The following is a 72089-nucleotide window of genomic DNA, read 5'->3' as shown; positions in this document are numbered from 1 at the left end:
TAGTCTATAGTCTAGTCATAGTCTAGTCTATAGTCTAGTCTATAGTCTAGTCTATAGTCTAGTCTATAGTCTAGTCTATAGTCTAGTCTATAGTCTAGTCTATAGTCTAGTCTATAGTCTAGTCTATAGTCTAGTCTATAGTCTAGTCTATAGTCTAGTCTATAGTCTAGTCTATAGGTCTAGTCCTAGTCTAGTCTCTAGTCTAGTCTATAGTCTAGTCTATAGTCTAGTCTATAGTCTAGTCTATAGTCTAGTACTATAGTCTAGTCTATAGTCTAGTCTATAGTCTAGTCTATAGTCTAGTCTATAGTCTAGTCTATAGTCTAGTCTATATAGTCTATAGTACTAGTCTATAGTCTAGTCTATAGTCTAGTCTATAGTCTAGTCTATAGTCTAGTCTATAGTCTAGTCTATAGTCTAGTCTATAGTCTAGTTCTATAGTCTAGTCTATAGTCTAGTCTATAGTCTAGTCTATAGTCTAGTCTATAGTCTAGTCTATAGTCTAGTCTATAGTCTAGTCTATAGTCTAGTCTATAGTCTAGTCTATAGTCTAGTCTATGTCTAGTCTATAGTCTAGTCTATAGTCTAGTCTATAGTCTAGTCATAAGTCTAGTCTATAGTCTAGTCTATAGTTAGCATAGTCTGTATAGTCTAGTCTATAGTCTAGTAGTCTATAGTCTAGTCTATAGTCTAGTCTATAGTCTAGTCTATAGTCTAGTCTATAGTCTAGTCTATAGTCTAGTCTATAGTCTAGTCTATAGTCTAGTCTATAGTCTAGTCTATAGTCTAGTCTATAGTCTAGTCTATAGTATAGTCTATAGTCTAGTCTCTAGTCTAGGTCTAGTAAGTCTAGTCTATAGTCTAGTCTATAGTCTAGTCTATAGTCTAGTCTATAGTCTAGTCTAGTATAGTCTAGTCTATAGTCTAGTCTATAGTCTAGTCTATAGTCTAGTCTATAGTCTAGTCTATAGTCTAGTCTATAGTCTAGTCTATAGTCTAGTCTATAGTCTAGTCTATAGTCTAGTCTATAGTCTAGTCTATAGTCTAGTCTATAGTGTCTATAGTCTATAGTCTAGTCTATAGTCTAGTCTATAGTCTAGTCTATAGTCTAGTCTATAGTCTAGTCTATAGTCTAGTCTATAGTCTAGTCTATAGTCTAGTCTATAGTCTAGTCTATAGTCTAGTCTATAGTCTAGTCTATAGTCTAGTCTATAGTCTAGTCTATAGTCTAGTCTATAGTCTAGTCTATAGTCTAGTCTATAGTCTAGTCTATAGTCTAGTCTATAGTCTAGTCTATAGTCTAGTCTATAGTCTAGTCTATAGTCTAGTCTATAGTCTAGTCTATAGTCTAGTCTATAGTCTAGTCTATAGTCTAGTCTATAGTCTAGTCTATAGTCTAGTCTATAGTCTAGTCTATAGTCTAGTCTATAGTCTAGTCTATAGTCTAGTCTATAGTCTAGTCTATAGTCTAGTCTATAGTCTAGTCTATAGTCTAGTCTATAGTCTAGTCTATAGTCTAGTCTATAGTCTAGTCTATAGTCTAGTCTATAGTCTAGTCTATAGTCTAGTCTATAGTCTAGTCTATAGTCTAGTCTATAGTCTAGTCTATAGTCTAGTCTATAGTCTAGTCTATAGTCTAGTCTATAGTCTAGTCTATAGTCTAGTCTATAGTCTAGTCTATAGTCTAGTCTATAGTCTAGTCTATAGTCTAGTCTATAGTCTAGTCTATAGTCTAGTCTATAGTCTAGTCTATAGTCTAGTCTATAGTCTAGTCTATAGTCTAGTCTATAGTCTAGTCTATAGTCTAGTCTATAGTCTAGTCTATAGTCTAGTCTATAGTCTAGTCTATAGTCTAGTCTATAGTCTAGTCTATAGTCTAGTCTATAGTCTAGTCTATAGTCTAGTCTATAGTCTAGTCTATAGTCTAGTCTATAGTCTAGTCTATAGTCTAGTCTATAGTCTAGTCTATAGTCTAGTCTATAGTCTAGTCTATAGTCTAGTCTATAGTCTAGTCTATAGTCTAGTCTATAGTCTAGTCTATAGTCTAGTCTATAGTCTAAGATTCTCATGCTGAATTTATCTTTTTAAATTAAAAATAATCTTCATCACCACCGGTGTCTGAATCATAAATTGACAATTTACGTAATACTTACATCTTTATTTTGAAATCAAAAAACAAAGGATACTCATACCAACTGTCAGTAGTAATTTTCCTTTCCTTTCATCATTTCAACACTTGTGCCTTAAAGCATGTTGATTTTGTGTGTCTTCTGTTCCTGCCTAGTAATCGCATCACAATCGCTGATTTACTTCTTACTTTTCGCCCTGGCATATTTACGACTTTTATTTATGTTTCCCAATTAATTTTATGAGTCTTGCCATGATTAATTGCAAGATTATATGGAGATGCTGCTGTTTGCTACTTATGCTCCTTTTTGTGCTTTAACGTGTTTTAACATGTGGAATTTGTTTGACTGTAAATAAATAGCAAATGACTTTGAGGAAATTATATAGAATTTACGTGTTAATTGTTTTTTTTTCTCTTATTTTGTGAAATGTATTTTATATCTTTTGCAATATTCTTAAATAGTAAGGAATTTAAGGCAATCAAATTTAGTATCGGGGCTATATAAGTTGTTATCCAAAATAATCTGCCATAAAATGGAGCAATAAAAATCTCAAATGAAATTCAAAACTACTTCATGCATAAATGAACTATGTAAATAAAATGGGGATTTTCTTGAGTTGTACTTACGTAAGATCTATAAAAACTATAAATTATGAGGAAGTTTTTAGTAGCGAAAAATTTCCTTAATTTGAACATAAATGTGTTAATTTTATCTTTAAATTTGTTGTTATTTAATGGGAAGATAAATGTTTGGAAAAATATGTTGTAAATTGAGACAGATCACTAAGTAGAAATTTGCAAATGCACAGAAGATTAAACTGTGGACTGATAGTGACCATTTTTATTGCCAAAAATGGTTGATCTATAGAAAATATTTTTGTAAAATTTTAGCTATTCCGATCCTACCTTTTTGTCGCAATTGTTTTTTCAACACCAGACAGATAGACTGATGGTCTAGTTGTGGATTCCGATAGATTTTGGCTCTTTTGATTTCAAATAAATATGACATTGTTCATCCCCCTAAATTGTATAGTCTTGCAAATAATTGAGTGCAAAATACAACTACATGTAGTTAATCGAAGGGGAGAATTATTTTTCTAGATTTTAAAGATTTGTCACGTAATATGGAGTCTTTGAAGTATTATGTAATGTTAAGCTATATTTAGAAAATAGCTCACGTATTCTCGGTAATGTCCTTCTCAGCAATAATTTACTTCTTTTACCAGTTGATTAATAAACAAATCTAAATTGCAGTCTTAGTTTACGAACTTTTTTGCTAAATCAACGGAATTTTCCCATATAATTAAGGTCAAGGAAGGATTTGCTTTTTAGTTTAGAAAGTAATTCATCCCCCAAACGATTTACTGTATAAATTAGAAGTAGTTTTTCGGTTTTTGCAAAATTGTATTAGAAGTCTTTTACTTAACTTTAATGGAAATGTATTTAAAATCAAAATTACTCAGTGCTAACCAATGTATGACTAACTTTCCAAAGTGACTCAACTCAAAAAATCGATTTTGACGAAATTTGCACTATTGAAGAGTAGGTCAGATACAAATTTTTAGCTCTATCGGTCAAGAACTGCCGGACTTTGAGGGGATTAAAGTTGGACATTTTGGTCAACTAGGGTTTTATTCAAATGAGTGTAACTTTTTACCTATTGGTCCTACCAACTATTATCCAAAGAAGTTCAGATAGCTATTTCTTCATTGTTCAAAAAAAAAACTTTTTTTATTTACAAAATTTTAACTTTTACACCCACCATCAAAAACGATGGGGGTATATTGATTTTGTCATTCCGTTTGTAACACATCGAAATATTCATCTAAGACCCATAAAAGTATATATATTCTCGGTCCTTATTAGATTCTAAGATGATTTAGACATGTCCGTCCGTCTGCCTGTTTGTCTGTCTGTCTGTCTGTTGAAAACACAATACAGTCCAAACGGAAACAGCCAGAGATCTGAAATTTTGCACAGATGTTTTTAGTTGATTCAGGTTGTTTGGCATTGGAAATGAGCAATATTGGTTCACGATTTTGCCTAGTCCCCATACAAGGTCCGCTTTCAGAATATGTCTTTAACGCTCATAACTGCCTAAAAGAAACATCTATAGCGGTGAAATTCGAGATAAACATGTTTTATAGGAACCTAAATCTCTTTGTAAAATTTTATAAGGATTGGTCTAATCCGACATATAAGGTTTCCTTCAGAAAATGTCTTCAAATCTCATAAATGCCTAAAAAAGCATATGCGTATGTATATCGGTAAGATTTGACATGAACATATTTTATAGGAACCTAAATATATTTGTCAAATTTTGAAAGTATCGGTACATAATTGACCCTACCGCCCTATATAATGTCCCATGCAGAAAATGACTTTAACACTTAGTACTCCCTTAAAAGTACGAGTACAGCGATGACACTTGACGCAAATATGTTTCATATAAGCCAAAATCTCTCTACCAAATTTTATGAGGTTCGGTTTATATAAGGTCCCCTTAAGAAAAATAAAATTTTACTTGTTACCGAAACCAAAATGTGAAAAACTGAACAACCCGAAAAACTGGATTGAAAAACTGCTGAAGAAGATTTTTAAAGAATTATTTTCATTATTTTTTATTTGTTCATGCAGATGTCTCGTTAATAAAAGATTACGAATCAGTCGTTACTGAACTACTTCTATATAAATTCAATCATTAAAAGATTTGTTACTTAATAATATCATGTCATTATCAAGTTTTTTGTCTGATTTATTATCACACGTTTATTTTTATACCCTACACCACTTTAGTGGGGAGGGTATATTGGGTTTGTGCTGATGTTTGTAACGCACAATAATATTGGCCCAATACCCACCTTAAAGTATACCAATCGGCTTAGAATCATTTTCTGAGTCGATTTAGCACGATCTTTTATAGTATCGGAGACGAAGAAAATGGTTTACATCGGTCCATTATTTCACCTAGCCCCCATACAACTGAACCCGCCGAATAAGGCTTTTAAGTTCATAATTATGTCTAATATACTGGTATCTCGACAAAAAGCTGCAAAACCAAGTTCTATACTAGCCTTAATAATTCTCATGAGTTATACAATTATAGGGTCTCATTTGACCATAGCCCCTATACAAAGCCCCCTTCAAAATTTGACTTAAATATCCACAATTTTATTCAACAATAAATGGCTTAAGTACATCTGAGACAAGGTACAATTCAATCACATTTTAATTTTGTAAAAGGTGTAGGGTATTATATGGTCGTCCTCGCCCGACTGTAATTTCTTACTTGTTTAATTCTTAATATCTTTGTTTGTAACGTAGATTTCGTTCTACAAATGCAATATTTTCAATCTATTGAAATACAATATTATAAAGAGACGTAATTTCTGTCTGGAAATTAAAAAAAAAAATTGATTAAATAATCGTCTATATATTTAATTAATTAATATTATATGTCAAATGCAGTTAATATTTTTGACATGACAACTCAAAATATGTTTTACACATGTTTGCTAATGAACGAAAAAAAAAACAAAAATCACAAATATACACTCATACTTAATATAATTAATTTTTCTCAAAAATTAGAGGTGTTTATTATATAAAGATGTTGTTGGATAGTGTGGGTTATATTTATGTAGGAGTAAGTAATGGAATTTTTCTTGGATTTGTTTAAAAGACAATCGAAAAACGCGTGAGCGATATTTTTTTGTGATACATGCTGTCCCTTAAACTGACATTTCCTAAATTATAAGGAAAACTTACTTAAGCCACATGAGCATTTGTCAATCATAATCAACTTGAGGAATCTCAACTATTGTCTGATGGTATCCTCTTTTTAACTTTTATTTATTAATTATTGAAAAAAGTTTATCCCATTAATGATCTACTGCAGTCTCAATAATTTTACTAATAATTTTCATATTAAGCATTTATTATTAAATATATTTTATTTATTTCTTTTCAATTCAATTTTTTTTGGCAAAGCATTAAAACTCTCATTATTGTTATGATTTTACTACAATTTCGAATTTATTATGTGAAAATGTGAGTAAATAAAAATGTAATAATTTACAAACTTTTACCTTGAGTTATATACCCTTAGCAGACATATAACAAAAAAAAAGAAACCAGATTTTATACACACATGTATAAAAATGTTACAATACACATGATAATATTTAAGCCATTTGGCCAATTGGCACAGTGATGATGAATGCTCACAAAGAGCTTAAGAATAAAGTAAAAATTTCTAAAATTGATTAACATTTAATAAATTCCTTATTCTTGAATTGACTTGAATTTGAGAAAAATATTTGTCTAGAAACTTTTACTTTCATTCCACTGTATGTCTTACAATTGCCACTGCTTGTTGCGTTATTAAATATTGCCAATATTTATTTACTTTAGCCATAATGCATTTTAATGAGAGACTAAAAAAAAAGAAAATTTTCTATGATTTATCGAACTTCAATTGTAAATACATGTGGCTGAATCTGAAAGTGTTTGAATTTATATGAGAATACATAAACATAAAATTAAATAACTTTTTGTTATAATAAAGTTTGTTATATTTTTTCCTATTTAAACGCAAGAAGCCAATACAAGTTCAAGGTTATTTTATCAGGGTTTTACACATTTTGTTTGATTTTAATCCACCATAGAGTATACCCAACATACATCATATTTGTAATTCATGTATTACTAATACTGGTCTATTAGAAATGGTTATAATAACGTACATATTATATATTAGTATATAAAATATTTCATATACATACACACATGATTGCTTGGGAGTGTTGGTATAACTTAAACCTAGTATTTTTGTAAGTTCTTGTACTTGGTATTCAGATTGTAACTACTTTTCCCATGAAAAAAGTTTCTAAGATAGTGACTAATTTTCTTAATTTTCCTACAAAAAAGTACATAAATTCTGACAGTTTTTTCTTTAGAAAAGGTACTCAGATTCCTACTATATTTCCTATAGTAAATGTACCCAGATTGGGACCACATTTCTTAAAGAAAAGATACTCATACTCTGACTACTTTTCCTATAAAACAGTACTCAAAATTTGACTACATTTCCTATAGAAAAGGTACTCAGCTTCTGACTCACTTCCCCATAGAAAAGGTACTCAGATTCTGACAACTTTTCCTATAGAAAAGGTACTTAGATTCTGACTACTCTTCCAAAAGAAATGGTACTTAGATTCATACTATTTTCATGTAGAATAGATTTTTAGATTCCTACTATTTTTCATATAGAAAAGATACCCAGACTATAACTAGTTTTCATATAGAAAAGGTACCCAGATTCTGAATAACTTTACTATAAAAAAGGTTTTCAGATTCTGACTACTTTTTAAACAGAAAAGATACATAGATTATGACTACTTTTCTTATACAAAAAAGTACTCAGATTCTGACTTCTATTCATATAGAAAAGGTACTAATTATTCTACAGATAATTGTTACAGAATCTGATTACTTTTCCTATAGAATAGGTACTCAGGTTCTGACTTCCTTTACTACAGAAAAGGTACTCTAATTCTGAATACTTTTTCTATAAAAAAGGTATTCGAATAATTACTACTTTTTCTGACTACTTTTTCTATAGAAAATGTGTCTAAATTCTTAATACTGTTTTCTATAGAAAAATACCTTTTCTGGGTACTATTTTTATAGAAAAAGTACTCAGATTGTGACTACTTTTCTTAAGGAAAAGACATTTAGAATCTGACTACTTTTCCTATAGAAATGGTACTCAGATTTGGACCACATCTCCTATTTAATAGTGATCTGATTTTGAATAGTTTTCTTGGAGAAAATTTACTCAGATTCTGAGTACTTCTTCTATAGAGAAGGTATTCTGAATTTGACTACTTTTTCTATAGGAAATATACTCTGATTTTGACTTGTTTTCCTATAGAAAAGGGGAATCTGACTACTTTTTCTATAGAGAAAATTTAATACTTTTCTTAAAGGAAAGATGCTCACAATCTGACTACTTTTCCTATAGAAATAGTATTCAGATTTGGACCACATCTCCTATTCAATGGTCATAACATTTTGAATAGTTTTCTTGGAGAAAAGTTACTCAGATTTTGACTACTTTTCCTATAGAAAATGTTATAAGATTCTGACTACTTCTCCTATAGACAAAGTACTCTGAATTTGACAACTTTTCCTGTAGAAGAGATAACCTGATTCTGACTACTTTTCCAATAGAAAAGATACTCGATTTCTGACTCCGAATTCGACTACTTTTAATATAGCAGATGTTGACTACTTCTACGATAATGGTACTTATAAAAGAACTATGAATGTGATTCGTAGTCTGGTTAGCAGGAGTCGTGATAACTTATACACATGTATAAAAATCTGAAATTTATTTATTGACTTTCCGTTACTAAAAGTTAGTCCTTTTTGTTAGTTTTGTTATAAAACTTGTAAAACTATATCATGAAAATATGTGTGTTTTAGTCATAAAAGTTACTAATAAAGGGAAATTAGTTTTGGCAGCACAATTTTATGGTTTAAGCAATATGTAAGTTAGTTGGTGTTTATGTAATTATTGTGGTTCATATCGTAAACCGTTTTGTAGATTTAAGGCGCATTTAGTTTTCTAGATATGGAGATGTGAGTTTAATAAATTACAACCATAAATGTCCTTTAGATTTTTTGAAAATATTTTTAATTTATTTCGAAACTAAAATGTACCTATATGTACCTATTTTGTCTTTTTAATTTGACACATAACATTTTAAATTAACTTAAATATTCCTTTGATTGCATCAAATCAATTTTCATCTTTTCATAATGAATTTTCCAGACATAAAGAAGAAAATGCACTGCGTATGCCTTCGTTTTACGTTTTCAAAATTATTTCAAACTCACAATTTTCTCATTTCTTTTTTATGTAATTTATTTTATCAGTATTATTTTCAAAAAAAAAATTATTTGTTAGACACATGTCGGCAGTAACGACAAAACAAAAATCCATTAAAATATTTGTTTCTTTTTAACAAAAAAAAAACCTAATCAAAATTGCGTTTCTATTACATCTGTTTTGTAATCATACTTATAGCTAGAAATAAAACAAATTCCATACATACCTGTACAAATAAAAATTTATGCGTAATTTTCTTCATTTGCCTAGATCTTTTTTATTATAAAATAATAATAAAATAAAAACAATGTCTGATTGTTTGAGAATTCAGGATATTGAAATTTTTTCGGAAATACAGACTCAATGGGAGGTAATTTTTGAAATTTAAAAGTGTTATCTTTTAAATGATGTAAAGGAAGTTTAGTAATATGCGTTAACATATATAAAAGTAGCAAAAGTCTGAGTACCTTTTTCACAGAAAAAGTAGCCAGATTCTGCCTACCTTTTCTATAGGAAAATTAGTCATAGTATGAGTATAATTTTTATAGGAAAAAATAGTCAGGATCGGAGTACCTTTTCTATAGGAAAAGTAGTCAGAATCGGATTACCTTTTCTATAGGAAAATTAGTCTGAATAGGAGTACCTTTTCTATAGGAAAAGTAGTCAGAATCGTATTACCTTTTGTATGGGAAATGTAGTCAGAATCAAAGTGCATTTTCAATGGGAAAAGTAGTCAGAATCGGAGTACCTTTCCTATAGGAAAACTAGTCAGAATCGGAGTACCTTTTGTATAGGAAAAGTAGTTAGAATCGGAGTACCTTATCTATGGAAAAAGTAGTTAGAATCGGAGTACCTTTTCTATAGGAAAAGTAGTCAGAATCGGAGGACATTTCCTATAAGAAAAGTAGTCAGAATCGAAGTAGCTTTTCTATGGGAAAAGAGGTCAGAACCTGAGTACCTTTTCTACAGGAAAAGTAGTCAGAATCAAAGTACCTTTTCTATAGGAAAAGTAGTCAGAATCGGTGAACCTTTTCTATAAGAAAAGTAGTCAGAATCGGAGTACCTTTTCTATAGAAAAATTAGTCACAATCGGAGTACCATTTGTATCGGAAAAGAAGTCAGTATCGGAGTAACTTTTCTATAGGAAAAGTAGTTAGAATCAGTGTACCTTTCTATAGGAAAACTAGTCAGGATCGGAGTACCTTTTCTATAGGAAAAGTAGTTAGAATTGGATTACCTTTTCTATATGAAAAGTAGTTAGAATCGGAGTACATTTTCTATGGGATAGTAATCAGAACCGGAGTACCTTTTCTATAGGAAAAGTAGTTAGAATCGTAGTATCGGAGTACCTTTTCTATAGAAAAGTAGTCAGAATCGGAGTACCTTTTCTATAGAAAAACTAGTCAGAATCGAATTACCTTCTCTATAGAAAAGTAGTCAGAATCGGAGTACCTTTTCTGTAGGAAAACTAGTCAGGATCGGAGTACTTTTTCTATAGGAAAAGTAGTCAGAGTTTGATTATCTTTTCTTCAGAAAAATTAGTCAGAGTATGAGTACCTTTTCTAAAGGAAATGTAGTCAGAATCAGAGTACATTTTCTTTAGGAAAGATATTCAGAGTATGAGTTCTATAGTATGAGTTTTCTATAGAAAAAGTAGTCAGTGTTTGAGTACCATATTTATGGGAAAAATAGTCGGAGTACCTCTTCTAAAGGAAATGTGGTCAGAATCGGGTACCTTTTCTGTATAAAAATTGTCAAAAACTGAATACCTTTTCCATATGAAATGCAATTAGACTAAATACGTTTTCTGTATACAAGACTGAATAAGATATAAGTAGTTGTAATCTATAGTAAAATATACAAAAACATGAAGCAGGATAAAAGTATTCACAGGTGTAGTACCTACCAAAAGTAAATAACTTTTTCATAGGTAAAGTAGTCAGAATCTAGTTATGTTTTCTGTAGAAAAGCTAATTACAATCTAAGTACTTTCTCTAAGAAAAGTAGTCAGAAATGTTGATCTGAATCTAAGTACTCATCCGTAGAAAAATTATTCAGAATACGAAATTTTAAAGTAAATTATAAAAGCTTCAATAAAGTCGTTCTTTTTTGTATTGTTTTATTAAAAATATTTATTAAAAATTTTATCTAATAACTGTCTGAATTTAGATAAACAATTATTCTATTGTTTTACTTTTATTAGCATTTTTCCATTTTCATGATATTACTTTAAAAAATTTTGATTTATTTACATTTTTCTCAAATCATGACAGTCTTGTTATTTTATATTTCTTTAATGTCATGTTACATCTTTACTTCTTTATTCTTAAGAAATTTAATACTAGTTTAACAGGGCGTATGATTGACGTATAATATAAAAGTGCATATTATGAAATATGTATGTAAATGGTTGTGTTAAATAAACCTAAGGTAGGTTAGATTTTCTTTCAAAATTGTAGAAATATATTTTTCTTAGATGCCAAGGAAAAAAATTTCATAAATACTAAACGGATAACTTTAAGAAGTGAAATGAAATTTTGCAGGTTCTTACGCATATTAACTCAAACTTATCATAGGAGAGATAACAAAATTTTTTTAATTTTTATTTAGCAATATAACGTGATATAGAATAATAATTTGCCATCATTTTTCTTAATATATTCACGCTTTTTTGTATGTATAGACGAGCCATACTAATATGTATTTATAATAAAAAATTTACATAAACATTAATAAACCTGTCGAACAGTATGTTAACCCCAATTTTTTTCTCTTTATAAAAAAATCTGTTGAAAATCCTTTTATTAATAAATATTTTCCAATGAAATGACAAGCCTTCCAGGCACCCTTATCATCAAAAAAAATAAGAGAAGAGAATTGAAAGTCCCAACAACCTGGTCTTGCAAAATTTTAATATAAAAAATATATTTTGGTTTTTTACCTTAAATTGTAGAATTATTTTCCTTTTTGCAAAATCATTAATCTATCAATCAAATGTATATTTTATTTAAAGATACTTTCCTTCGTTATGCCCATCAATGAGGGATTTTTATTTATTTATTTTTGATACTCTTCTTTAAATACAAGTAGAAAAGCAAGCAAAGTATGTATTTAAGTATATCAGTATAATAAAAATAATAAAAATAAAATTTAATACTGTCTGAAAAGTTGTACTTTAAGAAAAACATAAGCAGACAAAAAAAAACTACAGAGATCAACAGCAATTGACAATTGAATGTTGAATGCGGATTTAATAGATTATAAAAATTAATTTTGAGTTTATTGAATCGTTGGTAGAAAAAAACATAAGAATTTTGAATAAATTTAAGATGTTAAGCAAAATAAATAAAAGTTTAAGATTGTAATATTTAATATGGTAGGAATACATATAAAAATAATAATTGAAAATGAGTATGAGTGATATTTAATTTATGTGTTTAACGAAATTGTTACTCATACGCTACGTTGTAAAACATTGAAATGTAATTTGTAATTAAAATTATTTTCGACAATATCCCGATCAAATTCAGCATAAATACTTTGTATATAAACCTAAATGATTCCACCAAATTTTATAAGGATCGGCCCATATTTAACCCTATACCCCATATAAAGCATCTTTCAGAAAATCAGTTTTTGAACAATTTTGTATTAAGAAAAATCTCAATAACGTCGTCAATTGCTAAGGGATTTTTAAAAACAAAGTTGCGTTTTACTCATATGTAGACATGGTTTTCTAATCAATTTATAAATAGTACGACTTCCATATAAAATACTTTGAAAAAACATCTCCAAACTTGAACAAGCAAGAAATCGTAGTCGGCCGAGGCCGACCATATGTATAATACCCTACACTAGTTACAAAAATAAAATGTGATTTAGTTTTCATAACAAAGCCTTTCAGCTGAATTGTACCTTGTGGATCCTCCCTGGGCATGTTTCCTTGAAGATAGATGCGCATCTTGGTGTATTGCAATCCGGGGAAAATGAGGTATTACCAATACCTTTAGTCTGCCGGGACTTTAAACTGGTGATGTCACTTCACTCCTCGGCTAGTCCTTGGTATGATTTGACATGGGGTCTAACCAGAGAACCACATAATCTGGTACTAAGGGTGGCCAGTTGCCCGCAGGACCATGTCCAGGCTGATCAGTTGGTTGAGATTCCTTCGGGATCCACGTAGTGGCTGTGGTTTAAAGTCAAATTCGCGTGAAGAGTAAGTGGCGGTTAAAAGACTGATGTAAGGTAAAGTCAATATTTCGGCATAAGTTCGGTGCTGTTGCCGAGAACAACAGATACCCCACAGAAGAGTGACTGTGGGACTAAGCGTTGGAAATGAGTTGGTGATAATTGTATATGGTACGTGATGGGCCTCACCCACCCGTTTACATAGAATAAGTTTGTCGTATATTTAGCTCTTATGAGTGTGTCGGATGAATGAGAAGTGTGCTGGGTTGAACGATGATGGACGAAAGATATCATATATAAATGACACTATTGTATTTTCCTTCCTTGTCCAGATATGTTCAGTGTCTCACTGTGAGTAAGAACAAAGTCTCAGCTTATTTGATGGATTCGTACTTCGCTCTACCGGTTACGTCTCTAGGCGCTGTTGCCCAATCAACAGAAGCCATCCCATCTGCGTGGTTATAAACGGAAGAGATGTTTTACATCTCAACGGGGCAGCTATGGTCAGAGATTATATAGCTCAAGTATTTGAGCAAAGTGCGCGTATATTGGACCGGCATCCATATACGTAAATTGTCACCTGCGTGTAACAAACACTATGGGGCAGTGGTGAGTCGTCACAAAGCTCACCCAGTGGTTGAAAAAGACCACTGTGAGATACGCCAACACGACAGGTACTCACGTAAAGCGCTTCGGCATTCGTGTGCCTTGTGGACATTTAAGTAAAATTTTAAAGGGGGCTTTGTATAGGGCCAAGGGTCAAATGAGGCCCTATAATTATAAAATTCATGAGGGTCATCAAGGCTAGTAAAGAACTTGGTTATGAAGCTTTTTGTCGAGATACGAGTATATAAAACATAATTATGAACTTATTCGGGGGCTAGGTGAAATAATAGACCGATCTTAACCATTTTCAATAGGCTTCGTCCCTGGGACAATAGAAGATCTTGTATCAAATTTCATTGAATTATCTTCAAAATTGCGACCTGTAGTTTGATTACAAGGCTTACATGAACGGACAGATAGACAGACAGACAGACAGACAGACAGACAGACAGACAGACAGACAGACAGACAGACAGACAGACAACCAAACAAACAGACAGATAGACAGATAGATAGGCGGACGGACAGACAGATAGACGGACAGACGGAACTAAGTCGACTCAGAAAATGATTCTAAGCCGATTGTTATACTTTAAGCTGGGTATAGCACAAACTCAATATACATAAATAATGTGTCAACTTAATATCCGGCAGTAAGCAGATCCGATCAATAAAGTAGGTCTTAGCTTAAAAAAGGAGATTTTGGGGATAAAATTTTGCACAAACTATAACATTAAAAAAAGGAAGAATTGACATTGTATCTTCCTTATATTTTCTTTAATAATCATTTTGTTGTTAAATAACATTTGTAATGCAACTGGTATGAGCTAAGGCTTTCTAAAATATAAATATTACCTTTACTTACATTGTTTTAATTAAAAATAGAAAAACATTGACATAATAAATGTTCCCACCTTTTTGTACAAACATGTTTCTAATTAATATCAACTATACAAGTAAAAGGCAGTATTCCGCCTGTAAAATATTTAATAAAAACTATATAAGCAATGAAATTAATATAATGATAAGGGGTAAAATAAACTTAAAAAATTCTGATAAAATAACGTGGGCAGTAAATTGAAAATAAAATATGTCTTCAAATGATTTAAGGACAATAAAATACCCCAGAATTTTATCAAAATTTTCCCTCAAATTAAATTTTATGAATAAGTAGCATTTCAAAATTTATACAGTTGCTATGTATGTGTGACACAAATTAATCCAACTGGAATATTTTTTTAAGCGCAGCTGATGTACAACGATCATTGAGCTTTAAAAAAATGCCAAACATATTAAACAATAGAATTCAAAAATAATTAAATATTTGATATCTATTTATCAAATGTTTAATTAATGTCGTCATAAAACATATTGACACAGCTGTGTTTCTGCAAACTCTATTGGAAGTCTTTGTCTATGTTCAAAAGATAAATGTTATTAACCTTTTTTTTAGAAATATCTAACAAATATCAAAAAAATTAAATTTTTGGGGAATTTGATATAAAGTTTCAGAACACTTCTGAGCGTAGCAAATAAATTTAGCCAGATGTTTTTAAATGCTTACATTAAAATAAAAGTTCAAGGTTAAGATTAAAAATAATTACTTTCTAGGTGAAAAAAAGAGGTCATACATGATCAACTCTTCATATGTTGGCTTGTAGTTTCCATTAGAAAATTACTCCATTCAAAATAATTAACACATTCAGTTTGATTAAAAATATTGATTGTAGCCCCACACGCAGAGAGAAAAATCTAAGAGCAACATATTATGGTCAGAATTATGTTTAAAGTTAAAACATATTATGATCATTATTAGTATCAAAAATATCATATTATGATCATTATTAGTATAATAAGATATCATATTATGATTAAACATACTACTAATATTTAATAATAATATAGTTTTATTAATCATAACGAGATGTTGTAGCATCATATTGTAGTTTCAAGTAGCAATGTTATGGTTTCATATAATCATATAATGGTTTGTGCGTAATCATATTATTGTTTAAAGTAACCAAAAAAACCTACCATTTTATGGTTATTTAAAAGTTTAAATGGTTCTAAATAATATAATATGTTTAATTAGTTATCATTATTTATTTGTTGTAAAAATAATTTTTTTTTCAGAGAATCATTCTCAAATTTATAATTGTTATAAACATATAAATGTTTACAGTAACTAAAATATTGATGAAATTCCATAAAAATAACAATCGTTTGGTTATGACAACAAAATATTGTTACAAAAAACATAGAATAGTTGTCCTAACTATGCCGAACCATGTTTTTTCTCTGCACATAATCGGGAGAGCATTCATTAGCGATCGAAACAAATAGTAGAGATACGGGGCAAAGTCTATTTCCAAATAGTTTTTAACTGGTATTATAATATGTCGACGATCTGTCTCATGGTCGAATATAACGCAAAAAATTTTTCGGCCAACGCTTGATTCAAATGAATCCGTTGAATTCGGATTCATTACCTCAACGCCCCGAATATATGGTTTTGGTATCGATACGGCTGGTTGGCTGGACTAAAAATACGATTTTTTACGTTTCAGGCAATCAAAATGGATTCAATGAAGGACCATTTCGAAAGTGCAAAATCTTTCAATTCGTATGGTACCCAATGTATGGCTTTTGGTTGAATTCTGTTATTCGGAAACGTTTTGAAATTTATGCTTGACAGCAATCTACATGAAGTAATGCCTCCAATTCCTGGTCTTCAATCTTTTTGTCTTCCTTGACATAATAACCAATATTGAAACGCATAAACCATCTAGCGTAAGTTGAAGACGATATAACACATTCATCATAAGCTTCTGTGTGATTTAGCGGAACTTTTTTCAAATTAAAGAAGTAAATCAAAACTTTCGATATTTTTGGTCCATCTACTATTTAAAGTACCAAACAACACGAACGGGGACTATATTTTGAATATAGTTGATATTACCATACATATATGAATAGAAAGGATTATGAGTTAAATATTTTTTTGATGCAGAGTTTTTAATTTCCAAATGTTTTTGTTATTTACCAACTTTTTAAAGTATTACAAATCAAATGCATAAATCAATAAAAAGGATAAATTTACTCTAATCGTCCTAATTGCCATTATCTGCATCAGACATGATTTTCATTAATATTATAAACATGATTGAATGTCCTACTTAACTTCCTTAAATTAAAAAGCATTATGTATTTGACTACTACCCAACAAACAGTTAGAAGTCAAAACTTTTGCAAACTTCTGAATGATAGTCTAGGGTAATAAAATAATGAGTTGGAAAACAATGTTGGTATTCCGAATGTATTTATACGCTGCGATTTAGAGGTTTCACTATGCTAGAAGAGACGGCAAAAAAATACCAATTTATTGCTAACGATTTTTCATCTTCTTTTTGTGTATGTTTAAGTCACTTCTGGAAGACAGTTGTTATGCATTTTAAAATGCCAAATACTCATCATGTGAAAACGACTTCTTGAATATTTCCGCACTATAATATATTTGTAGAGTAATCATTTGAATTTGTTTCAGGTCAGCTCTCTAAATAACAGGTTTCATCACAATAATTTACCACTCGAAAATCTAATTAGTTAAACTTATATTGTCCCCATTGTAGTGTCAGTGCGTTTTGTTGCTATTCAAATTAACTAAAACTTCGTTTTTGGGTGAAATAAATATTTACACTGTAATTGCATTGGTAACACAAATTACTCCGATTACTAACAAATTATAATTACATACACGCACAAAGACATACTTATAACACACATTTTCATTAGGACACGTACACAATTGTATTATACATTTATTGTACAAGTACACTCAATAGGACATGACTGATAAAAAATATTACACACATACAAATGTAAGCGAACAATAGAAAATTATATAAAAAGTGTAGCTTTCTAATGCATGTGTGGAAAACACACACACAGAAAAAAACTCAGGTATAAATAGAGTAGTAGAAAAAGTTAAAGGCTTCTTTAGGGCACAGGGCTTACAGGTTTCCTTGATATAATATGAAAATTTCATTATTACGAGATATCCATGTGACAGATAATTAAGGATTTGCGGAAGGCCCTTTGTTTTAATTAAATACTTAATACGTCTCTGTCTCAGTGTAGTGTCACTTTTGAGTACATTTGTATTCATTTATTAAACTACTAGCTCTAGTTATTGTTGCTGCTGTTCTATAATAAATATTGTCTATTCTCTAACACCCATTTTAACAAGTGCAATCAATTTACTGTATTTATATGGAAGCATTTGGCATTATTTAGTGTTGATACGAGCGGTATTCAACCGTAACAACTCAACTCACTAATTGTCGTTACGTATACACATACATTGTATGTATGTGTGTACGTATGTACATTGTATGTATGTCTATATGTATGCCTAATTTTATATGTGGGAATATTTCAAACATATTTAACTAGGTATGCGTGAGTAAAAGTGTTTATGTATTTCATTATAATAAACTACTTGACTTGATATACGAGTAGAGTGTAGTGAAGGCAGAAAGTTAAAAGTATAAAATCATAAAAAAATGTATCCAAAAATTCTAAAATTCAGAGAAAATTGTCTGATAAAAAGGAAATTTAAAGTAAATTTTCTGGTAAAAACTAATTTTAGCGAAAAATTAAAAAAAAAAAAAAAATAAAATGAAATTTTTCTCAAAAAAAAAAAAATTATCGTTAATGACCTATAAAAAGGAAATTTATCGGAAAAGATCTATAAAGTGGAATTTTATCGGAAATGATCTTTAAAAAGGAAATCTATCGGAAATAATCTTTAAAACGGAAATTTATCGGAAATGATCTTTTAAAAGGAAATTTATTGGAAATTAACTATAAAAAGGAAATTTATCGGAAATGATCTACAAAAAGAAAATTAGTCGAAAAAGATCATTAAAAAGGAAATTTATCGTAAATGACCTATAAAAATTAAATTTATCAGAAATGATCTAAGAAAAGGTAATTTATCGGAAATGATCTACAAAAAGAAAATTAGTCGGAAATGATAATCAAAAAAAAAAAATTCGGAAAAGATCTATAAAATGGGAAATTTATCGGAAATGATCTTTAAAAAGGAAATTTATCGGAAATAATCTACGAAAAGGAAATTTATCGGAAATGATCTTTAAAAAGGAAATTTATCGGAAATGATCTACAAAAAGAAAATTTATCGGAAACGATCTTCAAAAAGGAAATTAGTCGGAAAAGAGCTATATGAAGGAAATTTATCGGAAATGATCTTTAAAAGTGAAATTTTTCGGAAATGATAAATAAAAAGGTAATATTTCGAAAATGTTATTAAAAAAGGAAATTTATGGGAAATGATCTATAAAAAGGAAATTTATCGGAAATGATCTATAAAAAGGAAAATTTTCGGAACAGATCTACTGGAAGGAAATTAGTCGGAAAAGGTCTATAAAAAGGTAATTTATCGGAAATGATCTTTAAAAAGGAAATTTATCGGATCAGATCAACAAAAAGAAAATTAGTTGGAAATGATCATCAAAAAGAAAATAATTCGGAAAAGATCTATAAAAAGGGAAATTTATCGGAAATGATCTATGAAAAGGATATTTATCGGAAATGATCTTTAAAATGGAAATTTATTGAAAACGCTCTACAAAAAGAAAATTTTTCGGAAATGATCTTTAAAAAGGAAATTTATCGGAAATGATCTTTAAAAAGGAAATTTATCGAACATTTTCTAATAAAAAGAAAATTTATCGAAAATTTTGTAACAAAAAAAATGTATTGAAAATTTTCTAATTAAAAGAAAATTTATGGAAAATTATCTAATAAAAAGAAATTTGTGGAAAATTTTCAATAAAAAAAATTCTATAAAATGAAAATTTCTCGAAAATTTTCTATAAAAATAAAATTTCTTAATAATTTTCTATAAAAAAGAAAAATGTTTCCAAATAAATAAATTCAACTGAAACGTTTTCATTAAGAGTTTAATAAAATACAATTAAGAGTTTAATAAAATACAATATTTTAAATTTCTGTTTATCTAAAGTAATTGATACGTAGGTTAATTCGTTTTTATTCGAAAAGTTATAACAGTTATTTAATTCAAAAATATTTGCAAATTGTGCAATCAATTGTTGTAGACATCAAAGTTAAATAATATAACAAGCAGACTTAATATTAATTTTAACACACCTCGAAATTCAAATTAAACTAATATAGAAATCTGTATTCTCATCTTCTCAACTCAACCACGTATAGTCTGAAATAAAAACTATTATTGACACAATTCTTCTACTGTCAACTTGTCTCGTTGAATTCTGCATTTATGTAAATGTCATATTAATTTTATCAAAGGACTCATTTGTATCTTGCAGATCTTATGGCAAGATGTTATATTATAGTAGCGTTAATAAATGGTTATAAATAGAAAGACATGTGTCATTATGTATTGACTGCAGCAGAACACATCTTTTATGACATTTATTAAGACCATTGCATGATTGATTGATAAATTAAATTGCAAATAATTGAGTAAATAGCACAATTAAGAAATTATTGTATTTTAATGTAAAACTTTTCTTATTACACTATTTAAGATATAATTTTTCTTCTTTCTTTGCAGGTAAATATCAAATAATTTAAATATTGACATGAAAAGGGAAACAGAAAATATCAAATAGTAGCAATTAATTAACAAGTAAGTTAATCACATTTAAATTTATAAAAAGTAACAATAAAGATTGAAATAAAATTTTATATTTAATCATATGGGAGGTGTTACCCACACTATTGCAAGCTTGTCCATTTTTCAAACTTTCATATTGATCGCCCTTGCAACACTTATAGTTTCCCAAATATATGAATTTTAAGTTTCACAAATTTTGTTTTTTCAAGAAAATTTTCTTTTTTCGAGAATTTTCAAGAAATTTTCTTTTGATAGAGAATTTCCAAGAAATTTTCTTTTTATAGAAAAATTTCCAGAAATTTTCTTTTTATTGAAAATTTTCCAGAAATTTTCATTTTATCGAAAATTTTCCAGAAATTTTCTTTTTATAGAATATTGTTCAGAAATTTTCTTTTTATAGAAAATTTTCCAGAAATGTTCTTTTTATAGAAATTTTCTTTTTCAGAAATTTTCTTTTTATAGAAAATTTTCCAGAAATTTTCATTTTATCGAAAATTTTCCAGAAATTTTCTTTTTATAGAAAATTTTCCAGAAATTTTCTTTTTATAGAAAATTATCAAGAAATTTTCTTTTTATAGAAAATTATCAAGAAATTTTCTTTTTATAGAAAATTTCTTTTTATAGAAAATTATCAAGAAATTTTCTTTTTATACAAAATTTTCCAGAAATTTTCTTTTTATACAAAATTTTCCAGAAATTTTCTTTTTTTAGAAAATTTTCCGGAAATTTTCTTTTTTTAGAAAATTTTCCAGAAATTTTCTTTTTATAGAAAATTTTCCAGAATTTTTCTTTTTATAGAAAATTTTCCAGAAATTTTCGTTTTATAGAAAATTTTGCAGAAATTTTCTTTTTATAGAAAATTTTCCAGAAATTTTCTTTTTATTGAAAATTTTCCAGAAATTTTCTTTTTATAGAAAATTTTCCAGAAATTTTCTTTTTATAGAAAATTTTCCAGAAATTTTCATTTTATAGAAAATTTTCCAGAAAATTTCATTTTATAGAAAATTTTCCAGAAAATTTCATTTTATAGAAAATTTTCCAGAAATTTTCTTTTTATAGAAAATTTTCCAGAAATTTTCTTTTTATAGAAAATTTTCCAGAAATTTTCTTTTTATAGAAAATTTTCCAGAAATTTTCTTTTTATAGAAAATTTTCCAGAAATTTTCTTTTTATAGAAAATTTTCCAGAAATTTTCTTTTTATAGAAAATTTTCCAGAAATTTTCTTTTTATAGAAAATTTTCCAGAAATTTTCTTTTTATAGAAAATTATCAAGAAATTTTCTTTTTATACAAAATTTTCCAGAAATTTTCTTTTTATAGAAAATTTTCCAGAAATTTTCTTTATATAGAAAATTTTCCGGAAATTTTCTTTATATAGAAAATTTTCTTATTATAGAAAATTTTCAAGAAATTTTCTTTTTATAGAAACTTTTCCAGAAATTTTCTTTTTATAGAAAATTTTCCAGAAATTTTCTTTTTATAGAAAATTTTCCAGAAATTTTCTTTTTATAGAAAATTTTCCAGAAATTTTCTTTTTATAGAAAATTTTCCAGAAATTTTCTTTTTATAGAAAATTTTCCAGAAATTTTCTTTTTATAGAAAATTTTCCATACATTTTCTTTTTATAGAAAATTTTCCAGACATTTTCTTTTTATAGAAAATTTTCCAGAAATTTTATTTTTATAGAAAATTTTCCAGAAATTTTATTTTTATAGAAAATTTTCCAGAAATTTTATTTTTATAGAAAATTTTCCAGAAATTTTCTTTTTGTAGAAAATTTTCTGTAAAAGAAATGTTTTTTTTATAGAGAATTTTCAAGAAATTTTCTTTTTATTAAAATATTTTAAAGAAATTTTCTTTTTATAGAGAATTTTCAAGAAATTTTCCCCTTTTAAAAAATGTTCAAGAAATTTTCTTCTTATAAAGAATTTTCAAGAAAATTTCTTTTTAAAACGAATTTTCAAGAAATTTTCTTTATGTTAGAAAATTTTCGAGAAATTTTTTTTTTATTGAAAATTTTCGAAAAATTTTCTTTATGGAAAATTTTCCAGAAATTTTCTTTTTATAGAAAATTTTCCACAAAATTTCTTTTTATAGAAAATTTTCCAAAAATTTACTTTTTATAGATAATTTTCCAAAAATTTTCTTTTTATAGAAAATTTTTCATTTTTCGCTTGAATATTCTCATGGATACTAAAGTTCTTTGTGCAAAATTTTAAGTTTTTATCTACAATAGTTTCCCAGATAAACGATTTTTTGTATTTAATTCATATGGGAGGTACCACGTCCATATTTCTAGCCCGCCCATTTTTTATTTTTAAAATTCATGTTGATAGCAAAGTGTCTCCGGAAGACTCTAGCTGTTATATTTTCTCAGATATACTAATTTAATATTTTCTTTAAATGGAGGGTACCATGTCCACTATATCTACGCTGCCTTTTGTATCATATGGATGCCAAAGTTGTCCATACAAAATTTGATGACTGGAGCTCTTGCAGTTTCTGAGATATGCGACTTTTAATACTTATTTTGTATGAGGGCGTGACACATCGCCCACTTAAAATTTTGAAATAAAAGGTAACCTATAGTTCCTTTTAGACATATAGGAAGAGTGAAAATTTCAGCAAACAGAAATTTTATATTCTTTTATAGAGAAAACTTTTGTTATAGACTCTTTTGTTTATGGAACAATTTTAAGAACCACTTTCTGAGTCGATTATGCTATGTCCGTCTGTCTGTCTGTCTGTCTGTCTGTCTGTCTGTCTGTCTATCTGTTTGTCTATATCAACATTGTGTGCACGCTACAGGTCGCAATTTTCAAGATAATTTAATGTAATTTAGTACATACTCTTCTTTTAAACCATTAGTTCGCCTAGCCATCATATAAGCGTACCCAGTCAATAGGACTTTTGATCGAGCCTCAGTTAACCCTAGCCCACATATAAAGTTTTTTTGTAGACAAATTTCTATGAAGCTTCTATTTTATAGGCAATTTGAGATAATTTTTTTTTTTACATTTTTCGACAAATTTTCAAAGGGAAAATTAAATTTTTTTTAAATATTTTGATAAATTTTCTTTGTTTTTATGAAAATATCACAAAAGTTTTCTTTTGAAGATACACTTTGAAAAGAAGTTTTGAAATATTATCTTTAAAACTTAATTGCAGGGTTCATTTAAAGCTTCATATTTTAAATAACTTATTAATCATTTAATAAAAAATTCCACAAACAATTTTAAAAACGTAAGTAAATTTTTTTAAAAAATTAATTTATTTATGTCTCTTACTGATAAGAGATGCTAATTAACTACATATTTATTATTTACTATTAAAAGAGGTATACATTTTTGTATTTAATAAATAAAAAAAATAAAATTTATTTAGAAAAAAAAAAATCAATCTACATTATCGCCACAAATGACAGGCATCATGTGGATACAGCCGATGATTTCTATTGCAACTGAAAGTTTTTGCAAATTCCGGAAAATGTGTTAGAGCATCGGTAACACGCTCACGATCAGAACCATGATCTGACATTGAAGAAAAATCCTCAGGTGAAGTATTGCCGCAAAAGAATTGAGCAAAATTCAAAAAGAAGACCTTACTCATCGATATTTCTTGGCCATAAATGCGACGTGTTTTAGTTAAAGCATCAGGATTGGCATCAAAAAATGCCTGATAAGCATAACGTAAACCACTAACATCGGCAATTTTCTCACTTATTACTAAAGGATTAAGTTCTAGTAGGCAATTGAAACTGGCATTGAATAAAGGATTGTCTTCGAATTGTATTAAGCTCATGCTGCCATTGGCATCTGTTAAAAGGCCACTGTCATCGAAACCATGAAACATTTCATGAGCCAACAGGAATCCCAAAGAACTGTATTTATAGATATCATCCATATCGGGACTATAGATGGGAGGCTGTAGTAAGGTTAAGGGTACAAAGACATAGTTAGCATTTTGCACAAAAAAGGGGGAGGAGCTAGAACCAGTTTCACTATTTTCCAAATAAGTAAAATCTAAAATGGTGGTTTTACTATTTAAAAGCTGCTGACGTGCCTGGAAGTTAAATCTCAATAATTTCAAATGATTTTCATAGAACTTATCTGCAGCTAAATCCAAAGGCTTGTAGAATTTCTCCAATGTTGCTACAGTACCTCTGCGTGGTATATTATTGAGTCTTAGTTTCATATTGTTGATTTTATTTTGCAAATATTCTATGACAGTGGCATTGAAACCATGATTATTTTTGATAATGGTATTATTGAAATGTTTACGTACATTATTAAACATTTCATAAATGGCAGCATATTCTCGAGCCAGTTCGGGATGTTGCTCTTCATACAACCAATGCATGGCAGTGGACATTAAACTTCTGGTGCTACCCAAACAATCTTCATCTAAGAAATTGGCAGGACCATCTTGATGTAAATGCCATAAGAATCTTATTTCCAAATATTTGCAGATAAAACGTGGTGTATATTGTTTGAGCAGAGCATCTAAAGCCTTCATATAGGGTATATTTTGTATATACAAAGGCATTTGGGGATTTAAATCCGTTTGATTGAGTATGACTTTTAAATAATCCTTAAGCCAATCTAAGGGTAAATCTTTAACATAAACCAAACGCTCCTTTAAATAATCCTCTTCATTATCCACTTCAGTGTCTTCGATTTCATCTAGCTGTTGTAATTTGTTTTCAAAATTTTCTATTTCCAGCCATAATTTCTGCAATTCCTCTGTACTTATGGCTGCCGGTAAAGAATTCATTAAAACATTTAAATTCACCTCAGTCAAGGGTTTAAAACCACCATCCATTACTGGTTTATCTATATCTATAATAAATGATTTAACATCATTTATTTCGGACATAACTATTTGCTGTATGAAAACATCATTTAAGCCATAAGTACGCATTTTTGCCAATGTTTGCACCCAATCAAATTGGGTATTTTTCTTGGGCGGTGTCCACAATGAGGGCCATTTAAATTGATCATTGGCTTTCAGCCATACTAGATATTTAACGGCTTCATATTTACTCAAATCCACACAGGATGTATAATAATTATAAGCATTTTGTATAAACTTGGGTTTGTTGCGTGGCATAAACCGCTTAAAAACACCCGACATTTCCTTATTGACATTATAATCCAACATGGTTATGGGTTCATAGTATTTTGTACCCGCCTCCAGAAATACCTCATCCCAATTGCCACAGGCAAATTGATAGAAATCATTACAAGGATTCGCCTTCAAATCCATAGAACCCTCAATAATTTTCTTTTGTTTGCGATTTGTCTGGCGACTGTTGTAAGTAGTGGCAGCTTCACTCCGCCATAATTGCAGCAGGATCATTAAGGTTAAAAACACTTGTATAAATTTCATTTTAATTTTGAATTTTTTTTTTAATTTTCTTCTCTCAATTTATTTTAATTTCCAAAACAACTTATTGATTGCAATGCTTATTAACGACTGCTAATTGTTTTGTTTAGCAGCAGGCATTTGCAGTATTAATTTGAATTTTTTATAGATTTACAAAATTTTTGTTTGCAAAAAAAAAAAAAAAAACACAAATTTTGTTTGTCTTATCAGCTGTATTCTATAAAAATTTGTTTCACACTGTCACACACTGTCATTATCATGGTTCTTCCTATGAAATAAAGGGGTTTCTCCATACAATTTTTTATATATACTTAGTTGTTGTTATTAACTGATAAGCTTGAATTTTGAAAATGGGAAGTATATTGCAAAAAAAAAAAGAAATAAATATAAAACAGAATGTGATTGATGAAATTCAAGTTTAAGCATATTAAAACTAAAAAAAAAAACTAACTAAAATTTTCTATACAATAAAATTTAACTAAAATTTTCTATAGAAAGAAAATTTAAAGAAAATTATCTATGAAAAGAAAATTTTGTATAAAAATAAAATTCAAAGAAAATTTTTTATAAAAAGAAATTTTCTCAAAAATTTTCTATAAAAAAAAATTCCCGCAAATTGTCTATGGTTTACGTGGTAGTTCACTGCACGCGAACTGTGAAGTACAGTCGAAGAGACTCCGTTTTGACCGGACCACTCCACTCGTTAGATGTAGTATTTATAGTATTTGATCCAGCCTGTAGCGGTGAGAAATCTGAGAGTAGCATTAAGAATAGACCCAGGTATCCCTTAGATATGAAGTAACTGCAAAGAAGCGGTTTCTCTATACAGCAAGAGCAGGGTATTCACAGAGGAGATGGAAGACCGTTTCTTCCTTTTCCCTGTCTTTGCAACTACGACAGTGATCGTTGAAAGAGAGACCAAGCCGACTTGCATGTCTGCCTATCACCCAGAATCCTGTTATTACTGCTATCAGCCTCTATATGTCCCGCCTACTTCGGTTTATAAGGTGTCTTGTGCGTTTCTCATTGAAGGAGGGCCACAATAAATTGGCCCCTTTAAAGATTCTGGTGGTATATTCGCTCGGTAGGTTACCTCTACACCACTCGCTCCTGGAAGGAACTCTGACTTTGAAAACTCTATCAAAGTCAGTGTGTAGGGTAATATAGTCGGATGGTTAGTTCAAGATTGGAGGTAATAGGCTTAAAATCTTAGCGTGTCCATATGTTCTTGATCTTCAACTTACGGATTAGTTAAGCATCGCTGCCATTATATGTAGATCTATAGGTAGGATTTGCAATATAGTGTTCTGAAGGACTAGTTCTTAGAGCACCTGTTATCCCAATGAATGCTGATCTTTGAACTTTGAATAGCTGAACTACCACAAACTTCTTCTTAGTTGAAGTCCACCATACAAGATATCCGTATGTAAGAATATGAATATAGCTGTGTACATGAACTTAACTATGTTGGGACTAAGTCCCCATTTTATTCCAAATATCTTAAGACAGGTATAGTAGGCGACCGTTGCCTTCTTGACTCTTCTGGATGTTGAGTTTCCATGATAATTTGTAGTCTAGAATAATTCCTAAATATTTGGCATTATTTGATAAGGGGATTTCGTAGTTCTTCAACCTAGGCAAGTTGAAACTTGGAATTTTGGTCTTTGTTGTGAATATTACCAGTTATGTCTTGCTTGGATTTACTCCTAGACCACTGTCTGTGGCCCAGTTACTGAGTAGCATCAAAGCACCAGACATAATATAGCTAATCACGTCTGAGAACATTCCTGATAGCAGTATCACAACATCGTCCGCATAAGCAACGACTTTTATAACTCTGTTGTCCAGTTCAATAAGAATCGAGTTAACAACGATGAGCCAAAGTAGTGGAGAGATTACGCCGCCCTGTAGTGTACCTCTTTCCACTGGCTTGGACTTACCAAGACTATATACTCTTCAACATCTAGTTTAGCAAGAGCTTGTTGAATTGCAGAAGTATTTACGTTATTGAAGGTACCTTCTATGTCTATGAAGGCTCCCATAGTATATTCTCTCTTACAAAATTTTCTATAAAAATAACATTTTTTACAAATTTTCTATAAAAACATTTCTCGAAAATTTCTTATAAAAAGAAAATAGCTTGAAAATTTTTTATAAATTTTTTTTATAACGATGAAAAATATTGGTCCCACTTGAAGGTTGGTCAGTCTGTCTGTCCGGCTGGCTGACCATTTAAACCTTGTGCGCATTTTTTAAAAAATTTTTGAAATCGTTCCATTATTTGACCTGGTCTCCATCCATTGCTTGCAAGTGTGAGTAAGTACAATTTTGAAAAGTAACACTTAAATTAAGTACACATTGGTATTGATTACAGAGTCGAGCGCAGAAATTCTTGAGTTGAGAGTAAAAAACTATTTTTAGAAGTGTTGCTACTTTGGGAATAAAGTTTTTGTCTGGAATGTTCTGAAACTAAGCAATAATCGTGCATAAATTAAGAATACAATTCTTGAAAAAAACACCTATATTTGTAGTTAACGATCTTGTTTTTTTTAAATGTTGTATTTAATATAATAATTTAGTTTTATTTGGAATACTTCCCAAAATAAATTTTCTGCAACATTTCTCATTAAGACGTGTTGGGGCACTTAATGGTCTATAAAAACTATAACACAGGCCAACAAATTTTGAATTAGTCTATACATAGAGAATAAAGTGTTCCAGTAAAATATTTTCAAATTTTAGTGAAAAGCATTGTAGGTCATGTAGTTATTTCACACATTACTTGGTAATGAGTGGTAGTTATCAATAACATTAATTATATATTTTTTTAATAGGATTTGTAGCCAATTGTCTATAGCATTGTCTATAGAATTAGTGGTTCTAACCCTACTCAATGTTAGAAGTTTTTTTTTAAGAAATATTGACTTTTAGATTTGTGTAAAACCATTCCAAATAGCATTGATTAAGAGAAATGACTAATAAACATAGAAAATTACTGATAAGCCGGTTTTCAATCCGAAAAAGTCGGGAAAGCACATTTATAACCAGTTATTTTTTGGACATCGTCAAACAAAAATAAGTAGTTATTAACCCAAAAATAAGCACTTACACTTTGCTCCAATATTACTTGACTACTTACCGGTTAAGTAAAGATTTTGCTGAGATACTTTTCGTAAGGATTGAGCTACACATGAGTATGAAAAGGCCATAAAACAGATAGATTAGTTGATGGTATAACATATTTTAAAAATAAAAGTGTCTTTTAAAATAGTGTACTCTAAGCTCTAGTGTAAAAATTTGTAGGCCTGTGTAAATGTTAGAACGATAAATACATTAAAATGAAAAAAATATATATAATGTTATTATAAATTTATGGAAAAAGTAATAAAAACTACACATTCATCTTCAAACTTGAGAGCCGTTAACGCAGTCGTATTGCGCTTATTTTTTATAACATAAGTATTAGTTGTCAAAGTGATTACAATGGTTACTGGTTTTCTTCAAACATGTAGGAAATATTGATATTTAATTTTTCAAGTTGTTATGTGAAAATCGATGTCTTGATTTGGCTGAAATTTGCACCAGGTTAGTACTATTGGATAGTAGGCCAGACACAAAATTTCAGCTCTATTGGTCATGAACTGTCGGACTTGGAGCGAGTCAAAGTTGGACATCTTGGTCATACAGGGTTTTATTTAAATGAGTGTAACTTTTCACCTATTGGTCCTATCGAAAATTTTCAAAGGAGTTCAGATAGTTATTCCTTTATTGTTTCCTATTGGCCTACTATCCAATAGTACTAACCTTGCTGCAAATTTCATCTAAATGGATTTTTTGAGTTGAGTCACTTGACACGAAATTGTCCATGAATGTAACAAAATATAATCAACAAATAGAAATACTAATTTTATGGTAAATTCGAATTAGAAGAACGTATTTAACATGGCATTGACATTATATTGCATTATTTTTAATCCATTGAGGAGAGATTAAATAAGAGGAAATTGTCATAGATCTTCCTCTTGACATTCTAAATATAAAGCTATAAAAATTATTAAATCCGTCTTGTAGGTTTCTTAACCTTTGACCTTTAAGAACAAAATTATCCATCATAAAGTTTCTGCTGCAAATAAACTGTTGCTACAGTTTGTTTGCAGCTCTTATCGGGTTAACTAATAATATTAAGTAATTCCACTCAATAGTATTAGTTTTTATATTTTTAGCTAGAATAGATAATCCAATTGCTTTTTTAACGCCCCAAATTATTAAAATATTTTTTTTTTATTTATTTAGAAAACAAATATTTATAGACAAGCATTTATTTAGACACTTAAATACAATTAGAATAGCTTTATTAGATTCAGTTTATTGACTTTTATATGTAATTTTTTGAAGACACTATTAAATATTAGTGCAATTGTATATAAATAACAAATAATATTCATATAGATCTGATAAAGGTCTCTAGAAAATTACATAGACAGTTCTGGAAATAGACAAAAGGTCAAATATAGTAGAAGATTAGTTTAATAATAATTAAATAATGCATATAATTTGATAGACAGAATTGTGAGCTCGATAATAAGTACACAGAGGCAGGGGGTAAGCACTTCAATAAATGGTATTAGACTAAGGTCTTTTTATACCCTTCACCACTATAGGGTGTAGGGTATTATGCTTTTGTGATGACGTCCAAAAATATTGGTACTACACTTTCTGAGTCGATTAAACTATGTCCGTCCGTCCGTCCGTCTGTCCGTCTGTCCGTCTGTCTGTCTGTCTGTCTGTCTGTCTGTCTGTCTGTCTGTCTGTCTGTCTGTCTGTCTATCTGTCTATCTAACTTTAACGTAACCATAACGTATAAGGATAGGCTCATATTTAACCTTGCCCCCACATAACTCTTCTTTTGGAAAATACCTTTTTTGTCAATATTTTTAACATACGCACTAGTGTAGGGTATCATACAGTCGTTCATGTCCGACTGCCCATTCTTACTTGTTGCATTTTTATTTTTTTTGAATTCAAAATATTTTATGTAAGTTGCCTTAAAATATACAATTTTAAATTTAAAATTTATAAATTTTTATTTAAACAACAAATATCAGCTAAAAAAAAATATTTCGCTCTTTATTCTCTTATTGAAAAATACTTCTATACATACGTACATAAGTAGGTTTTGACATATTTCTTCTACTTTGATGGAGTGCCTGATTTCTATCTTTCTATGTAAATTGAAATATTTAAATTTTGATTGATGAAATGTATATGTGTACTTAAAAAACTTTATATATAAACCTAATATTCTACTTCATAATACACAAGCTAAATGCATATGGCTGTTTCCATAAATAATGTTAAAAAGAGAAATCTTTTATAAGTTATAGTAAAATTGTTAAAAAATTTCATTTTAATGTTATAAGTGTCATATTTCATAGAATCAATGAAAAGTCTTAGAGGAACTGTAAGAAAACTAGAAGCAGTTTTTATATCCACCATCAAAAAAGTTGGAGGGTATATTGTTTTTGTCATTCCGATTGTAATACCTCGAAATATTGGTTATAGACCCACAAAAGTATATATATTTTGGGTCCTCATTAAATTCTAAAACGATCTAGACATGTCCATCCGTCTCTCCGTCTGTCCATCTGTCTGTTGAAAACATGATAGGGTCCGAACGGAAAGAACTAGAGGGTTGCAACTTTACACAAATATTCTCTATAGCTAAGGTTTGTTTGGTATTGAAAATCGGCAATATCGGTCCACGATATTGGCCCCTATACAAGTGGCAACCCTGAAAACAGTTTTAATAGTCATAACTGTTTTAAAAATTCAAGTATTGCGATGAAATTGGACATAAACAAGTTTTATAGGAACCAAATTCTCTTTGCTAAATTTTATGATGATCGGCCCATAATTGACCCTACCCCCAAATAATGTCCCCTTCAAAATGCGTCTTTAACGCTCATTACTGACTTTAAAATACGAATACAGCGATGTAGTTCGGTATAAACAAGTTTTGTAAGAACTAAAATCTATCTACCAAATTTTATGAGTATCGGCCCATAATTGATCCTACCCCTCATATAAGCTCCCCTTTAGAATATAAAGCTCATTACTGACTTAAAAATACGAATACAGCTATAAAATTCTGCATAAACAAATTTTGTACGAACTACAATCTCTTTGCCAAATTTTATGAGGATCGGCTCATAATTGACCATATGAGGTCCCCTTCATATGGGGGATTCGACATAATCAAGTTTTGTATCAATCTAAATCGGTTTACATATTTTTATGATGTTCAGTTCATAACTGACCCTAGCCCTCATATAAGGTCCCCTTCATAAAATAACTGTAATCTTATGACTGGCTTAAAAATACGAGTATATCATTGAAATTCGAAAAAATACAAGTTTTATAGTAAGTAAATTTTTACTACCAACTTTGATGAGGATCGATTAAAAACCGACCCTATCCCCCCATATAAGTTCCCCTTCAGAAAATTACTTTAATGCTCATTACTGACGAGTACAGCGATCAAATTCGACATAAACAAGTTTCGTAAGAACCAAAGTCTCTGTACCAAATTTTATGAAGATCGATCGGAAATTTGAAGCAAATACATAAGTGTTATCCAAACCGATGAGAATTAGTCCATAATTGATCCTACTCCCAAATAACCCCTCTTACAAAAAACAGTTTATAAGTTTAAAGACCCATATGTTCTTGATTTTGTTGAATAAATAAGACTATATTGTTGTTTTTATGTGCACTAGACATGACATTTATATTTTTCTGGAGGTAGCTCATATGTTTAACAAGTGTAAACGACATGTAAATCTTGATATATATTTTAATTTATTAAAACATTTCAATCTTCTTTTTCTAAAGAAATTAATATAAATATGAATTTGAAGAAGGCAAATCAAAGCGATATGATTAAAAATTATTAAAAATTAGAATTTATTAAAACATCAAACAAATTAAAATATTGTGATTTCTTATTATACCCTACACCACCATAGTGGGGAGGGAGGGAGTGATGTTTGTAATGCACAAAAATATTGGTACTATACCCACCTTAAAGTATACCGATAGACTAAGAATCATTTAATGAGTCGATTAAGTCATGTCCATCAGTCTGTCGGTCTGTGGCTTGTTGGCTGGCTGCCTATGTACATCTTGAACGCAGGGTACATGACGCAATTTTAGAGATATTTTTATGAAATTGGGACCATACATGTTTTAAGCGTAAAGTGCTTCCTTTTTAGCTCAAACTACGTCAAATATACTAGTATCTTTTCAAAAATCGTATAAACGACACAGAGGAAAACAAATATACACGCCTGGTATCAAATTGACACCAAATTTTTCAATAACATCCGTTGTCAAGTATATATATACATACAACAACAATATGTAATGTTGACCACGCAACTTTGTCAACATTGCAACAATTCGTTGTCGCAATCTAAACTTTATGTACATCCGTTTTCTAAAAGTTAACAAACGTGGTAAGCTCACTATTTACAACGCATTTTGAGCTTATCACGTTTGTTAACATTTAGACAACGGATGTGTATAAAGTTAATATTACGACAACGAATTGTTACAATGTTGACAAAGTTGCATGGTCTACATTACATGTTGTTGTTGTATGTATATACTTGACAACGGATGTTATTGAAAAATTTGGTGTCAATTTGGTACCAGGCGTGTATATTTGTTTTCCTCTGTGTAATAAATAGTTTTATAACCATAAATCCTTCCTACAAATTGTATGAAGATCGGCCTATATTTTATCCTAACTACTTTTACAAAACTAGTTTTTCAACATAAATGCTGTTTTATAAAAAAAAATCTTTTTTAAAAAATATTCATTGCTTGTGTAGGGTGTCATATATACTTTTACACTTGTATGCGGAATAGTCTGTATTCTTGCAGGACACTTTCATTTTTCCTACAACTCCACTGTGCATTAAAACAATAAATGTTTCCACCTTATTTTCCTTTCACAAACATGTGTTTAGTATATGACATGAGAAAACTATATAACAAGTTAAAAATAAATAAAAAAAAAAACTGTAACATAAATTTTGATTGTTGTCATAAATATAAAAATAGTCCATAAAAAGAAAAAGAGTTGCAACAACTATGAAATGTATATTTTTTAATAAAATTGTAAAACAAGTTGACAAGTCATCCATCCATGATAGAAAAATAACATAAAATATTATTAATATATCGATACAAAAACAATGTGGGCAGTAAAATAATTTTTTTCAATAAAAAACTTTTTTAATTTTTCTTTTTGACGGAAAACATATACATAAATTAAATATAATAACTAACTACCTGCCATCATTACTGGCATATTGTAAAACTTTAGTATTAAAAGTCACCAACTGTACCAAAGCATAACTATTGAAAAGGCCTTGAATTGGTTATAAATTATTGGAGTTCTTTAAGCAATATTTTAGTCAACAATATTTATTGCCCACAAAATATAAGAAATTACTACAAAAATTATTAAACAATTTAGTACTTAGCTTCTTTTATTATTAGTTATGTTATACTTCAATCCAACAATTTTTTTGATTGATTACTTTCATGTTTGACAATAATCCTTAATAGAAGTTTATTTTTCTTTTAGCTGTGAAAAGGATAACATTTGGGGACAAGATATTTTCTGACTTACATCTAAATAATAAATATAATTATAGTTTGACACAACTCATGATTTAACATGTATTAATTAATTTAATTTTAAAGAAATATTAAGAAAGATTTGTGTTAAGCATATAAGTCCGTCTGTCTGTCTGTCTGTCTGTCTGTCTGTATGTCTGTATGTCTGTATGTCTGTCTGTCTGTCTGTCTGTCTGTCTGTCTGTCTGTCTGTCTGTCTGTCTGTTGAAATCAATTTTCTAAAGAACCCAGATATTTTTTGCTTTCTAGAAGTTTCCTATTCAAAAATTAGCAAAATCGGTCCATAAATAAGGAATAATTAATTACAGATAACCTCTGAAGTTTTCGTCATTTTGCATATTTGTATATTTAGCCATCAAAATTTCATTTTCATGAAAATGAGAGATAGCGATTATTGAATATAGTCCCTCGATACATAAGTCCGTCTGTCTGTTGAAATCAATTTTCTGAAGACCACAGATAACCTTGGGATCTAAATCTTCAATAATTCTATCTGACATGCTTTCAAGAAGTTTCCTATTTAAAATTAGCAAAATCGGTCCATAAAAACGGGGATATAAGAAAAATTCCGAGACAACCTCTGAAAATTTCAACAAAAAATTGTATTTTTTGCATGCAGCTGCATGAAAACAACAATAACGTTCAGATTGTGTTGGTTTGTAAGTACGATGTGTGTGCTTTTAGTAGAACAAACCACTGGAAACAACAACAACAGGATCGCTTAGTATTTGTGTTTGTTGTTTTGAATTAATTTTTTTGTCACAGGGATGGGAAAGTATTTATGAACGAAATGGGAATATTTTTGGTAAAATTTAAGAAAAAATGTAATTTAAAACTATGTTATAGGGTACATAAGATTCATTACAGCCGAATGTATCACTTTTACTTGTTTTTCTAATTATTTGGAATTAACACCTTTACTGTATTTCTAATACAAATTACACGATCTCCAGCAAATTATAATTATCAAGAATCAAGAATCAGCAAACATTATAAATTTCTCAGCAACTCGACACAGAGTAAATGCATCCGAAAAAGACAGTATTTCGTCTAGAATAAACTCTTTGTAAACGAGAGTGAAGACATTCGTCAATTTACAAACCCCAAATAATTTACAGAGTGGATTCTTTGGTCAAACTTTCTGGCTGTTTCTTTGTACTCTACGGAGTGACGATTGGCTTCCTCGTATTACAAGTACTTGATAAAATAGCTATTCAACTGGGCAATCGGTGGCTAGGGGTAACCCTAAGTGGTAGCTTAAATCGATATTTGTTTGTAGTTAGTTTGGGACTGTTTGTTGTAAGACACGTGTATGTATTAGCTAGTTATGCACTGCTGTAGTTATGATAGATAGTGGGTCTTCTCTAACTCCCATTTAATAAGTGCAATCAATTTTGTGTATAATTTAAAAGCATTTATCATTATTATGGATCCAACCGTAACAGAACAACTCATTAATTAAATGTTAAATAGACACATATGTATGTATTTATGTGGCTTTAGGTGTACAATAGCTTAGCAAATTTTTTTTTATTCAAAACAATGGAATGAAATCAGAATATATGTACATATGTATGTATGTAATCATGTTCTGTACATATGTACTTACATATTGCATACAAAATCAGCTTCAATTCTATGTATGTATTCGCATCTGATTTGCGCAGAAGTTCACTACCAACTCAACATAAATTTCAACCGAAATTTATAAAAATTTTCTATTTATAGAAAATTTGCGATAAATTTTTTTACAGAAAATTTTCGATACACATTTTTATATAGAAACATTTTTATACATTTTCTTTATATATGTATAACATTTTTGATAAAATTTATATAAAAGTAAAACATTTTTGAAGAATTTTCTTTCTGTAGAAAATTTTCGATAAATTTTCTTTTTCTAAAGGAAATATCCGATTAATTTTCTTTTTATAGAAATTGTTCTACAATTTCTTTTTATAGAAATTGTTCTACAATTTCTTTTTATAGAAAATTTTCGATAAATTTTCTTTTTTAGAAAATTTTCGATAAATTTTCTTTTTATAGAAAATTTTCGATAAATTTTCTTTTTATAGAAAATTTTCGATAAATTTTCTTTTTATAGAAAATTTTCGATAAATTTTCTTTTTATAGAAAATTTTCGATAAATTTTCTTTTTATAGAAAATTTTCGATAAATTTTCTTTTTATAGAAAATTTTCGATAAATTTTCTTTTTATAGAAAATTTTCGATAAATTTTCTTTTTATAGAAAATTTTCGATAAATTTTCTTTTTATAGAAAATTTTCGATAAATTTTCTTTTTATAGAAAATTTTCGATAAATTTTCTTTTTATAGAAAATTTTCGATAAATTTTCTTTTTATAGAAAATTTTCGATAAATTTTCTTTTTATAGAAAATTTTCGATAAATTTTCTTTTTATAGAAAATTTTCGATAAATTTTCTTTTTATAGAAAATTTTCGATAAATTTTCTTTTTATAGAAACTTTTCGATAAATTTTCTTTTTATAGAAAATTTTCGATAAATTTTCTTTTTATAGAAAATTTTCGATAAATTTTCTTTTTATAGAAAATTTTCGATAAATTTTCTTTTTATAGAAAATTTTCGATAAATTTTCTTTTATAGAAAATTTTCGATAAATTTTCTTTTTATAGAAAATTTTCGATAAATTTTCTTTTTATAGAAAATTTTCGATAAATTTTCTTTTTATAGAAAATTTTCGATAAATTTTCTTTTTATAGAAAATTTTCGATAAATTTTCTTTTTATAGAAAATTTTCGATAAATTTTCTTTTTATAGAAAATTTTCGATAAATTTTCTTTTTATAGAAAATTTTCGATAAAATTTCTTTTTATAGAAAATTTTCGATAAAATTTCTTTTTATAGAAAATTTTCGATAAAATTTCTTTTTGTAGAAAATTTTCGATAAAATTTCTTTTTATAGAAAATTTTCGATAAAATTTCTTTTTATAGAAAATTTTCGATAAAATTTCTTTTTATAGAAAATTTTCGATAAATTTTCTTTTTATAGAAAATTTTCGATAAATTTTCTTTTTGTAGAAAATTTTCGATAAATTTTCTTTTTGTAGAAAATTTTCGATAAATTTTCTTTTTGTAGAAAATTTTCGATAAATTTTCTTTTTGTAGAAAATTTTCGATAAATTTTCTTTTTGTAGAAAATTTTCGATAAATTTTCTTTTTATAGAAAATTTTCGATAAATTTTCTTTTTATAGGAAATTTTCGATAAATTTTCTTTTTACAGAAAATTTTCCATAAATTTTCTTTTAATAGAAAATTTTCAAAATTTTCTTTAATAGAAAATTTTCAAAATTTTCTTTATATAGAAAATTTTCAAAATTTTCTTTATATAGAAAATTTTTGATGAATTTTCTTTATATAGAAAATTTTCGATGAATTTTCTTTATATAGAAAATTTTAAATGATTTTTGCTTTTTTTTTTCGATGAATTTTCTTTATATAGAAAATTTTCGATGAATTTTCTTTATACAGAAAGTTTTCAATGACTTTTCTTTTTATAGAAAGTTTTCAATGACTTCCTTTTATAGAAAGTTTTCAATAAATTTTCTTTTTATAGAAAGTTTTCAATAAATTTTCTTTTTATAGAAAATTTTTGATAAATTATTTAATTAGAAAAAAATATACTTACGTTCGCTGTTGCGTTTTTTTAACAAATTCACCATTTATAAAAATTCAGTGAATATAATTCCAAATAATGAAATCTCATTTTTTGTGAGTTATTCAATTTAAATTCATTCTCTTTATTGAAATTATTCTTTTTTAATTTTATAAATTTATAACAGTGTTTATTTACTTATATTACAGCACTAAGGAAAAAAATATACAATACTCATACTTTTAGTACAATAAAAAAGAGAAGGAAATAAAATATTAATTTACAATATAAAAAGTATTTTATATTTTTTTTATTTTCATTTCAAGTTTAAATTTATTTTAAAATATGCTGCTATATTACTATATATTTAAATAACGTTGTGAAAAATAAATTGGTTTTTTTACATTAATTTACATGTTAAAAATAATATTATTTAGGTGTTTATTTGTTTATATGTAAAAAATATAAAATAAAAATAAAAAATAGTATTTTGTATTTAAAGTGTACTTAAACGACTACTAACAGTTATATAAAAAATATTTTTTTTAGTTATTATGTGTTGAATTATTTATGCAATTTAATGTACATATAACATATTGGTTTGGTTTTTTTATTATTTATTTTAGTTAAAGACTCAAATAATTTATTTTTTTTTTCGATTAAATTGACACTATTTAAATGTGTAAACTATGGGGCTCTTTTAAGTTTACAAATTTAAATATTTATCTATTTAATAGTTGTTTACAGTTTGTGTACACATACATACATATGCATTTGTATTATAGTTTTATTGTTGGTTTCTTTTTAATAATTGAAGAAATAAATTATTGAAGCTGCTGCAGTAGAGAAATTTTTAAATTATTTGTCAATTTTCATTATTTATCCTTTTCTAAGATCAAAGAGATTCAAAGAGCATTGTGTATAAAAATTTGGCTTTTCGATTGATTCGACAAATTTACCTGGTACTGAAAGTTATCAAAATCGATTCATAGTAAAACAATTTCCGAATAACTATAGACTATGGAATATAGTAAGTAAGTATCTAGCCTATAGTCTAGTCTATAGTCTAGTCTATAGTCTAGTCTATAGTCTAGTCTATAGTCTATTCTATAGTCTAGTCTATAGTCTAGTCTATAGTCTAGTCTATAGTCTAGTCTATAGTCTAGTCTATATAGTTAGTCTAGTCTATATAGTCTAGTCTATAGTCTAGTCTAAGTCTAGTCTATAGTCTAGTCTATAGTCTAGTCTATAGTCTAGTCTATAGTCTAGTCTATAGTCTAGTCTATAGTCTAGTCTATAGTCAGTCTATAGTCTAGTCTATAGTCTAGTCTATAGTCTAGTTATAGTCTAGTCTATAGTCTAGTCTATAGTCTAGTCTATAGTCTGTTATAGTCTAGTCTTATAGTCTAGTCTATAGGTCTAGTCTATAGTCTAGTCTATAGTCTAGTCTATAGTCTAGTCTATAGTCTAGTCTATAGTCTAGTCTATAGTCTAGTCTATAGTCTAGTCTATAGTCTAGTCTATAGTCTAGTCTATAGTCTAGTCTATAGTCTAGTCTATAGTCTAGTCTATAGTCTAGTCTATAGTCTAGTCTATAGTCTAGTCTATAGTCTAGTCTATAGTCTAGTCTATAGTCTAGTCTAGTATAGTCTATAGTCTAGTCTATAGTCTAGTCTATAGTCTAGTCTATAGTCTAGTCTATAGTCTAGTCTATAGTCTAGTCTATAGTCTAGTCTATAGTCTAGTCTATAGTCTAGTCTATAGTCTAGTCTATAGTCTAGTCTATAGTCTAGTCTATAGTCTAGTCTATAGTCTAGTCTATAGTCTAGTCTATAGTCTAGTCTATAGTCTAGTCTATAGTCTAGTCTATAGTCTAGTCTATAGTCTAGTCTATAGTCTAGTCTATAGTCTAGTCTATAGTCTAGTCTATAGTCTAGTCTATAGTCTAGTCTATAGTCTAGTCTATAGTCTAGTCTATAGTCTAGTCTATAGTCTAGTCTATAGTCTAGTCTATAGTCTAGTCTATAGTCTAGTCTATAGTCTAGCTATAGTCTAGTCTATAGTCTAGTCTATAGTCTCGTCTATAGTCTGTCTATAGTCTAGTCTATAGGTCTAGTCATATAGTCTAGTCTATAGTTAGTCTTAGTCTAGTCTATAGTCTAGTCTATAGTTAGGTCTTAGTCTAGTTATAGTCTAGTCTATAGTCTAGTCTATAGTCTAGTCTATAGTCTAGTCTAAGTCTAGTCTATAGTCTAGTCTATAGTCTAGTCTATAGTCTAGTCTATAGTCTAGTCTATAGTCTAGCTATAGTCTAGTTTCTAGCTAGTCTATAGTCTAGTCTAGTCTAGTCTATAGTCTAGTCTATAGTCTAGTCTATAGTCTAGTCTATAGTCTAGTCTATAGTCTAGTCTATAGTCTAGTCTATAGTCTAGTCTTATAGTCTAGTCTATAGTCTAGTCTATAGTCTAGTCTATAGTCTAGTCTATAGTCTAGTCTATAGTCTAGTCTAGTCTATAGTCTAGTCTATAGTCTAGTCTATAGTCTAGTCTATAGTCTAGTCTATAGTCTAGTCTATAGTCTAGTCTATAGTCTAGTCTATAGTCTAGTCTATAGTCTAGTCTATAGTCTAGTCTATAGTCTAGTCTATAGTCTAGTCTATAGTCTAGTCTATAGTCTAGTCTATAGTCTAGTCTATAGTCTAGTCTATAGTCTAGTCTATAGTCTAGTCTATAGTCTAGTCTATAGTCTAGTCTATAGTCTAGTCTATAGTCTAGTCTATAGTCTAGTCTATAGTCTAGTCTATAGTCTAGTCTATAGTCTAGTCTATAGTCTAGTCTATAGTCTAGTCTATAGTCTAGTCTATAGTCTAGTCTATAGTCTAGTCTATAGTCTAGTCTATAGTCCTAGTCTATAGTCTAGTCTATAGTCTAGTCTATAGTCTAGTCTAGTAGTCTAGTCTATAGTCTAGTCTATAGTCTAGTCTATAGTCTAGTCTATAGTCTAGTCTATAGTCTAGTCTATAGTCTAGTCTATAGTCTAGTCTATAGTCTAGTCTATAGTCTAGTCTATAGTCTAGTCTAGTCTAGTCTATAGTCTAGTCTATAGTCTAGTCTATAGTCTAGTCTATAGTCTAGTCTATAGTCTAGTCTATAGTCTAGTCTATAGTCTAGTCTATAGTCTAGTCTATAGTCTAGTCTATAGTCTAGTCTATAGTCTAGTCTATAGTCTAATATAGTCTATCATAGACTATACTATAGCTTAGATTATAGACTAGACCTTAGACTAGAGTAGAGACAACACTATAGACCATAGACTAGACTATAGATTAGACCACAAGTAGACTACAAGGCTAGTCTGTGGAGAAAACTATAGACTAGACTACACACAAGACTTTAACTATAGACTTTACTATAGACTAGACTATAGACGAGACTATTGACTAAACTAGAAAATTGCCTATCATTTAGACTGTAGATGTGTTAATGTTGGCCTTCTTTTAATAAGAAACGCACTAGGCAGTATATAACCCGGTATTTATGGGACATATTGAGACTTCTGGAAGTAATATCTAGACACTAGACGCAAGGTCTGCTTGATCTCCCCTTCAATAAATACTGTGGCAGTTGCAAGGAAAATGAAAAAAACGGTTCCATTTTCTCCGCGAATGTTCTGCACTAGCCGCCAGGAGAAAGATTAGTTGGCAACTGCTTCATATCCAACTTTGGTAAGCTAAATTTCTGGGTCAACAGTTAATGACCTCCAGAGGTTTCACTCTGCTGCATGCTGTATCTAATAAATAATACTACATATGAAGAGTGAAGCTGTTGTGTTAAAACGAATTGCGCTCGACTCTACTTGACTGTTTGAGCTCAACAAACTAACAAGCAAAAGACTATACTATATACTAGACTATAGGTTAGATAAGTTTTTATTATAGGCTATGTTAAAGTACTAAGCTACAGGTTGATGTGTTGATTTGATGGCAGATTTCAACATAAAACATATTTACTATTGTAAACCATGCTATATTGCACCAATTAAAATATGTCTTACACTTCATATACATATGTAATTGTTGTTTTTGAAAGCGCCTTCAAGTCAGAAATAATAATTCGGAACGCACTCTTAATCCCTTCCCTGCATTTAGCTTAAAACTTTAATTTAAAATAGTTTAAACAACCGGCAATTATATTTTAAAAAATTTTGAGATTCATATTTGCAGTATTTAGTTAAATGCCGAAACTTTCAATTAACACACTCAAATCTTCAATTACAGACTATATAGCAATTATAAATTCAAAACAATAGCACTCCTTTTAAACTCTTTATACATTTTCATTAAAATTTACTTAATTTGTATATAAAAAATATAGTAATAAATTCGAATTAAATTTCTTTTTGTTTTCTGCCTCTTTCTACTAACAAAATTTTTAAATATATAATAAATAGTATGAGAAAATAAAATGTAATAAATAAAAGCCTATTAACTATTATTACAGTATTTACTTACATAAAGTACAAATAAAGCTTATAAATAAACCTTAGAAATATAACAAATATTTTGTATAGAGTTACAGACACACATTTACTTAACAAGTACTCTTTCATAACTATAATACAATTGTCAAAACCACCAAACTTAAAGATATTACTTTTTTTATATATAAATGTTTGTGTTGTATTAATATTACTCTGCTGCTATTGTTATTTTATAGTTGTTGTATTTTTTAATACTAGTTTATACCAAGAAAAATGGATATACTCTTAAAATCTAAACTTCCACTTTATCCTCGTTGATAATATCCATCACAACAAAATGTTGCTGATGCTGTTCACTACAGCGTCTTGCAGCACCGCCATCTATATTAGTTACACTATTTCTATGACTTATAATACCACCACTACTACTGCTAGCACCACCAGCACCTCCTACGCCACAAGCACTTATACTGGTGGTGGCTGTGGTATCACCTCTTCCACCACCCACTGGTATTTCTGTGACACTGCTGCAAAAACTTGAATGCCGTCTCCGTTGTTTCCAACTTTTTCGAAACGGCATTAGAAGAAACCTTTACTAGAGTACAGTCTCATTGGTGTTCGTGCAAGTACGTGGTCCATTAACAATAGAATACTTGGACGAATTATCTTTCTTTACAGCCATGCTGCCCAAGAAGATCTCCTTGAAAGTCTCACGGAATTGACGCGACATGCCACAATAGATGCCAAAGTTAATGGGATAACTGACAACTAGGAAGAAATTCGTGAATGTTATTAAAATGTTGGCACTATCGTAATCCATGAAATTAATATACAAAGACGAAACAATATGCATGGCTGTCACTACTGCTATGGGTATCTCTACAATTAAGAATACTGTCACCACCACTATTAACATTAGTGTTGTACAGTTGCTTTCTCTCAGTTTCTTGCATTCCTTTTTGCGATTCTCCCTAAAGAGTAGTTTTCTTCTTTCCTGGGCCTGACGCATGGCTGCAAATAGCAGTATATTGAGGGTGACCAACATTATGCACGGCACTAGATGTACAAATATCACTCGAAATAGAAAATATGATGTATAATATAAATCCTCGCCAATATAATCATCCACCCAGTTAGCGGTACGCATATGACAAACTTCTACCACTTGTCCTTCCCAATGTATTTGAACTGGTTCGAAAGTGTGATCTAGTAGTTTCGTACTTTGATGCAGAAAAGCTGCTATGGTTATATAGAGGGTACAGCGCTTTACGCGCGGCATCGTACACCAGGTATGGGCCATGGGGGCATGACAAACATAGATGTATCTGCAAGAAAAGGAAAAAAGATAAATATTAACATAATTTCATAAAACAAATTATTAAGAAACACTTTGCTAGACGGCAGACTTGCCTATAGACAACACCAGACTAGAATATAGACTAGCCTATAGACTAGGTTATAGAATAAACTATAGACCAGACTATAGACCATATTATCGACTAGACTATAGAGTAGACTATAGACTAGACTATAGACTAGACTATAGACTAGACTATAGACTAGACTATAGACTAGACTATAGACTAGACTATAGACTAGACTATAGACTAGACTATAGACTAGACTATAGACTAGACTATAGACTAGACTATAGACTAGACTATAGACTAGACTATAGACAAGACTATAGACTAGGACTATAGACTAGACTATAGACTAGACTATAGACTAGGCTATAGACTAGACTATAGACAAGACTATAGACTAGGCTATAGACTAGACTATAGACAAGACTATAGACTAGGACTATAGACTAGACTATAGACAAGACTATAGACTAGACTATAGACTAGACTATAGACAGACTATAGACTAGACTATAGACTAGACTATAGACTAGACTACTAGACTAGACTATAAGACTAGACTATAGACTAGACTATAGACTAGACTATAGACTAGACTATAGACTAGACTATAGACTAGACTATAGACTAGACTATAGACTAGACTATAGACTAGACTATAGACTAGACTATAGACTAGACTATAGACTAGACTATAGACTAGACTATAGACTAGACTATAGACTAGACTATAGACTAGACTATAGACTAGACTATAGACTAGACTATAGACTAGACTATAGACTAGACTATAGACTAGACTATAGACTAGACTATAGACTAGACTATAGACTAGACTATAGACTAGACTATAGACTAGACTATAGACTAGACTATAGACTAGACTATAGACTAGACTATAGACTAGACTATAGACTAGACTATAGACTAGACTATAGACTAGACTATAGACTAGACTATAGACTAGACTATAGATTAGACTATAGACTAGACTATAGACTAGACTATAGACTAGACTATAGACTAGACTATAGACTAGACTATAGACTAGACTATAGACTAGACTATAGACTAGACTATAGACTAGACTATAGACTAGACTATAGACTAGACTATAGACTAGACTATAGACTAGACTATAGACTAGACTATAGACTAGACTATAGACTAGACTATAGACTAGACTATAGACTAGACTATAGACTAGACTATAGACTAGACTATAGACTAGACTATAGACTAGACTATAGACTAGACTATAGACTAGACTATAGACTAGACTAGACTATAGACTAGACTATAGACTAGACTATAGACTAGACTATAGACTAGACTATAGACTAGACTATAGACTAGACTATAGACTAGACTATAGACTAGACTATAGACTAGACTATAGACTAGACTATAGACTAGACTATAGACTAGACTATAGACTAGACTATAGACTAGACTATAGACTAGACTATAGACTAGACTACAGACTAGACTATAGACTAGACTATAGACTAGACTATAGACTAGACTATAGACTAGACTATAGACTAGACTATAGACTAGACTATAGACTAGACTATAGACTAGACTATAGACTAGACTATAGACTAGACTATAGACTAGACTATAGACTAGACTATAGACTAGACTATAGACTAGACTATAGACTAGACTATAGACTAGACTATAGACTAGACTATAGACTAGACTATAGACTAGACTATAGACTAGACTATAGACTAGACTATAGACTAGACTATAGACTAGACTATAGACTAGACTATAGACTAGACTATAGACTAGACTATAGACTAGACTATAGACTAGACTATAGACTAGACTATAGACTAGACTATAGACTAGACTATAGACTAGACTATAGACTAGACTATAGACTAGACTATAGACTAGACTATAGACTAGACTATAGACTAGACTATAGACTAGACTATAGACTAGACTATAGACTAGACTATAGACTAGACTATGACTAGACTATAGACTAGACTATAGACTAGACTATAGACTAGACTATAGACTAGACTATAGACTAGACTATAGACTAGACTATAGACTAGACTATAGACTAGACTATAGACTAGACTATAGACTAGACTATAGACTAGACTATAGACTAGACTATAGACTAGACAGATAGACTAGACACTATAGACTAGACTAGAGACTAGACTATAGACTAGAACTATAGACTAGACATAGACTAGACCTAAGACTAGACTATAACTTAGACTATAGACTGAGACTATAGACTAGACTAACTTAGACTAGAACTATAGACTAACTAGACTATAGACTAGATAACTATATGACTAGACTATAAGGACTAGACTATAGACTAGACTATAGACTAGACTATAGACTAGACTAGAGACGAGACTATAGCCTAACTAGACTACTATAGACTAGACTAATGCTAGACTATAGACTAGACTATAGACTAGACTATAGACTAGACTATAGACTAGACTATAGACTAGACTATAGACTAGACCTAGACTATAGACTAGACTATAGACTAGAATATACATTATACCATACTATAGATTAGCAATCAATCCGTCTACTTAGAATAGAAAGAGAAAATATTCTTTAATCAAGTAAACATTCAAAACTTCCAGTATTTGCGTTATTTTTAAATTGCACACCTTTTATTGCCAAAAATACATAAATGTTATATTTTTACGAGGTTCCAGCCAAATAAAAGAGAAAAATATAATCTCTTTAGTTATTTTTTTTTATTAGAAATTTCCAGCATACTTTAGCCATTAGCTATCAATATATTTATTTTACAAACACAATTATATTTTATGTTTATTTTAAAACATTTCTTTTTTCCAAAATGTATTTTTAGCTATTTTTATGTCTTCGCATAAATAAATTTATTTTTGTGAAATGTCTTTAATATCATAATATTTTTATAGCTTCAATCGTTCGTGTTTTTTTTGATACGAACGTATGTATTTATACATTCACAAGAATATCAATTCATGTACATATTGTATATGTAACGATGGGTTTTGTATGTACGTAATTTGACTTTTATTGCCAATCAAAATTACTTTTAACTCATGTCAGTTTAAACCCTTAAGTTTGTGTTGTTTTCTCGATGGTGTTGCGGTGTTTTTTTTTTTTATTTTTACGATTTCCATAGAAATTTTTTTACAAAATTATTGAGTTGACGATGATGATTATTTACAATAAAATATAAGCAGATTCACGTTTTTAAAGTGTATTGAGTATTAAAATCTAAAAAAACGAATTTTTTTAAAGGACATTTTTCCTTTTAAATAAATTCCATGAAAAAGTTAATTGTGGCGTATAAATGATTTTTGGTAATTAAATAACAATCATCCGTCATGTTGTCCAATGTCAATTGTATCAAGATATGATCAAAATTATCGTATAAAAATATAATTTATCGGAAATTGTCTATTATATGAAATTTTTCTCAAATATTCTGTATAAAGGAAATTTATCGAAATTTATTATATTTATTCCTATAAAAGAAAATTTATTGAAAATTTCCTATAAAAAGAAAGATTTTCAAAAATTTCCTATAAAAAGAAAATTTATCGAAAATTTTCTGTAACGAGAAAATTTATCGAAAATTTCCTATAAAAAGAAAATTTATCGAAAATTTTCTATAAAATAAAAATTTATCGATGATTCCCTATAAAGACAATATTTTTCGATAATTCCCTATAAAAAGAAAATTTATCGATAATTTCCTATAAAAAGAAAATTTATCGAAAAAAAATTATTTATCCTAAATATAATGATAAATTTTGTCGATAATTCCCTATAAAATGAAAATTTATCGAAAATGCCTATAAATATTAAAATTTATCGAAAAGTTCCTATAAAAAGAAAATTTATCGAAAATTTCATATAAAAAGAAAATTTATCGAAAATTTCCTATAAAAAGAAAATTTATTGAAAATTTCGTATAAAAAGAAAATTTATCGAAATTTTCCTATAAAAAGAAAATTTATCTAAAATTTCCTATATAATGAAAATTTATCGGAAATTTCCTATTAAATGAAAATTTATCGAAAATTTCCTATAAAAAGAAAATTTATCGATAATTTCATATAAAAAGGAAAATATCTAGAAATTTTCCTATAAAAAGAAAATTTACCGAAAAAACCTTATGAAAAGAAAATTTATCGAAAATTTCCTATAAAATGAAAATTTATCGATTTTCGTTAAAATTTCTTTTAAAAGAAAATTTTTATATAAAAAGAAATTTATCAATAATTTCCTACAAAAATCAAATTCTATACATCTGTCGAAAATTTCCTATAAAAAGATAATTTACGGTAAATTTTCTAATAAACTGACAATTTATCGGATAAAAGAGAAAATTTATCAAAAATAACATTTCTGAACTAATAACAATCCGAAAACAAAAAATTTTAATTCTATTGTTTTAAAACACACCATATAGAAAATATTGTTGCATTTCTTTCATTTTACACCAGCTCAAGGTTAAGTTTAAGAAAAAAATAATATTATAAAAGCAAAAAAAAAAAAATCCGTTTATTGACTTAAATAAAAACTTTTCCTAGAAAAACCTCGGCCAAAATATGAGAAAATGAAAGAACGGTCATGACCATGAAATAATCTTGTAAAATAGCAAAATGTTACAAACATTCAATATTTTACAATCTGGTTAAAACGTTCGTGTTGCGTTGCTACTGTTGTTGATGTCGATGTTGCTTGTTTTTGGCTCTGATATCTAAGACTTTGATTTATTTTCATTTTAAGTTTATACATGTGTATACTTCTACTATATTATTTTGGCCAAATGTAAAATGTTTCTTATGCTTCTTTTACTTTACGTGTTTCTTTAATTTTAAAGGAGTTTCTTAGCAAATTGTTTATTAATAAAGTTTTTTGGTTTTTTATTTGTTTAACGAAATAAATAAATAACAACAAAAGTATTAAAACAAATAATGCTAAAGTATGGTATTTATTTTATTTTCTGTTGGTTTTTGCTGTTATTTTTTTGTTTTCATTGCTGTAGACAACTAAATTAAGGCCTTAACCAAATCAGTTAACACCATGTTAATTTATTATAATTTAACCATAAAAGCCATCAATTAGTGATAAAATTAATGAAATTTGAAAATAAAGTGAAATTTATTTGGAAAACATTTTTGTGTGTGTTAATCGGACGGGTTAGAGTAAATTTTGTTACTTCTTTCTTTTTAAATGTCATTATGGCAAACATGGTGTGAGAAATATTAATTGGTTTAATGCGTCTAGATTTATTGGCTATCAGACAGAAATATATTAAAAAAGTACCTATAATTAATTTTTGTACTAATAATATTAGTTTATGACTCTTGAACTAGAACTGAACTAGAACTGAACTAGAACTAAACTAGAGCTGAATTAGAACTGAACTAGAACTGAACTAGAAACTGAACTAGAACCTGAACTAGAACTAACTAGAACTGAACTAGAACTGAACTAGAACTGAACTAGAACTGAACTAGAACTGAACTAGAACTGAACTAGAACTGAACTAGAACTGAACTAGAACTGAACTAGAACTGAACTAGAACTGAACTAGAACTGAACTAGAACTGAACTAGAACTGAACTAGAACTGAACTAACTGAACTAGAACTGAACTAGAACTGAACTAGAACTGAACTAGAACTGAACTAGAACTGAACTAGAACTGAACTAGAACTGAACTAGAACTGAACTAGAACTGAACTAGAACTGAACTAGAACTGAACTAGAACTGAACTAGAACTGAACTAGAACTGAACTAGAACTGAACTAGAACTGAACTAGAACTGAACTAGAACTGAACTAGAACTGAACTAGAACTGAACTAGAACTGAACTAGAACTGAACTAGAACTGAACTAGAACTGAACTAGAACTGAACTAGAACTGAACTAGAACTGAACTAGAACTGAACTAGAACTGAACTAGAACTGAACTAGAACTGAACTAGAACTGAACTAGAACTGAACTAGAACTGAACTAGAACTGAACTAGAACTGAACTAGAACTGAACTAGAACTGAACTAGAACTGAACTAGAACTGAACTAGAACTGAACTAGAACTGAACTAGAACTGAAATAGAACTGACTACTAGAACTGAACTAGAACTGAACTAGAACTGAACTAGAACTGAACTAGAACTGAACTAGAACTGAACTAGAACTGAACTAGAACTGAAACTAGAACTGAACTAGAACTGAACTAGAACTGAACTATAACTGAACTAGAACTGAACTAGAACTGAACTAGAACTGAACTAGAACTGAACTAGAACTGAACTAGAACTGAACTAGAACTGAACTAGAACTGAACTAGAACTGAACTAGAATTGAACTAGAACTAGAACTGAACTAGAACAGAAAGTGATTATAACATTAAAGATTTATACTGTTGCCAATTATTATTTTAATAAAAATTTTTCATATTATTCATTATTAATTAAATATTTTGTCCAATAAATAATTTCCATTTAAGTATAAATTATTAACGCTTAAATTGTAAGAAATATTTTTCCATCTAAATATTACTTATATCTATACATTTTGATAGATGTCGATTGAAGAATTGGCAATTAATCTAATTGCAAAGTTATTTTACAATAAATTAACTGAAATATACAAAAGTTCACCAATGACATTATAGAAAATTAAAGGCGGAACCTAAACTTTTTAATCCAATTATTGAACTCATTAGCACTAATGTTGATAAAAATTATTAAAGAAATAAAAAGTTAAATAATTTTTTTTTACTTTATTATTTAATGCTAATAAATCTAAGAATTATAATGGAAGAAGTTATTTCTGCTTAAAGAAATAAAAAATGCAAATGGCCTTGAGAGAAAAGCGACAAATTGAACATGACATTTTATTAGTTGTAACATGAATGTTGGGAAAATGATGATGAATAATCAATACTGCGAGTATTACAATAGAACTAATAAATTTTCCGAAGACTACAATGTCTACTTAGTAGCAATCCAACATTTCTACGACAGCAACTACTAGGACGAAGTAAATCATGTATATTTCAATAATCTAATCTTAAACATAGATGACATTAACATAAATGTAAAAGACACAATCCAAATGGTATGCAGAGTAAAGCAAAAATATGAGAAAAGTACTAGTAACACCAGAAGTGGTATGTTATATTCCTGCAATTCTTAGTCTTTTTTCGAGAAGGAAATAAGTTGAACTTAAATCACATTTGGTTACATCTCTGAACTACAAAAAGCACAAATAACTTAAAACTATAAAAATTATATTCAAAAAACTGGATAAATTTTGTATCCTTGGCTCCTTTCAAAACTATTGGAATTTATCGTACATTTCCATTAAGAATGTCATATATCAATATCCCTGGATAAACTGAATACTGAAAAATGGCCAACATGTTATTAAAAAATAGTAAAAACGGCAGAAATAATCAAAGAATTTATTTTTCTAAAGTTTAGTTATCGAATTAAGACACTCTTAAGGTAAATGTGAGATATGTATCCTTCAGACTGAAGATTTTTACTACCAAGTTAAAACTCTTATTGAATAAATTATTATCAATAATAATTTGCTAAAGAGATTCTATATTTTCTAATACTTGTCATTTAACAAGTCTAACAAGGATTCAAGCACGCACAACGACATAATCAGACACACATTCTAGGACCGACAAAAACACCGTCACATACACATTCATAAAGCCCAGCCACTTTATTGATAACAACTTTTCATTTATAAAGACCCTGTTTAGTCTCGTAAGTATGTACATAATGAGAATGTCATAGAAATTTATCATCATCTCGTTTATGAGATTTATTTTTTATTTTTTTCATAGTTTATATTTTTATTTTCTTTCTCCCATTCGCCTTAGAAATAATATTAGAAATGTATCTCTTCTTTATTGGCTGTTTTTATTTTTGAAAATATTAAAAAAAATGCAATAGTATCTCTATAAAATATGGTAACCTAGGTGATGTTGGTGCAGGAACTAAAACTGAGCTAGAACTGAACAAATATTCCCAATCTTCCTTTTTTTGTATTTTATCTACAAACCATGTTTATGGTTATTCTCTCTAAATTTTATTTTGTATGGTAAAGGGAAAAAAATCATTCTTTTCTGTAGAAATTTAGTAGACCATTTCTTTATACAAAAAACTGATAGGAAAAAAACAAAAACATAAAATAAAGTGCAATCGCAAAAATTTAAAAAAACTAATAGGAAAAAATTATAAAAATACATTCATAACATAAAATAAAGTGCAATCGCAAAAAGAGTTTCTGGAAATTTAATTACAAAATTTTTAAGAAACCTAAATATGATTAGGAAATAAATGCATTATAAGATAAATCGGACATGGATTTATTACAAACCACTAAATATTTGGATTGTGTTTCTTTAAATAGGTATAAATATGTCAGTTATACATAAGTTCCCATTCTTCATTGCTCTCTTGACAACGACCCTTAACAAAATACTTAAAATATAATAATGGCAATGATAAGTTTTTCGTACCTTTGCACAGCCAAAGCCAGAGTCAACCATATTGAGGCCGTATGACACATTGTAGGCATTATCTGAAAATATAATGATAAAGAGAAAAATTAAAGTCATATAAACAATGAAAGCAAACAATCTTACAAGCAAAACAAACATAAAAGGAAACAATTTGTATTATTAAAATTGACTTTGTATTGTTTACTTATTTTGCAGCACTTGGCTACTTGATGTTTGTTAGTTGTTATAATTTTTTTATTTCTCTTTGTTTCCTATTATTTTCTTGCCTCTTTGTTGTTATCAAACAAAAGAAAAAAGTCAAATATTGTCAACTTTGGTAGATAAAATTCCAGGAAATCAACGTTGACTTTTATAAAAGCTGTCAAGATATACATCAGTTCTAGTTCAATTCTAGTTCAGTTCTAGTTCAGTTCTAGTTCAGTTCTAGTTCAGTTCTAGTTCAGTTCTAGTTCAGTTCTAGTTCAGTTCTAGTTCAGTTCTAGTTCAGTTCTAGTTCAGTTCTAGTTCAGTTCTAGTTCAGTTCTAGTTCAGTTCTAGTTCAGTTCTAGTTCAGTTCTAGTTCAGTTCTAGTTCAGTTCTAGTTCAGTTCTAGTTCAGTTCTAGTTCAGTTCTAGTTCAGTTCTAGTTCAGTTCTAGTTCAGTTCTAGTTCAGTTCTAGTTCAGTTCTAGTTCAGTTCTAGTTCAGTTCTAGTTCAGTTCTAGTTCAGTTCTAGTTCAGTTCTAGTTCAGTTCTAGTTCAGTTCTAGTTCAGTTCTAGTTCAGTTCTAGTTCAGTTCTAGTTCAGTTCTAGTTCAGTTCTAGTTCAGTTCTAGTTCAGTTCTAGTTCAGTTCTAGTTCAGTTCTAGTTCAGTTCTAGTTCAGTTCTAGTTCAGTTCTAGTTCAGTTCTAGTTCAGTTCTAGTTCAGTTCTAGTTCAGTTCTAGTTCAGTTCTAGTTCAGTTCTAGTTCAGTTCTAGTTCAGTTCTAGTTCAGTTCTAGTTCAGTTCTAGTTCAGTTCTAGTTCAGTTCTAGTTCAGTTCTAGTTCAGTTCTAGTTCAGTTCTAGTTCAGTTTCTAGTTCAGTTCTAGTTCAGTTCTAGTTCAGTTCTAGTTCAGTTCTAGTTCAGTTCTAGTTCAGTTCTAGTTCAGTTCTAGTTCAGTTCTAGTTCAGTTCTAGTTCAGTTCTAGTTCAGTTCTAGTTCAGTTCTAGTTTAATTCTAGTTCAGTTCTAGTTCAGTTCTAGTTCAGTTCTAGTTCAGTTCTAGTTCAGTTCTAGTTCAGTTCTAGTTCAGTTCTAGTTCAGTTCTAGTTCAGTTCTAGTTCAGTTCTAGTTCAGTTCTAGTTCAGTTCTAGTTCAGTTCTAGTTCAGTTCTAGTTCTAGTTCAGTTCTAGTTCAGTTCTAGTTCAGTTCTAGTTCAGTTCTAGTTCAGTTCTAGTTCAGTTCTAGTTCAGTTCTAGTTCAGTTCTAGTTCAGTTCTAGTTCAGTTCTAGTTCAGTTCTAGTTCAGTTCTAGTTCAGTTCTAGTTCAGTTCTGGTTCAGTTCTAGTTCTCAGTTCAGTTCTAGTTCAGTTCTAGTTCAGTTCTAGTTCAGTTCTAGTTCAGTTCTAGTTCAGTTCTAGTTCAGTTCTAGTTCAGTTCTAGTTCAGTTCCTAGTCAGGTTCAGTTCTAGTTCAGTTCTTAGTTCAGATTCTAGTTCAGTTCTAGTTAGTTCTAGTCAGTTCTAGATCAGTTCTAGTTCAGTTCTAGTTTCAGTTCTAGTTCAGTTCTACTTCAGTTCTAGTTCAGTTCAGTTCGTTCTAGTTAAGTTCTTAGTTCAGTTCTAGTTCAGTCTAGTTCAGTTCTAGTTCAGTTTCTAGTTCAGTTCTAGTTCAGTTCTAGTTCAGTTCTAGTTCAGTTATAGTTCCAGTTCTGTTCAGTTCTAGTTCTAGTTCTCGTTCAGTTCAGTTCAGTTCTAGTTCAGTTCTGTTTCAGTTCTAGTCAGTTCATAAGTTCTAGTTCAGTTCTAGTTCAAGTTCTAGTTCAGTTCTAGTTCGTTCAGTCAGTTCTCGTTCAGTTCTAGTTCAGTTCTATTCAGTTTCTAGTTCAGTTCTAGTTCAGTTCTAGGTTCAGTTCTAGTTACAGTATCTAGTTCAGTTCTAGTTCAGTTCTAGTTCAGTTCTAGTTCAGTTCTAGTTTCAGTCTAGTCAGTTCTAGTTCAGTTAGTTCAGTTCTAGTTCAGTTCTAATTCAGTTCTAGTTCAGTTCTAGTTCAGTTCTAGTTCAGTTCCAGTTCAGTTCTAGTTCAGTTCTAGTTCAGTTCTAGTTCAGTTCTAGTTCAGTTCTAGTTCAGTTCTAGTTCAGTTCTAGTTCAGTTCTAGTTCAGTTCTAGTTCAGTTCTATATTAGACTGACAGCTGGATGGTTTTATTGCACATGTATGAGAACATCCCAAAATAAATAATACATTCATAAAATATGTACATATGTATGTATCTATGCATGTTGTTTGCTGTTAAAGGATTTTTTCATATAAAGTTTGGGCATTAGATGGGCCAAGTAGCATATATAAATAAAATAAAAATTTCTTAAATATACAGTAAAAATATTTTCATTCTTTTAAATAGCATTACTTTAGCTAATGACAGTACAAAAACTTTGAATTAAAACTTTTTTCAATGCCAATTCCCTGTGAATAGGAACCTCCTTATTTAAATACCCTAACATTAACATTTCGTTACATTTGCATCGTTTGACCTTTTCACAAAAAACTTTTTTTTTTGTTATATTCATTAACTTTTAGATTTTTAATCTCTTGCCCCCAATTGAGAATATTCAGAAAAAGTGATAGCAATTTATAGTCAAACAAAAAAAGTTTATGTGAATTTATTTTCGTTATTTTTTTTTTGCGCTTTTAAAATATAAATTAGAAATTAAATGTGAAAATATTTTCATAGCTGTCATAATTGCGTATAGGGGGTTATGTGAAAAATAAGAACTCTAATTACAACTACTACTACTGCTGATACTTCATGACCCCATTTTTCATTTATTATGATATGCACATGAATTGACTTACAACTGAACCAAAATATTCATATTACACTAGACAAAATAAGAGAAAAAAGAAATATAAAATTTCAGCGAGTAGAAAATTATGGAAAAACTAAATGTAGTAATTTTCAACACTATTCATCAGTAGTAAAAAGGGTGAATAAATACTATGTGTTATTTATATTAACATATTTTAAATTATCTAAAAATATAGTGTTTTGATTAAAATATTTTGGAATATTTTTGAGAAAGTTTATTTTCATTTCTGAGTATAAATTGGGTTTTTAGAAGAAGACTTAATTTAGAAGCTGGGGTACACATCTGTTTAATAAGATAATTAGAACGGTTTTCATATATTATTTATTTATATATTTTCACGGACTCTTTCCCCTTTTTTGATAACTCTTTATACAAACATTTTCAATTTGATTCATTATCGTTATTACAATCTCATTTCTTCTTTTTTTAAATTTTTAATATCTTTGACAAGCTCAAGTACAAATAGATTTCAAAGTTACACAATAAAATCGTTGACCTAAATCCCTTTCATCAGTAAACATACACTTACAACAGTAGTATGTGTCAGCCTCCTTTACATCCTACCCCTTTTTGCAAACCTTAAAATTGAGGGAAATATTAAACATTGTGGGTGCTTGAGTAAATATGAACAAAGACCATATATTCCAATACAAATATTCGTGTGCACACACATACATAATTTTAGTCCTAAATGTAAGTAAGTATCTACATACTTATATATGTAAAAACGCCTTTAATTTAACACTAATAACATGTTCATTTTTTTCCTTCAAACGCTTTTTGCCTTAAGTAATACTGCTGTAGCTATAGCTTTCAGTTTTCTGTTTAAGTTGGGAAAAAAATGGCAAAATATTTTTCCTACAACGATGTTGGTGACAGCAGCGATGGTGTCAATGATGTCGTTAATGATGATTATATAATGTAAACAACATATGAATATGTTGCTAACATATTTAAAATTTACATCATTTGTTGACGGCGTTGAAGAAGAAAAAAATTTACAACAAATGTGTAGAACTACACTGCTCTTGTATTTAGTGTGTAAATATTTAAAGCTTGTTAACCCTTTTTGCTATAGTAATTGTAGTTTTTGTTGTTGCTGTGCACAATAAACTTGTTTCTGTATGATGATATAGGGGCTGTAAGGGGCTACTTAGAGCAACCAGGCGCAAAGAATTATGATGCAAGTTATTATGGCTGAACAAGTCAAGTAATTATAATGGATTTTTATGCTAAAGAATGGGGTGCTAAGTGAGTCAGTAAAAACTTTTAATGTTTTTTTATTAAGAATTTTAAGGGAATTTGAAAGCAACAATGGATCAGATGGACCTTTTTAAAGATAGAAAATAAAGCCATATTACACTACATGTTGCATTTTGGTTTTGAACCTAGTTCGACCTTCTCGACTTTTTCATAAAATTACTCAATAACAACATAATATCCTATTTACTGTCAATTATATTTCCAAAATACATAATATTTTACCTTCACTTCATTACAATTTACAATATCAGCATATTTCTAAAGAAAACTATTCACAATATCCATATTAAGAAAATTTATTTAATAAGAAAATTATTAAAATTATAGAGAAAATCCTTTTTAAACTACCACATCAAGGATGTACATTTAATAATCTAAATTACATTTCACTCATACACACACACACACGAAAGTATACATACACTTCATTTCCCTCATCACTAAACAATTCCCATTTCAATAACGACGACAACATGTCAATATGTTGTTAGTTGCTGCTATTGCAGCTAAGCAACGACAAGATGAGCAATATACCAACAACAGCAACACAAACAAATAGAATAACAATAAACCAAGCCGCAACCCATAACAGCAGCAAGAACAACAAAAACAACAACAACATTATCATCAATATCGTTTTGCACCATTGCGACGAGAGAATGAGAGTTAAGCAGAAATATGAAATAACTAATTTTGTACCAAGAAGATAGAGAAATGAGTGAAAGTGTCAGTATATATGACTAGTATGTATGTATAGACACTAGACTGACAGTGATAAATGTATTTGTGGTGTGATATTTTTACACTTATAACAATTGTGTTTATTTTAGTTTGGTTTGTGTTTTTTTTTTCTTTGTCTCGAAATGACATATGACAACAATGAAATGACTTTTAAAAAATTTTAGACTAAAGTTTTCTTTAGAAATATTATTTTATCATACTATTTCAAAGAATTATTCAAATTTTTTTATTTTTGTTATTGGGGGTTTTTAGTTAAATTTTTTTCTTGCAGGTTTTTTGTTGTTTTAGAAACTATGTATAATTTTTTTATTTTTCATTAATCAATATTACATTTTAAGAATCATCAGTTTTTTTAATGCCATTTTCGTATGTCATTTTTCATTTCCTTGAATATGTAAGCAACTATTGATGGTAATAGTAAACTATTATAAAGAATAGTGTGGCTATAAATTTATAGTAGTAATTTTGGCTGATTACTGCGGCTGTAGATTAGACTATATATAGTCTAGAATATAAACTACACTATGGACTTGACTATTGACTAGACTATAAACAAGAATATAGACAAAAATTCAGACTAGACTATACAATAGACTAGACCATATACAAGACTATAGACTAGACTATAGACTAGACTATAGACTAGACTATAGACTAGACTATAGACTAGACTATAGACTAGACTATAGACTAGACTATAGACTAGACTATAGACTAGACTATAGACTAGACTATAGACTAGACTATAGACTAGACTATAGACTAGACTATAGACTAGACTATAGACTAGACTATAGACTAGACTATAGACTAGACTATAGACTAGACTATAGACTAGACTATAGACTAGACTATAGACTAGACTATAGACTAGACTATAGACTAGACTATAGACTAGACTATAGACTAGACTATAGACTAGACTATAGACTAGACTATAGACTAGACTATAGACTAGACTATAGACTAGACTATAGACTAGACTATAGACTAGACTATAGACTAGACTATAGACTAGACTATAGACTAGACTATAGACTAGACTATAGACTAGACTATAGACTAGACTATAGACTAGACTATAGACTAGACTATAGACTAGACTATAGACTAGACTATAGACTAGACTATAGACTAGACTATAGACTAGACTATAGACTAGACTATAGACTAGACTATAGACTAGACTATAGACCTAGATATAGACTAGACTATAGACTAGACTATTAGACTAGACTATAGACTAGACTATAGACTAGACTATAGACTAGACTATAGACTAGACTATAGACTAGACTATAGACTAGACTATAGACTAGACTATAGACTAGACTATAGACTAGACTATAGACTAGGACTATAGACTAGACTATAGACTAGACTATAGACTAGACTATAGACTAGATATAGACTAGTAGACTAGCCTATAGACTAGACTATAGACTAGAATATAGACTAGACTATAGACTAGACTATAGACTAGACTATAGACTGACTAGGACTAGACTATAGACTAGACTATAGACTAGGACTATAGACTAGGACTATAGACTAGACTATAGACTAGATATAGCTAGACTATAGACTAGACTATAGACTAGACTATAGAGTAGACTATAGACTAGACTATAGACTAGACTATAGGACTAGACTATAGGACTAGACTATAGACTAGACTATAGGACTAGACTATACTAGACTAGACTATAGACTAGACTATAGACTAGACTATAGACTAGACTATAGACTAGACTATAGACTAGACTATAGACTAGACTATAGACTAGACTATAGACTAGACTATAGACTAGACTATAGACTAGACTATAGACTAGAGACTATAGACTAGACTATAGACTAGACTATAGACTAGACTATAGACTAGACTATAGACTAGACTATAGACTAGACTATAGACTAGACTATAGACTAGACTATAGACTAGACTATAGACTAGACTATAGACTAGACTATAGACTAGACTATAGACTAGACTATAGACTAGACTATAGACTAGACTATAGACTAGACTATAGACTAGACTATAGACTAGACTATAGACTAGACTATAGACTAGACTATAGACTAGACTATAGACTAGACTATAGACTAGACTATAGACTAGACTATAGACTAGACTATAGACTAGACTATAGACTAGAACTATAGACTAGACTATAGACTAGACTATAGACTAGACTAGACTAGACATAGACTAGACTATAGACTAGACTATAGACTAGACTATAGACTAGACTATAGACTAGACTATAGACTAGACTATAGACTAGACTATAGACTAGGACTATAGACTAGACTATAGACTAGACTATAGACTAGCCTATAGACTAGACTATAGACTAGACTATAGACTAGACTATAGACTAGGACTATAGAGCTAGACTATAGACTAGACTATAGACTAGACTATAGACTAGACTATAGACTAACTATAGACTAGACTATAGACTAGACTATAGGCTAGACTATAGAGTAGACTATAGACTAGACTATAGACTACTAGACTAGACTATAGGACTAGACTATAGGCTAGACTATAGACTAGACTATAGACTAGACTATAGGACTAGACTACTAGGACTAGACTATAGGCTAGACTATAGACTAGGACTATAGGAGTAGACTATAGACTAGACTATAGGCTAGACTATAGACTAGACTATAGACTAGACTATAGCAGAAGATAGGACTATAGATAGACTATAGACTATAGACTAGACTATAGACTAGACTATAGACTAGACTATAGACTAGACTATAGACTAGACTATAGACTAGACTATAGACTAGATTAGACTAGACTATAGACTAGACTATAGACTAGACTATAGACTAGACTATAGACTAGACTATAGACTAGACTATAGACTAGACTATAGACTAGACTATAGACTAGACTATAGACTAGACTATAGACTAGACTATAGACTAGACTATAGACTAGACTATAGACTAGACTATAGACTAGACTATAGACTAGACTATAGACTAGACTATAGACTAGACTATAGACTAGACTATAGACTAGACTATAGACTAGACTATAGACTAGACTATAGACTAGACTATAGACTAGACTATAGGACTATAGACTAGACTATAGACTAGACTATAGACTAGACTATAGACTAGACTATAGACTAGACTATAGACTAGACTATAGACTAGACTATAGACTAGACTATAGACTAGACTATAGACTAGACTATAGACTAGACTATAGACTAGACTATAGACTAGACTATAGACTAGACTATAGGCTAGACTATAGAGTAGACTATAGACTAGACTATAGAGTGGACTATAGACTAGACTATAGACTAGACTATAGACTAGACTATAGAGTAGACTATAGAGTAGACTATAGAGTAGACTATAGAGTAGACTATAGACTAGACTATAGACTAGACTATAGACTAGACTATAGACTAGACTATAGAGTAGACTATAGAGTAGACTATAGACTAGACTATAGACTAGACTATAGACTAGACTATAGGCTAGACTATAGACTAGACTATAGACTAGATTATAGACTAGACTATAGACTAGACTATAGACTAGACTATAGACTAGACTATAGACTAGACTATAGACTAGACTATAGACTAGACTATAGACTAGACTATAGACTAGACTATAGACTAGACTATAGATTAGACTATAGGCTAGACTATAGGCTAGACTATAGGCTAGACTATAGACTATAGACTAGACTATAGACTAGACTATAGACTAGACTATAGATTAGACTATAGATTAGACTATAGACTAGACTATATACTAGACTATAAAATTGAATTTGATTGATTGTAACTCATTTTTGATTTTATTCATTTGAATTGTTAGGCATTGTTCTAATTTATTTGAATGAATTCGAAATGAAATCAAATCAAATAAATCGGAAATGAAATTGCATTTTATTTTACAGCTTTATTTGAATTGAAAAAGAATTGCAACTAATTTCTGCAAATTCAGTGAATTGAAATTTATTTCTGCCTAACTAATGTGCTTTTATTTAAATTACATACAATTATTTTTTCTTATGAAAAAATTTAATTCAAAATTTGTGTAATTCGTAACGAATTCTGCCTTATTTAGGTACATAATACAAAATCTTTGTACTACACGACGTATGATTATTTGTATTTATTAAATATCTATCATACGTACTGTATGTTTAAGTAACTTTCATGTTACTATTGAGCAAATTAGAATTTGATAGAAACAAAGAATTTTTTTAAGTTTTTAATAAATATCTTCAATATTATAAGCTGAACTTACCTCATTTAATATTTGATAAATATAACACACTGACACCGGCTGCAGCGGTTTATAATGATTACCAAATGTGTACATATACCAAATACCAGGAGCAGGAAATATCACCGTTAACATGTCATAAATAGCCATACCTGTAACAAAAACAATTAAATATTAATTAACATTTTCTTTTTTACTTTTTTAAAATTTAAAACTAAGGGTGAGCAGAAAAAGGAGAATATTAAGAAACTAAATGAAGAAGTGTTGAATTAAGTAAAATTTTCTAAATTAAAAAATGTTCGGTCCGCAGATTTAAAAATACTTTTTCAATAAATTGGAACTTTCTCTTTTCTAGGGAGAAGCCTAAATTTAGCACGGCATCATTTAATCAGTTAATTATACTTTTTTTAATTTGTCCTACCGTTGTTAACAATAACTATTAAAACTTATAATTAACATTAAATACTGTATGCAGGCTGTTGTATATAAAAAAAGTCCAATGGAAATTTTGCAAACACATGCTTGTTTATAAAAGTAGGACTTTACTGATTTTCTAACAATTTTTCTGGTAGTTATAGCAACTACCATAAAAAGTTGTTAACAACTGCAACTATGAGTAAATGGGAAAAATCATAATAAATTACTAGACTCTACCGTAAACAGGAGGTTGAATGTTTTCTTGGCTTTAATTAACATGGTTATTTATTTTTTTTATTTGGTTTATGGTTGAAATTTGATTGGCATAAGAAATATAATGGCAAATATATTAGATGACATTATGTCAATATAGCAGAAATAATAAACCAAATATATGCCCTTTGGAGGAGAAATGATGTATTTATTTTCAAATTTCACAGGTTATTTACAAAGTGATAAACTTGGGGTTTTACGCAAACAGGTTGTATAAAAGTAGAAATACTTTACTAGTCTGAGAGGCCCTTCCTTTTAAAAACAGCAATATCATTTGAAATCTAATAACAAATTTGAAGACAATTTCAAGCTCTTGTTGCCCAATTTAGTTAAGAATTGAAAATGTCTACACATTTAATTCTAATAACAGTTATACAATAAAGTATTTTCATAAATTATATCCAAACCCAACACATAAACATAAATTAATAAAAAATAATAATAATCTAATCATACAATAGCAACTTAAAAAGTGGCAAGCAACCAAGCATATTTTGATTATTATTTGTGTAACCGGAGGAGTCTGTTACTAAGAATTTCCTGTTGTTGAAAAATTAACATTATCAGGCAGACTGAAAGACAGACAGACAGGCAGATAGACAGACAGTCACTCACTTAATGTTTCTTTGCGTTTTCACTTGATTATAAACGGCGACCCACATAATAAAATAAAATTATTATTTAATGCTTTAGGCCATGAAACATGATAATTTTATTAAATTAACTACAAAATAGCAACAGCGGCATTAACAACAAAAACAACACCGAAAAAGAAAACCTTAAGAAAATGAGAAAAAAAACTAATGAATAAAAAATATATATATAGAAAAATAGCTAATACTAGCTACTTTTTACTGATGACGATGACTATGCTACTAAACATGATAATGTCAATTATTTTAATATAAAATGTTTTTTTTAAGAAAAGATTATATTAAACAATTTGCTTTAGTACTAGTTTTCTGTATAAATTTTTAGCATTCTCTGGCATTTCAAAATCATTTAATAGTTTTACTTTTATCATACTTAAGTTTACTATGGTCATGCCACCACCCCTACTGCAAATGCTAGAAAATTCTTAACGTTTAGTTATTGTCGTTTAGGGGAGATGTAGATTTTAGTTGTATGCGTTTTAAATTTACTCCATTTTCTTATTTTGTCATTATTTTATGGACTTTAGAAATTGTTTAGTTTTTGTTTCTACTACTGCAACTGCTGTTGAAAAATATTAACATGATTTAACTGCATAATAAAATAGTTCTTTTCTGGAGTAGATTATCTATAGAATAGGGGAGCATTTCTAAAGGATTTCAAATTCACATATAAGAAGGGTGGGATTGTTTTTGAGCTTAGGATTTGTAAACAGTAAAATTTACTTATTTTCAGTAAAACCGACTGGATAATACATTACTCCTTATCTTATTTTTAACGAAAAAGATTTTGAACAAAACCTTCGTTTTAGTTAAATGTGATCTGCCCCATTCAACAGTAATTGCAAATGAGATAATTTGCATGAAATGGAAAAATCCCTTATAAAAAGCAAATCGTTTTATTCGCTCAAAGTTAAGTATGGACTGACCTTTAACCATTAGGTGTAAAGGAAAAGTTTTTTGAAACGCTGTGGTTTCTTATACTATCGGCTGCATTTAGATCTTTAGTTAAAATGGATAACCAAGAAGTATTATCCATCTGGTCTGGTGACCAGATCTACATTCAGTTTACTTTAATATCAGTCCTTGATTATTTCTTCAAAAATACCAACAGACTAGTCAATAAACCAGTCCATAAACTAGACCATTGAAATGTTAGTAGAATGATCTATTAAATGTTCAATAGATAGAATAGATTAGCCAATGGACTAGTCAATATACTTTACAATGTACAAGATAATAGACTAGTCAATAGTATAATAAATAGATTAGTTAATAGTGTAGACACTAAACTAGTCAAGAGTCTAATCAATGGACTAGTCCATATATAAGTCACTAACCTAGACAGTAAGTAGTCTAAAGACTAGTTATTGTCAATATTCTAGTAAATATATACATAAGTCAATAGATTAGTCAATAGATATGGCAATAAAACTACTCCATAGATTAGTCCCTAAGGTAGTAAGTTGACTAGTCCATATACAAGCCACTATACTTGTCAGTAAACTAGTGCATAGACTAGTCATTAGACAATTTTATCGACTAGTTAGTAGTCTATTGACTATTCCGTTGACATATCTTTTTAATAATCTGTTGACTATTTCGTTGACATATCTTTTAATTAACCTATTGACTGACTAGTCTATGAAGTAGAATAATCAATAGACTATTTGCTAGATAAGTCAGTAGAATAGTCAATTGACAAGTCAAAAGACTAGTCATTGGAATAACCAATGGACGATCCAATATACTAGCCAATAGACCAGTCAAGAGAGTAGTCGGTAGACTAGTCAATAAGTAGGCAGTAGACGAGGCATTAGACTTGTCAGTTGACTAGTCAGTAGACTTTTCAGTTCCCTAGTCTATTAAAATTTTAAGAATTTTAAAATTATGTTAAAAGTCTTACGATAAAATAATTGTAATTTAGATTTGACATTGATTTTCACTGGACTTTTTAGCTTGAACTGATCCGAGGACTTAGAATATCACCTATTCTTCGACATCAATAAGTTGATCTTTACTGACCAAACCTTAGAGATGTTTGTTTCCCATTTATTTAGCAATTTAAAATTAAAAAAATGGTCACCGTTTTATTAACCCTATAATTTTTAATTTGAGCATAAAATTAATTTTACTCCCAGTAACTTAATATAAAGACATTTGTATAGATTACTTAAGCTTATCTGTGCGTTTGATTATAGAAATATATTTTAACTTTCTCGTAGTGCAACATCAATAACACATAAACCTAAAGTGCCTGCTTTAAAGTGCATCAAAAAGAAAACTATTTCACTTGACAACAAAACTTTTTACAACAAACTTTCATTGGATTGGATACTTTCAAAATGCTTGGTCATTAAATAGAATTGACAAAATCCATATTTAGTGTTATTGATCATAAAAGTTTATCTATGCACTAACCACAATGTATAAAAAAAAAGCTAACTGGACTTTTCAATTATTAAAGGGGAGTTCTGTTGGAAATGGAAGAAAATATTGTTGTTAAAATAATAGGAATAGAAGGCTGTAGATTTAAACTAGTTGATAGGACTAGGAAAGTTGTATTAAGGTCGGCATAAATCGAACTAGCAAGCCACATACTAATGGACTCTAGTAAATTTTTAAATGTTTAGATTACTTCTTAATATAAAACTCTCCATATGTGTAGAACAAACACTTTAAATCCCCTTTTTTTATAAGTGTCATGAGTGCATTAATCTAATTTATAGTTTTAGTTATTTGCATTGTTGGCAGTTGTAATAAATTTTATATACTTGCACAGCTATTCCCTTTAGATTTAAAGCTTCACTAAAATTTATGTTTAATAAAGATGTATTGGTGGACCATAAAGTTCAATTCGATAATATGAGGGAAGAGTTAAGTTTTATGAGTTAAAACTATACTAGTTGCAATCTAAAGAAGCTTCACAAAGAGTAAATATAGTTTAACAATAAGTTATTAAACTGGTTTATGTTAAAAATTTAACGTAAAACTTAGAAATATAATATGTAGAAAAATAGTCAAATTTACTCACCCATTAGTACAAAATTGGTAGGCGTTGACATTTTCTTTTTACTCAATATCAAAACAATCAATGAATTCGATAGTACTGTTGTTATCAGCAGGAATGGCATACTATAGCCATATAAAGGTACAATGTATTCTACAGGTGAATCACAAGTTACATTCCAATACGATTGATTTGTTAAAAAATCAAAATTCTGACAACGCTCTTCGCCATAATATAAATCAGAAAAATTCATAGGACCATGTCTTGTATTGTTGTTTATACCGCCATCGAGTGTATTAAGATAATTGCTGGCTGAATTGATAAATACATCTCCACTAGCTTCATAAGCAACACTACCACTGGCACTGTTAGCACCAACACTACCACTACCCCCGCCACCTCCTCCTCCACCACCATCACCTGTCCAACCCGAGGGGGCTGAGGTATCGTAGGAATAAATTGTATTATTATTTTTCATATTATTATAACTGACAGCCATAGAGGGATCCATAACGGCAGCTACAGTTTCTGTTATGGCGGTACTATAGATTTCTTGTAAATTCATTTTTGAAATATTATTATTGGCAATTAATTTATTCGTGTTACAGAAAATTATTTTTTGCAGCAATTTTTTTTATTTCTATGTTTTATAAATTCATAGTTAATATGTTGTTAATCTATGTAAATTTTTTATAATCAAGTTTTTCTTCATTTCTCTATTTCCTTATGCTTGACTGCTTTAAATTTTTGCAAAATCTGTAAAGAAAAATAAAAACAAAAACAAAAGTTTAGTTTGTTTTATGTAAATTTTTATGACCTTGAGTGTTTAGTTGAATGTTTATATTTCCGTGTAATTTTTATATACATTTTCTAATATTCAACCAACCCCTTGTGGCAAAGATTATTAAAATGTTTTTAATAGTTTTACGTGATACGCTTTTACGAGTTTTCACTTGTTCTTTCTCTCTCGTTATATCATCATATCTGTTGGGTTTTTAATAACTTTTCTTTTGTTTTATGACCCGTCTTAGGGTGCCCAGATAATAAAAATATTAACTATTATTCATGTCTTAAAATATAATCCTTAAACTAAATTAAAAATGTCCCTTTTTATAGAAAATTTTTGAAAATTTCTTTATTTATAGAAAATTTTTGATAAACTTTAGGTAATTTTTTTTTTAAGAAAATTATCGATAAATTTATCTTTTTTAAATTTTTTTTACATAAAAATTCTTTCTTTTTTATAGCAAATTTCTTTCAGAAAATGTATCTTTTATTAAAGGAAATTTCTTTCGGAAACTTTCTCTTTTTTATAGAAAATTTCTTTGGGAAAATTTATCTTTTTCATAGAAACTTTTTATTTTTAAAGATTTTTTTCGAAAAATTTCTCTTTTTATAGAAAATTTTCGAAAAATTTCTCTTTTTATAGAAAATTTTCGAAAAATTTCTCTTTTTATAGAAAATTTTCGAAAAATTTCTCTTCTTATAGAAAATTTTCGAAAAATTTCTCTTCTTATAGAAAATTTTCGAAAAATTTCTCTTCTTATAGAAAATTTTCGAAAAATTTCTATTCTTATAGAAAATTTTCGAAAAATTTCTCTTCTTATAGAAATTTTTCGAAAAATTTCTCTTCTTATGGAAATTTTCGAAAAATTTCTCTTCTTATGGAAATTTTCGAAAAATTTCTCTTCTTATAGAAAATTTTCGAAAAATTTCTCTTCTTATAGAAAATTTTCGAAAAATTTCTCTTCTTATAGAAAATTTTCGAAAAATTTCTCTTCTTATAGAAAATTTTCGAAAAATTTATCTTCTTATAGAAAATTTTCGAAAAATTTCTCTTCTCATAGAAAATTTTCGAAAAATTTCTCTTCTTATAGAAAATTTTCGAAAAATTTCTCTTTTTATAGAAAATCTTCGGAAAATTTCTCTTTTTATAGAAAATCTTCGGAAAATTTCTCTTTTTATAGAAAATCTTCGGAAAATTTCTCTTTTTATAGAAAATCTTCGGAAAATTTCTCTTTTTATAGAAAATCTTCGGAAAATTTCTCTTTTTATAGAAAATCTTCGGAAAATTTTTCTTTTTATAGAAAATTTTCGGAAAATTTTTCTTTTGATATAACATTTTCGAAAAATTTCTTCTTTGATATAAAATTTTCGAAAGATTTCTCCTTTGATATAAAATTTTCGGAAAATTTATCTTTTAATAGAAAATTTTTCGGAAAATTTCTCTTTCTATAGAAAGTTTTTCAGAAAACTTTCTTTTAGTAGAACAATTTTCGGGAAATTTCAATTTATATAAAAATTTATAGGAAAACTTCTCTTTTTATAGAAAACATTCGGAAAATTTTTCTTTTTATAGAAAATTTTTCGAAAAATGTCTCTTTCTATAGAAATTTTTTTCGGAAAATTTCTCTCTCTATAGAAAAATTTTCGGAAAATTTCTCTTTCTATAGAAAATTTTTCGGAAAATTTCTCTTTCTATAGAAAATTTTTCGGAAAATATCTCTTTCTATAGAACATTTTTTGGAAAATTTCTCTTTCTATAGAAAATTTTTCGGAAAATTTCTCTTTCTATAGAAAATTTTTCGGAAAATTTCTCTTTCTATAGAAAATTTTTCGGAAAATTTCTCTTTCTATAGAAAATTTTTCGGAAAATTTCTCTTTCTATAGGAATATTTTTATAGAAAATTTTGAAAAATTTCTCATTTTATAGAAAATTTTGAAAATTTTGCTTTTTTCGGAATTTTTTTTTTTTATAGAAAAGTTTTAGAAATCTTCGGAAAATTTATATTTTTTATAGAAAATTAAAAAAAAAAATATCTTTTAAAGAAAAATTTCGGAAACGTTATCTTTTTCATATAATATTCGGAAATTGTCTCTTCTCATAGAAAATTTTCAGGAAATTTCTCTTTTCATAGAAAAATTTTCAAAAGCCTTCTCTTTTCATAGAAAAATTTTCAAAAGCCTTCTCTTTTAGAGAGTTTCCGAAAAATTTTGTTGCCCACTCTTAATGCTATTTTCCTCTAGACGCTTTCAAAGCTTCTCTTAACAAAAAATTTCCAACGCATTAAGAAATAATCAACAGTTTTCTAATTGTTCCAAGTGACTGCTTTTTACGTATCCACCAAACTCATAAAACATACACAGTGAAAAACAGTGCTTAGTGCCAATGTTGTGGTACATTTATTTATTTAAATTATTTTGCTAAATTAACTTTAACTTGTCAGGTTCTTGGTCTTGCAACAGCAATTTCAAGCACATTTTATTATTTGTTTGAAAAGCTCAACTGGCCATACGTTGCAGTTCATCTCTAGAGAAATCAATAGAAATATGCATGTACATATGTATGTTGAAAAGAAAATGTGTTTAATTAAATTAAAATATTTTATTTAATTAAACCAAAATTACAAAAGTTTGTTCATTGCTTTTTAGACTAATTAAAAATTAAATACTTAAGGTTGTTACTTTCAAACATAAATTGTTTGTGTCAGAAATAAAATTAATTAAATTTAATTGTTGAACAGTTAGCACTTATGTTATTTAAATATTATTTTTTTCACTTGAATAATTTTATTCATTTATAATTGCAATCATATTTTTATATACTTCTTAAAATCACCTGACATTTTTGTTTTTATTATTTATAGGCCAAATTATTACAGTCTTATACATATTAATTTATTAATGGTTTATAAAACAAACTTTGTATTAAAATTTGTCCTATGAACCTTTGATAAATTGTTATGAATAAAGCCTTAAGAACTATATAATTAATTTACTTTTAAGGAAAAAATCTTTTAAATTATGCAACTAATTATTTTATAAAAAATGCCTGTTCCTAGAAATGGGATAAATTGTTGTTTTTTTATAAAAAACAGCAAACAATTATTTTGTTTATTCTTCATTTAATATATTCTCATGTACATTGGGAAATGCTTTGGAGAATAATTCAAGTGAAGACTAAAACATATTAAACAGAACACAGTATAAGACAAATTTTAAATACTCTATTTACATGCACATTAGAGTGTCCCGAGGAACGGCCTTTTTCCAGTGCTTGAAAATCCTGACCTCAGTATAATTTCGGAAAAATGAAATATCTCCAATTTTATTTATGGCAAAAATAATTTGAAAATTTTGTTAGAGAAATTTTGGTCCACAAAATAATTTATGTTGGCTTGGAAGGAGTATTATTTTGGTCTACTACAGAATAAACTCAAAATTAAGAAATAAAGCGTTAGTTAGTTAGTTAGTTAGTTAGTTAGTTAGTTAGTTAGTTAGTTAGTTAGTTAGGTAGTAGTAGTTAGTTAGTAGTTAGTTAGTTAGTAGTTAGTTAGTTAGTAGTAGTTAGTTAGTTAGTTAGTTAGTTAGTTAGTTGTTAGTTAGTTAGTTAGTTAGTTAGTTAGTTAGTTAGTTAGTTAGGTAGTTAGTAGTTAGTTAGTTAGTTGTTAGTTAGTTAGTTAGTTAGTTAGTTAGTTAGTAGTTAGTTAGTTAGTAGTTAGTTAGTTAGTTAGTTAGTTAGTTAGTTAGTAGTTAGTTAGTTAGTTAGTAGTCGTTAGTTAGTTAGTTAGTTAGTTAGTTAGTTAGTTAGTTAGTAGTAGTTAGTTAGTTAGTTAGTTAGTTAGTAGTTAGTTAGTTAGTTAGTAGGTTAGTTAGTTAGTTAGTTAGTAGTTAGTTAGTTAGTTAGTTAGTTAGTTAGTTAGTAGTTAGTTAGTAGTTAGTTAGTTAGTTAGTTAGTTAGTTAGTTAGTTAGTTAGTTAGTTAGTTAGTTAGTTAGTAGTAGTTAGTTAGTAGTAGTTAGTTAGTTAGTTAGTTAGTTAGTTAGTTAGTTAGTTAGTTAGTTAGTTAGTTAGTAGTTAGTTAGTTAGTTAGTTAGTTAGTTAGTTAGTTAGTTAGTTAGTAGTTAGTTAGTTAGTTAGTTAGTTAGTAGTTAGTTAGTTAGTTAGTTAGTTAGTTAGTAGTTAGTTAGTTAGTTAGTTAGTTAGTAGTAGTTAGTTAGTTAGTTAGTTAGTTAGTCGTTAGTTAGTAGTTAGTAGTTAGTTAGTTAGTTAGTTAGTTAGTTAGTTAGTTAGTTAGTTAGTTAGTTAGTTAGTTAGTTAGTTAGTTAGTTAGTTAGTTAGTTAGTTGTAGTTAGTTAGTTAGTTAGTAGTTAGTTAGTTAGTAGTAGTTAGTTAGTTAGTTAGTTAGTTAGTAGTTAGTTAGTTAGTTAGTAGTTAGTTAGTTAGTTAGTTAGTTAGTAGTTAGTTAGTTAGTTAGTTAGTAGTTTCGTTAGTTAGTTAGTTAGTTAGTTAGTTAGTTAGTTAGTGTTAGTTAGTTAGTTAGTTAGTTAGTTAGTTAGTTAGTTAGTTAGTTAGTTAGTTAGTTAGTAGTTAGGTAGTTAGTTAGTTAGTTAGTTAGTTAGTTAGTTAGTTAGTTAGTTAGTAGTTAGTTAGTTAGTTAGGTTAGTTAGTTGTAGTAGTAGTTAGTAGTTAGTAGTTAGTTAGTTAGTTACGTTAGTTAGTAGTTAGTGTAGTTAGTTAGTTAGTAGTTAGTCGTTAGTTGTTAGTTAGTTTTAGTTAGTTAGTTAGTAGTTAGTTAGTTAGTTAGTTAGTAGTTAGTAGTTAGTGTTAGTTTAGTTAGTAGTTAGTTAGTAGTTAGTTAGTTAGTTAGTTAGTAGTTAGTTAGTGTAGTTTAGTTAGTTAGTTAGTTAGTCTTGTTTTGAACACATTATCATAACTCATATGACCTCATCTGTGCTGTAGTTCAGTGCAAATAAAATCTCTTTTATTACTTCAGAGTTTT

At 28.9% G+C, this 72089-nt stretch overlaps 3 protein-coding genes across 3 annotated transcripts in view; all 3 read right to left on the bottom strand.

The window, feature by feature from the left end:
• Positions 1–14747, bottom strand: part of LOC119612135 (protein lozenge-like) — a 48476-nt gene extending 33729 nt beyond the window's left edge. The window contains 1 exon segment of the mRNA XM_037967877.1: positions 14732–14747. Within this exon segment, the coding sequence (XP_037823805.1) occupies positions 14732–14747 (16 nt within the window).
• Positions 14748–23754: 9007 nt separating this feature from the next.
• LOC119612134 (membrane metallo-endopeptidase-like 1) lies at positions 23755–26011 on the bottom strand. The gene has a single exon (XM_037967876.1). The coding sequence runs from the start codon at positions 25888–25890 to the stop codon at positions 23908–23910; it is 1983 nt and encodes a 660-aa protein (XP_037823804.1). The 5' UTR covers positions 25891–26011; the 3' UTR covers positions 23755–23907.
• Positions 26012–41568: 15557 nt separating this feature from the next.
• LOC119612136 (sex peptide receptor) lies at positions 41569–67067 on the bottom strand. Its single transcript, XM_037967878.1, has 4 exons — positions 66333–67067; positions 61980–62110; positions 52624–52685; positions 41569–44032 (listed from the first exon to the last, which is right to left on the bottom strand). Exons 1-4 carry the CDS (start codon positions 66871–66873, stop codon positions 43303–43305), a joined length of 1464 nt encoding a protein of 487 aa, XP_037823806.1. The 5' UTR covers positions 66874–67067; the 3' UTR covers positions 41569–43302.
• Between the last annotated feature and the right edge of the window lie 5022 nt (positions 67068–72089).

Source organism: Lucilia sericata, unplaced genomic scaffold (genome assembly GCF_015586225.1).
Source record: "Lucilia sericata isolate MDLA Ls3-8-SP2 unplaced genomic scaffold, ASM1558622v1 Contig001610F_arrow, whole genome shotgun sequence".
Taxonomy (NCBI): Eukaryota; Metazoa; Arthropoda; class Insecta; order Diptera; family Calliphoridae; genus Lucilia; species Lucilia sericata.
This window is presented reverse-complemented; position numbering and strand designations above follow the sequence as displayed.

Coding starts and splice junctions, on each gene's coding strand:
- LOC119612136 (XM_037967878.1), bottom strand. CDS start 66,873: ATGAATTTACAAGAAATCTATAGTACCGCCATAACAGAAACTGTAGCT. Junction 62,111..66,332: donor TACCAATTTTGTACTAATGG/GTGAGTAAATTT, acceptor TTTTTGTTACAG/GTATGGCTATTTATGACATG. Junction 52,686..61,979: donor TTTATCAAATATTAAATGAG/GTAAGTTCAGCT, acceptor TTATATTTTCAG/ATAATGCCTACAATGTGTCA.
- LOC119612134 (XM_037967876.1), bottom strand. CDS start 25,890: ATGAAATTTATACAAGTGTTTTTAACCTTAATGATCCTGCTGCAATTA.